The sequence below is a fragment of the Macaca thibetana genome, chromosome 15 (genome assembly GCF_024542745.1).
Source record: "Macaca thibetana thibetana isolate TM-01 chromosome 15, ASM2454274v1, whole genome shotgun sequence".
NCBI classification, from domain to species: Eukaryota; Metazoa; Chordata; class Mammalia; order Primates; family Cercopithecidae; genus Macaca; species Macaca thibetana.
In genome coordinates, this window is record NC_065592.1 from 66,048,766 (window position 1) to 66,120,854 (window position 72,089).

Sequence of the window (72,089 nt, forward strand, 5' to 3'; positions counted from 1 at the left end):
GATAATATCTATTGTGCCTTACATATCCTCATGTGAATGAAGGAAAGTTAAACATTATAAAGAGTTTCTTTAGAATATGGACTTCATATTTTCACCAATCTGAATTTTATGATATTTATAATGTAAAGAACTAAGGGGAAGCTAAAATTAAAATGGGAGAGAGCATGAGCTATAAAAATACTTTTTGGAGAGTTTTAGGTTATGTAGAGAGGACAAATAGCATTATGGTAAAGGGCCTAGGCATCTAAGGCTGGACTGTCTGGGCTCAAATCCCAAATATGCCATTGCCCAGCTAGGTAAACTTGAGCAAATGACTTAACATTTCTGTGACTCAGTTTCCTCAGCTGTTATGTGGGGGTAGTAACAGGATCTGCTTTGTAAGATTGTTGTGAGGATTAGATGAGTTTTATTCATAAACCATTTTGCCAGGCATATATTGGGTCCTCATGCTAATAGTAATTAACTCTAAGTAAAGCACAAGCACGATGCACTGCAATAAAATGCCTGACAGTAAGTAAGGTATACAAATAAGAAAAGACACAAAATAAGGTTACAAAACAAAAACAACCTCTGCCTCCCAACCCCCTGCCAAGAAAACACAAAACAGAAACTATTACTAGGAGAAGTGATTCTTAGCAGTTAAGTCAGTGCCTTTAGGCTCAACAAATTTCCGCAAAGACTTTGCTTACCTTTCTGAGAAAATGATTTCTTCTAGATTCTGAGCTCCTGTTTAGTGTATTTACTCCTTATGGCATTAATTTCATTTTTCCCCTAAACTCAATGGTAAACTTCTGGAAAGCAGAGATCCAATCTTACTTAGCCTTATATTTCCTCTCAACTTCTCTTCCTGGCTTCAACTCAATATCCTTATACAAGCACCCATACCATCAGACTTGTTGAATGAGGTTGAGCTTGGCTTAAGTTCTAGGCTCTTAGTCCATTATTAGTGCTTTGAGAGCCTAGGACACACAATTTATAAATAAAGCCAGTCCTGCTTCTCGTAGAGGCACCCCACCATCACCACCATACACACAACTTAAAAATGAGCTGTGCTTTAAAAGCTCATTAGAAGCTATTCATTAGAAATTTTGTGATAAGTGCAGTGGGTCCAAAAGGACCCATCAAAGACAATTTCACCCACAGAGCACCAAGTGCAATAATGGCTCCAGGCAACTGGGGCCTGGACTTTCCCCTTCCTCCTGCCAGTAGTCCCCTCCTTAGCATGTGAGTGGGAATCCCCCATCTCCCAGTGGCTGAGCATAGACTCCACTGCTCCAATCCAGAGAGGGGAGTTGGGGATGGGAAATATGGCCTGAGGTTCCAAAGAGGGTGAAGGAGAGGTCTTTACTTCTCCATCCTCTCTACCCCGTTTCTCTTTCGTTTTCCCATTACTGGAAAGGAAAGGAGGGAGTCGTTCTTCAGCTTCCCTTCCTCTACAACTTGATTTCCTTTCTCTCTTTTTTTTTCCTTGAGTTTCTTCCCATAGTCTTGAGACCAGAAACTGCAGGACAAAAGTAATGGTGTTAGGAGTAGGGATGGAAGGTGGACCTAACAGATAACTTCTTTCTACTCATCTTTCTCATATCCACTATTTTTTGTTTCCCACTAGGCTATCCCCAATCTCACCACTGGATACTAGATTATGATGACAGCTGGGGAACCTGGGCTATCAGTTGAATAATGGGTGGCATTCATCAGGAAGACTCTTACCAGCAATGGGCCTATAAATTTGTGAGGAATGGTCACAGAGAGGGGTACAGGAGGCAGGCAAAGAAGCTCAGTTCTCAAGGTAACCTTGCCCAGCCAGCTGGAGCAAGTCAGGAGTTGCCTGTATCCATAGACATAAACACCTAGCCTCTATTGCCTACCTTGCCCCAAAACATAGGGCCATGGCCAAAGATTGAGGGGTCATAAGCCTCTATAGAAAAATATCTTTATGATGACCCTGTTGCTAATGTCTAATCATTTAGGCCATCCATATTTCCAATGGTATATAGACCCAAACCTTTCCTATCAATACTGCATTTGTAACTGCATAGATATATTCATTCTATCCAAAAATTTTTATAGTGTATTTGTAACAAACGCTTTATGAACAAGGCAAGCTTAGTGCTCTTCCTTGCGGAGTTTACATCTAGTTAGAATACAATGCAATAAGCCCTTTGTTGCTGAAGTATTGGCTGTCTTGGAGCTACATAATAGAGGCACCGAACTCATCTTGAAGCTGGTGCAGTTTCTTCAGATGCAAATAAGAGAGAGCAGAAGATTAATCCCTGCAGAGGGATGAGCATATACAAAGGCCCAGTGGCAAGAGAGAGCATGACTCTGAACTGGGAAATAGCCCATGGAAAAAGGCATCATGCTGTTAAGCGAGGGCACTTAAATTAGGCAGAAAAAAATCCACACCAACAGCCCTGCTATTTTGCTGACTGATGTAAAGAAAGAATGTCCAAGAACACGGCCCTGGGCTATTAAATCACCCTACCTACACACACATATACACACACACCACCACCACCACTACCACACACCACACATCCACTGCAGGACAAGGATTTCATTATAGTGAAACTTCACAGACATAGATCAGGTAACATAGGACAAGGGTCTAAGCTCAGATGGCTGCTGTTTCTGCAAGTTTCTGGTTTATCCAGCCTATTATACTGTGGCCAGATGTACTGTGTTACCTACATAATCCTTATCAGCAGCATTCCATCTGTGTCACCCAAGTAGCAGGAATAAGCAGGCACCCTTTTGGAAAGTGGCCCAAAGGGTACAGAAAGCAGGTACGCCTTGGAGGCATGTAACCCACATCCCTGCAAGTCAGGAGAGAAGAAAAACACATTGAGTTTCTGCCCCAGATACTCACTTGAATTGCTCCTGCATTCCAGAGAGAGGTTGGTGGGGGGAAATTTGGAGGTTAGCTGTGGGCCTTGGAGTGATGATTACTTTGTAATGGAACAAATTAAATTATGTGAAATTTTAGATGCTTTCCTCCTGCCCTAGTGGCTCCCAATCTATTTAGGGGTAGTCAGAAAAAGGGGACCTTCACAACAGCTGCTTAGCTGCTTGAGCTCAGAGAGGAAACCCATAATTTGTCTGTAATCCCTAATGCCAACAGTTGTTCATTAAGAAACAAAACTAATGTAATCTTGATTATTTGCTCAGATTTCTACTCTATCATGTTTTGTACATCTGGCAGGCTAATGTAATTTTCCTCAGAAACCCAAAGCAATCTGGTGCTCAGACAACACCATGCAGATTTAGGTAAATTCCAGGCTCAGATTAGCATAATACTAACTAATCACGAATATCATTTGCATTCATTAGAGTGTTGGGGAAAAATTGTTTCTAAATGGCAGAAAATTGAAAGAAAGATTAAGGGCAAGAGCTTGAAAATCCTGTTTGGCTTGATACGACTATATTACAGATGATTTTTCTCTTACAAGGCCTAATATTTAATGTGGAGGTATTAATTAGAGTATTGGAAAAAGATTGCATCTAATTGGAAGAAAACTAAGAGAGATTAAGGACCAGGCATATGGACTTGCTTTTGCTTGATTCAAGTGTGGAACAGATAATTTCCCATGCAATGCCAAGGAGCTTAAATGTGTAAAAGATAGGGTGATTAATTTTTCCGAAAGAACCAAGCCTTTTTTTTTTTTTTTTTGAGATAACAGAAAAACACAATTTCTTTCCTTATGGAGTAACAAGTTATCGGTCAGTGCCTTTGTTTTTGTGATCAGGGAAAGAAGATAACAGAATTAAACTCCTAAATCTGAAATACTTCCAAATAAAGGGGAAATCCCCTAAAGCCCGCACACTGCGCAAACCTAAAATCACTGGTAATAGATCCCAAATGTTGTACTGATTTAAATAATAATAATAAAAAGATTCAGCCCCCACCTCCTGATGGCTAGCTATTTTCTTTGCAATTTCCAGGTCCAGTCATTTGGCATTTGTGGAATTGGTTACAGGCCGTGTGCTGGGGCCTGCGCCTGACTGTGGTTCCAGGCAATTGTCTGCAAATCCCGTCTCTGGGCAACTCGGCTGCTGTGGGGCTAAATTCAGCGCTGGCTTCCTGAGGGCTCGGAGCAGGTGCTCGCCAATGGCTTTGGCTTCTCCCTCTGACAGATGAGCAAGCCGAGCCGCTCCCCTGGAGGGAAGCCAGCTGAGCAGCCATTAGCAGTCACAGCCTTTGAATATCCAGGCTAGTCTAGCTGCTCGCAGAATCCTGACTGTTTGGGATTCAGGCTTTGGCCTTAGCCTGAATGAGGTCGGGCAGTACGGTAGAGGAACTTGTTATTTAAAATGCTTTCTGGGCGGCCAAAGCTTTGGCATCATCTAGAGGCTTGTGGGAATTGCAGAAACTCAGGCCCCACCCCAGACCCACTGAGTCAGTCTCTGCATTTTCACATGGCCCCGAGGACATGCATAGGCTCATTCGGGTTTGGGAAAAGCTGGGTTCTAGGATATTGGGCCTCAGACATTCAGAGGCATAATGAATGATCACACCAAGAACGTGTCACAAACTCACATTCCTGGGCCCACGATTTAGTTTCAGGAGGTCTGGGGAAGGTGAGGTGAGGCCCCAGGAGACTCTGATGCAAAGGGTTCCTGGCACCACACTAGACAAACACCTGGCTCGAGGAACACTCATGGATTCAAATCCACCTCGCCTACTGAGTTAGTGGAAAAGTTGATTAATGGCTCTAAACCCCAATTTCCCCACTTTAACATGGGGCTCCTATTTTACAGGTTTGTTGTGAGGACTGAGAGAGCTCAGGTCTGCAGAAGGTTTTAGTGCAAGATCCTGTGCATTTTAGGCCCTGGCTAAGATAGTACTTCCCTTTTCCTTCCTTCTCCACTTTGCAACCCACTTCCTCCGTCTGACTCCCTGCCCACCGGGTCTTCCCTATGCCCCAATGTCCCTGCCTTAGCGATAGCTTCCCAGTGCCCCTTACGCTTGTACCTGTCCAGTTCTATCCTTCTGGCTAGGTCTCCAATCTCCAAGTTTTTTCTGACAACCTCCATCCCAGCCCTCATTTCTAACTGCAGTGCAATAAAGTGTATCTGTCCCAGAGCCTAGTCTTTTAGTCTCAATTCTCTGCTAAACTGGCAGATGACTCAAAGCTAACAGCTAAGATTCTGTGCAATGGTTTAAGTATGCCATTTCTGCTGGGTACTTTAAGGAGATAATATCTTAGCCCAGGGGTTCTCAACTATGGCTACACATTAGAATCATCTGGAAGTAGTTTTATAAGATGCCCAAGTCTTTCAAATCCACTGTGATTCTGATTCATTTGGTTGGGATAAGACCCACGCATTGGTATATTTTTAAAACTTCCCAGCCAACTTTTGGGCTGCTCACTGAGCCACCCAAACTGAGAATTCGTGTCTTAACAAAAGTAATCAAAGAGGCCAATAAAAAGAATATTTTGGCTGAAAAAGACCTTTCAGCACACACCAGATTAGATCAATTCAGCCATCTCTCAAGCAATATGGGTGTTTAATGTTGGCCCGCATCTCATTCAGTTCTCTAACATGCCATTATCTAGGTTTTTCATGATAAATGCATCCTGGAATTAGCTTTAGAGGTAAGATTCCCTTCTTTGTTAAGTCATTAAAAACCCTATGAGAAAACAACTTCTTCTTCCAAAACCAAATCTGTGAATACTAGGAATATCTTTTTAGTACCTAGGTAATTCCATAACGTCTTGCTCTTGTTTTCAAGAGCAACTTTTTGGAAAAGAGCCAAGCAGGTGTGCATGCCCAGAAAGGTGGTGGACGTGTGTGTGTGTGTGTGTGTGTCTGTGTGTGTGGATTCCAAAGATAAAATGCACGTTAGGAAATTTCAGTAGAGTATCATAGTGAAAAAATCACAGGGTTGGATAACAGACCAACATATATCAGATCCTTGCATTCCTATAATAGAGCTCTGAAAACAAACAGAAATGTGTAATGCAATGTCAAACAATGTTCAATAAATGTATTTCCTTCCTAATTCATTCATTTACCTCAAAGCTACATTGCCACAAATTTTACTTGCTGACTTCTCTAGCTACAGTGTAATAAAGCTAGCAATTAATAAAAATTATTAAAGCCCTAATAACTGAGGTAAGCAGCATTCAGACTAAAATTATAGACTGTTAAGAAAATAAAAAGTAGCATCATAGGCATTGTTCAGTACTTACTGTCAATCACTATTAAAATTACTTTGCATGAAGTGGACATTAATATTTTCCTTTTAGGTTAAACAAACTGAGACACAGAGAGGTGAAGTAGCAGCTTGCTTAAGGTCACAAAGAGAGTAAGTGATGGAACTGGATTTGCCAGCATGCTATATTCAATATCAAAACTTATAGGATTATCAAAACAATAACTAAAGAAAAAACTATAGCTTTTCATTTTGTTTCTTTTTTCTTTTTTTTTTTTTTTTTTTTTTTGAGATGTGGTCTTACTCTGTTGCCCAGGCTGGAGTGCAATGGCACAATTATTTCAGCTCACTGCATTTTCCGCCTCCTGGGTTCAAGCAATTCTCCTGCCTCAGTCTCCTGAGTAGCTGGGATTACAGGCACGTGCTACAACACACGGCTAATTTTTGTATTTTTAGTAGAGGTGGGGTTTCACCATGTTGGTCAGGATGATCGCGAACTCCTGACCTCATGATCCGTCCGCCTCAGCCTCCCAAAGTGCTGGGATTACAGGCATGAGCCACCGTACCTGACCTTCATTTCTGTTTCATTTAAAATGAAAATAAGTGAATTAAGCCTTTACACAGGAAGATGGGGAAAACAAATCTAGGAGAGTAAGAACAAGTTTTTCATTTTTATAAAAAGCAGAAATTAATGAGGTATAAAGAAGAAAAGCAATAGAAGTGAAAAATAAAGAGTTGGTCTTTGGAAGAAAAAAGAGAAAAACTTGAATACATAAATATAGGCTGAGTAAGAGGTATTTTTAATAAAAGAATACTTTCTGCATCTCTGTGTGGGCAAATTTAAAAATTTAGATGGAATCAATATTTTGTAGGTAATAGATAAGCTACAAAAACTTGGGTCTAGAAATACAAAACCTAAGCAGTTACATTGTCTTGAAAATCCTTTTAAAAGTTAGCAGAATTTTCTCTAATCTTTTTTTTTTTCTCAAAAGCTTTGTAACATTTTACTCTATGGAAAAATTATTTCGAAGTTTCAAATAATTTCCATATCTGGAAAGAAAAAATATAGAAAGCTAGTCATTTCATTTTATAAAGGTAGCTTAACTCTGATTCAAAAACGTGACAGAGAAAAGAAAGAAGGTAGGAAAAAAGGGATGGAGGAAGAGAGAAAAGGGTGGTAGAAGGGAAGAAACACAAGAGGGAAGAAAGGAGAAAATTTACTCTATAAATAAGAGTACAAGAAGCTAAGCGAAATATTGATAAATTGAACCCAGCACTATATTAAAAGCATAATAACAAATTGGCAGATCACATATGTTTTTATTTCTGTATGCATATTGGGTTAATGTTAAGACTGCTATTATTTAATCCATTTTATCAATAATTCAAAACAGAAAATCCATATAATCATCTAGTTATATGCCAACAAAGATATGCCTAGAAATATGAAGATACTTTATTAATATGATTATAAATACCTGTCTCAAAGAAACAGGCAAATATCATACTTAATAATGAAAGTCTGCAGAACAGACTTTCACAGAGTATGTTGTCTGAAAGAGCAGTCCCCCTAAAATCTAACAATACTCCTCAAAATTACATTTCTATACTAAATAAATTTGGGCATTTCATACTCTGAACCCCTCTAAAAGTTTCACCAGCCACATGTATCTGGGGTTTGAGAAGTGTTGCCTCAGCTTTGTAGACCTTGGATCCCTTTGCCCAAATCATATCTTGGGACCTATGCTACTCATGGGACATCCTGGGAAACATAGAGTTAGAAAATACAATGGGAAGGAATTCCATTCACAGTAGTAACATACATATAAAATAATTAGTAATAAACCAGACAAGTAATGTGCAGAGTTAAAGTATAAATTGTACTAGGAATCTCTTTAAAGACTTGAGGATAGAGAATCCACTCTTTATTCCTAAATAAAACAGTTTAATTGTGCAAAAATATCGGTTTGCCACAATTAACTTACAAATTAACTACGTTGAACTCAAGAGACCTTTTTTTTTTTTTTTTTCTAACTGGGCAAAATGATTCTAAACTTTATATGGTAAAAGAAATAATCAAGAAGATCCAAAAAAAATGGAAACATATTCTGACTTATCAAAATATACTATACATTTATGATCATTAAGACAGTGTGACTTTGGGGTAAGACATCAGACAGATCAAGTAGTGGAATACAGATTTCAGAATTAGAACCAAAATACCTATAAGCATTCAGAATACATTTGAAAAGCAGTGTGTCATAGCGGCCAAGGCCATCCATAGTGTGTGGGTTCTAATTTCAGCTCCACCTCTTTCTGGTTGTGTCATCTTGGGCTAGCCTTTTAGCTTCTCTGAGTTTCAGTTTTCTTTTGTAAAAGAGTAGAAGTAAACGTAGTACTTAACTCATACAACTAACATACAGTGATGAAATAATGTTTTCAAAATATACAGAAACTGTTATGTAATAAGACTCAATATTTGCCATTATGATTATGAAAAAAATTTGATTACATAAAAATTAAAATTATGTAAACAAATTTGATAGGGAAATAGGAAATTTAAAAAATAATGAAAAGATTATACAGATTCTTTTATAAGGTAATCAAATGTAACATCCTCAAAAATATGTGAAAAATTTAAAGAAGCAATAAACCTACACAAAAAATAAATATAAATGAACCATGAATATATAAGAAAATATGTACTGATAACCAATTAGTTACTTTTCTTCTATAAAATTGGTAAACATTCATGATTCCTAGTATTGGAAAGACAAAGAAGCATTGCTAGTGGGAATATAAATTGGGAGGTATAGCACAAACTCTTTGGAAGGCAAAATTGACAAATCTTTTAACGTCAACCTCCCAATTTATTGACAAAATCATCCCTAATGTGGGACACAAATTTGGTTACAAGGAACTGAAGCAGTATCATCAAAGAAGAAATATCTGAAATATTAATACTTGAAGGTGGGAGGGGGATCTTTATGATGTACTACCAGTAAGTAAAAAGGAAAGGTTATGATTCCGTATTGCAGTTCAATCACTAAGAACATAAAAAAAACACATAGAAATGAAGGCTGAAAAGATGCACACCAAACATTTTCTAGTGGACATTTCGCAATTATGGGATAAAGATTTTTGGTTTCTTAAAATGTGATTTTGAGGTTTTTGTACTTTTTTGAATTCTCCAATTTCATACAAGAAAACAACAAAAATATGTTTCTCAACTTACTTTTAAAATAAAAATATTTTTAAATGGGTAGGAAGACAAAAGAGAGATTAGTTGAATCTACTCTGAAGTGAAATCTATACACATTTTCCACTGCAGTTATAATATGTTATATGCAAAAACACTACAGATATTACACATGTGGTTTTGATATTAATATACAATTTATTCCCCAAGATTTTGATTTAAAACAAAACTTTTGTCATACACATACACACACACACACACACACACACACACACACGCTTTAGCCAAGAGTGTCAAAGAAAATTGAGTCTATTCTAGTGTGGGGTGGATTTCTGGTCTCTTATTGGGCACCTTCTTAAGCTTTTCTGTTTCCCCTTATTTTTGTCCCAGCCCATGTTCATCTGCCCTAAGATATTGCTTTTCTCTATCAGAGTTCTCACTGCTAATTGCAGATAATTTAAAGCCTTTAACTTAAATCAATCACATCTCAGATTTAAAATGAGTCTTCAAGGCCGGGCACGATGGCTCACGCCTGTAATCCCAGTTCTTCGGGAGGCCAAGGCGGGCAGATGACTTGAGGTCAGGAGTTTGAGACCAGCCTAGCCAATATGGTGAAACCCTGTCTCTACTAAAAATATAAAAATTACCTGGGCATAGTGGCATGCTTCTGTAATCCCAGCTACTCATGGAGACTGAGGAAGGAGAATCACTTGAACCTTGGAAGCGAAGGTTATAGTGAGCCAAGATTGCCCCATTGCACTCCAGCCTGGGTGACAGAGCGAGACTCTGTCTCAAAAACTAAACTAAAATGTAAAAAATAAAATGAGTCTTCATAAACTCCACTGTGAGAAGCTGCTTTCTCAAAAGTGCTCCAAGAACTTACTGCACCTGCTAGTTTTTAACCAGGAAGGGCCATTTTCACCATGGGCTGGGTCCTTCAGCTCTCTGTCTTCTGACCCTATTCTATCTTTCTCCATTTCGTCCTGGTGCTTCAAGGGTGGGACGGTTGTTTCATCATTCCCTGGCCCTTTTGACAGACAGAATAACTTCCAGATTGGACCCAAGGAAATAAATTGGAGAAAAGGAGAGGGCAAGGAGTACTGTTGATACATTTGCTCCCTACAAAGCACAGGCTATATTTGACACTTTCCAGGTTTGTTGGCTTATGACAGTAGTAAGACATTGATAAAAATATGTGTTAGGAAGTATTTAATACCAGAGAAAAAAGGAAATGGGAGATCTAAGGTTTTTACCATTAAAGTTTTGATGAAATGGAGCTCAATTTAGCAGAAGCAAGAAATGGTATGGTTTTCATTGATAGAACTTGAGGAACTAATTTTTGCCATATTATCTTGGGTGGGGAAAGTGTGTGGAGAAAGATTATCATTCATCTTCTGCAGAACATGTGTGGCTGGCCAAAGACAAAGATGCCTAAACTTCCAAATTAATTAGCACACAACTAACTGGCATTCTAAATTATCCAGAATGTGTCTGATTTATTCCTGTAGGAGAAACTAGGATATGAGCTCTACAAGGGTAGGGATTTTGGTCTGTTTTGCTGACTAATGTCACCACCAACATCAGTGCCCAACACAAGCAAGTCCTCAAGAAACACTTGCTGAATGAAACAACTCATTTTAAGAAAGCAACTCATTTCAAACATTTATTATAAACAGAAGGTATTCTATTTCCTGGGGTCAGTACATCCATGTCTTTACACCTTCATTCTCATTGCTCTAAGTAACTGATGTACTGAGTATCAACCCAGAGGAAGTAATATATGGTTATATTCAGGATGTCAAACACATAAGTTTCTGTTTGTGAACAAGGGTAGAAGAAGGCTCAGTTCTCAGTTGATCAAATGTTTTAAGGCAGCAGCATGTTAACTATGACTCCTTTGCTAACAAGGGATCCAAACCAGCCTGAACTAGCACAGGCAAAAGGGGGGCTTTTTGGTTTATGGAGTCCAAGGAAATGTGTAGAACCAAAATGTAGGAATGAGAGGCATGAAGCCGGACCATCCTGGCACCAGAGGCCAAGCACCACATCGCATTCGGGCTTGCTTCCCAGCTTCGGTGTTTGCTTCATTTCCACTCCCTGGAGATAGACTTTCTCCATGATATGGGACACAAGACACAGTGGTTCCTGGACTTTATGTCATACAGTTCTCGCTCTCTAAGAGAAACTGTTGATGTGAGTTCTAGACTGTATTTAAATTGCTGGGAAGGATTCTCATTAGATTAGTTTAACTAACTCCTCACCTCTAGATCAAACAACAACTTCTAGAAGGATGAAGTAATATGAGATGTTGAAATTTCCCAAAGGAGATGTATGAACAAGGAGTGGGCAGTTTCCAGGAGAAATGAAAAAGGGGCATCTGGGCAGATCATCCCATCAGTGTCCACTACACTCAACTGCTGCTCCTGCTATGGAAAGTGGTCATTGCTTTTCTACATAAACATCACACATACATACATACACACACAAACACATATACATATATACACATATATGTATATATAATGTTTATGTAGAAAAGCAGTGATGTTTTTCTGATATGCTTGTATATGTACACATACAATATGAATATATAATATGGATATTAACATTTATATTTATATTTATATAGGCATATTACATATGCCTAATTGTTTGGATTCATGTGCTTAATATTCATGTCCTTTCTGTGTGACACAGGTTCAGGACATGAATATATGTGTATGTGTGTGTGTCTGTGTGTGTTTATGCCTCTTTGGATTCATGTGCTGAAGCTGTGTCACATGGAAAGAAAAATTTTGTCGCCTGTCTGTTTCTGATGCAGGCAGCCTGTGTGATGGAGGCTGACACTCAGCCTTAGGAATATCTTGTCTATTACAGAGTTTTGATGGTTCCTCTATTTCTCTCTGACCTGCAATCAAGGAGTGAGTTTCAGCATTCCAACCTCTTTCTTCTTCTCACTCTCCTCAAAAAATCTAATGCTCTGCCAGTTCCTTGAGCTGCTACTTAGGCATGGAGAAGATTAAGATATATGTGCATTGTCTTCCCATTACCAAGAATTTTTTTTTTTTTTGAGAATACCAGTTTAAACAGTTTGAGTTGGAAAAATATTCCAAACCAAACCTGTATGTAGTGTTTAACCTAAGGACATCCTTAAAACAATTGCCACTTTCCATTGTTTTTCTCATGTTTACTTAAAGAACAAAGATAAATATTCTATATCTAAAGGAATTAGTAGTGAAAGCTTAACTTTACAAAATAAACCTACTGAAATGGGTGCTTTAAAAGGCATCAAAATAATCAACTATCATGTGCTGACTGTGAAGAAACAGATATAATATAGAAAATACATCTTTAAAGTTCCATTTATGCAAAAATAAAAACTTTTATATCACGCTCCCTCAAAGAATGTATGACAGATATTTTAAGATCATGATAGTGGAGTAAAGGAATGAAAGCCAAAATTCAGAACTTTGGATACTAAAAAGTGACTGATTCTGTTTAACCTTAAAATTATGTGGAATTGTGAAGAAATGTAATAGGACACAGTTGGATTAGTTGTGCAATATTTCTTTATCAATTGTTAGCTATTGTGTATTGCTCTAAAACTTTTAAAAAATATTTTAATAAGTTTTATAACATTTAAAAATCTTTAAAATCTATTTAAAACGTTTAAATCTTTACGGTGTCGCCTGATAGATATGCTGTTCTTCGGTAGAAAATACCCATAGTCTGTATTTAAAACATGCCTAAGTGTTTATTTGTGTTGATTTTTAAGTCCATCTAATAAATTATGTGTTTTCTAAAAAGAAAGAAAGAAAACCTAATAAGCCTGTATGTTTTCTCCTATCAGCAGCTCCCATGCCAAAACCTACCTTCCTAGAAAACTGCTTTCCCCTTTCAGCCAAGCACCTCCCCACACTCTCTGCTATTTACAGCAAAATATTCAGCTAAAATACTCAACCAAACCTTTAAGGGTGGACCCTTAGGGGTACAGTAAGGATGGAAAATGAGAAAAAGGTGAGGTGAGGCTATTTAGAAGAAACCTAATCTACATACTCACATTTTTAATATATAGGTACTTCCAGCATCTCTCCACATTTATTTACCTTCACAGCTCCTCCAAAAATAATCTCCCCTAATTATTTGCTTCATGTTATATTATTCTTATGAAACCTTTATTTTACCATCTCTGGAATTCTTATCCTGTTTGTTTCTTCTTAAGAAAGAGTTAGGAAACAGGATCATGAAACCTCATGCAGTAGCCTATCTTTCTTTATTCTAGAGACAAAGTGTTCCTCTCTAAAAGTTCAAGCTTTGGCAAATATTTCTGTCCTCCTGAGCACCTAGCATGTCTGGTGCATGGCAGGTGCTCTCATGGGCTGCAGGTCCACGCATTTCAGAGGATGAATCACTTAAAACCCCTCTGTGGGCAAACTCCCCTTCCCCAAACAGCATAAATCTAAATTAAGATGCAAGACTTATGTCAATGGTAATAAAACATGGAAAGTTGGGTGTATTCAGACTTTGTAGGATGTAAAACTTACACACCAAATTTCAAACACTTTGTTAATAAATACCACAAACTTCACAAAATCCAGAAAGTTGTATAATGGTTTTTATTTTGCCTGGCATGTTTCTATAACGAATTTTTCTTTCTATTTGGCTGCATATGTTTTATTACCTCTTTGTATTATAATAATTTTGTAATACCATTTCTATAGAGATAATAGAAAGATCATTCAGGCTTTTAGTAGAGTGGCTCAAAAAATATATCATTTACTTTATAGAGAAGTTTCAAGTCACAAATGATTTTCAGCCATGATATACCTGTAACTTCCTCTGCAGTTTCTTGTTCAGGTATTTCTTGGTGAGAGTCAAGCACCAAGCCCTTGAAGCCCACCCTTTGATCCCCAGGCAGGGCCCCCTGGTAACTGCTGTAGCTGGTCCAGCTCCATGGCATTCCTGCTGCTCTCTGTTCCCCCTCCCCAATCCCACCCTTCTCCCCACCAAGTCCTACAGAAGGGGTTAGGGGGCTTTGAAGTGGGAGCAGAATTGCAAATTCTACAGATTCTTCTTGGTTATGGGCATGTAGTGAAGTAAGTGGGGTTTGTGCTGGTATTCTACCTGCACCACCAGCAGCTCCTAGTCCCCAGTTATCAGGGGGTGACCCCTAGACCAGGGCAGTGCTTCATGCACAAGTTCAAGGCTCTGACTGCTGCCTCCTCCTGGCATCCTTGGAAAAGACTCTAGCTAAGTGAGATGCTGTAGCTCAAGCTTCATTAAACTTCCGCCTAGGGAATCCTCCCTAAGTTATTCTATGAAGCCAGTTATCACCCTAATATCAAAACCAGGGAAGGACATAACAAAAAAAGAAAACTACAGATCAATATCCCTGATGAACATACATGCAAAAATCCTCAACAATATACTAGCTCACCAAATCCAACAGCATATCAAGAAGATAATCCACCATGATCAAGTGGGTTTCATACAAAGGATGTAGGGATGGTTTAATATCTGCAAGTCAATAAACATGATAACCACATAAACAGAATTAAACACAAAAATCACATAATCACCTCAATAGATGCAGAAAAAGTATTTGAGAAAATCCAGCATCCCTTTATGATTAAACCGTTAAAAAAATGGCATAGAAGGGACATACCTTAAGGTAATAAAAACCGTCTATGACAAACCCACAGCCAAAATTATACGGAACAGGGAAAAGTTGAAAGCATTTCCCCTGAGAACTGGAACACAACAAGGATGCCCACTTTCACCACTTCTATTCAACATAGTACTGGAAGTCCTAGCCAAAGCAATCAGACAAAAGAAAGAAACCAAGGGCATCCAAATCAGTATAGAGGAAGTCAAACTGTTCCTGTTTGCTGATTATATGATCATATACCTAGAAAACTCTAAAGATTCATCCAAAAAGCTCTTAGAACTGGTAAATGAATTCAGCAAAGTTTCAGGATACAAAATTAATGTACACAAATCAGTAGCTCTGCTATACACCAACAGTGAGCAAGCTGAGAATCAAATCAAGAATTTAACCCCTTTTACAGTAGCTGCAAAATAAAATAAAATAAAATAAAATACTCAGGAATATACCTAACCAAGGAGGTAAAAACCTCTACAAGGAAAACTACAAAACACTGCTGAAAGAAATCATAGATGACACAAACAAATGGAAACACATCCCATGCTCATGAATGGGTAGAATCAATATTGTGAAAATGACCATACTGCCAAAAGCAATCTACAAATTCAATGCAATTCCCATCAAAGCACCACCATCATTCTTCACAGTACTAGAAAACACAATTCTAAGATTCATACGGAACCATAAAAGAGCCAACATAGCCAAAACAAGACTAAGCAAAAGGAACAAGTCTGGAGGCATCACATTACCTCACTTCAAACTATACTATAAGGTCATAGTCACCAAAACAGCATGGCACTGGTGTAAAAATAGACACATAGACCAATGGAACAGAATAGAGAAATCAGAAATAAAGCCAAATACTTCAAATACTTATAGCCAACCAATCTTCGATAAAGCAAACAAAAACATAAACTGGGGAAATGACGTCACATTCAACAAATGGTGCTGGGATAATTGGCAAACCCCATGTAGAAGAATGAGACTGGATCCTCATCTCTCAGCTTATAAAAAAATCAGCTCAAGATGGATCAAAGACTTAAATCTAAGACCTGAAACCATAAAAATTCTAGAAGAGAACATCAGAAGAACCCTTCTAGACGTTGGCTTAGGCAAAGACTTCATGACAAAGAACCCAAAAGCAAATGCAACAAAAACAAATACAAATAGATGGGACTTAATTAAATGAAATAGCTTCTTCACAGCAAAAGAAATAATCAGCAGTTAAGAGACAACCCACAGAGTGGGAGAAAATCTTCACAATCTATACATCCAACAAATAACTGATATCCAGAATCTATAAAGAACCCAAACAAATCAGCAAGTAAAAAAACAGTCCCATCAAAAAGTGGGCTAGATGAATAAACAGTCCTCAAAAGAAGATATATAAGTGGCCAAGAAGCATATGGAAAAATGCCCAACATCACTAATTATCAGAGAAATGCAAATCAAAACCATAATGTGATACCATCTTACTCCTGCAATGCCCATAATCAGATGCTACATAGACTTCAGAATGCCCATAATCAAAAAATTTAAAAAAAACCAGATGTTGGTGGATGTGGTGAAAAGGGAACACTTTTACACTGTTGGTGGGAATGTCAACTAGTACAACTGCTGTGGAAAACAGTGTGGAGATTCCTTAAAGGACTAAAAGTAGATCTACCATTTGATCCAGCAATCCCACTCCTGGGTATCTACCCAGAGGAAAACAAGTCATTATATGAAAAAGATACTTACACACACATGTTTATAGCAGCACAATTTGCAATTGCAAAAATATGGAACCAGCCCAAATGCCCATCAATCAATGAGCAGATAAAATGTGATATATATATTTATTTATGATATATATATGTTTATGATATATATATACCATAAAATACTACTCAGCCATAAGAAGGAATGAATAATGGCATTTGCAGAAACCTGGATGGAATTGGAGACTCTCATTCTAAGTGAAGTAACTCAGAAATGGAAAACTGAAAACATTGTATGTTTGCACTCGTAAGTGGGAGCTAAGCTATGAGGACACAAAGGCATAAGAATGATACAATGGACTTTGGGGAAATGGTGGGAGGGGGGTGCGGACTAAAATACTACACATTGGGTACAGTGTACACTGCTCCGGTGTACAGTGTGCACTGCTCCAGTGATGGGTGTACCAAAAATCTCAGAAATTACCACTAAATAACTTATTTATGTAACCAAACACTACCTGTTTCCCGAAAACCTATTGAAATAGAAACAAATTTACAAATTAATTAAAAAACAAAAATAAATAAAATTTCCCCCTAGGAAACAATAGGGATTCCTTACCAGCAAATCTGTCCGTATTTATGAAGATGTGGAGGACCTGATGGAAAAGGAAAGAGAAGTTAACATTTGTTAATCATCTGCTGTGTAAGAAACGCACAGATGACATACATACCCATTTATATAAGTAACTGATTTCTTGACAAGTGGAATTCAGTGATGTTTGAGCAGGAAAGGTTTTGCACCACTTTCTTTCCCACTCACTATTTGATTTCCTGTCCGTAGAGATTATTTGGGCAGATTCTGAATCTTCTCAGGTCACTTTCAGGCATCAATAGACGTTCTTATTTTTAGGACTCTCACCTCAATCCCTTATCTGCAATTCTGAAATCTCCACAGTTCTAAAAGTCTAAACTTTTTGAAGTTTGCTACAAAGACATTAGGTGGAAAAACTTATGTGAGGCTATGTGTAGTGATTTACACGCTCTTGCCTTGTGTGGAGAAGAATACATTTTGCTGCAGAAATATTAAGGTGTTTGCTTACAGAGTGCTGGTGTAGGGCAGCAGTGCTGACAGCATCTGCATCATACGTCCTTTCTAAAACTCACAATTAAGTGCTGGATTCTGAAGTCTATGTGGCCCCAAGGGTTTTGAATAAGAGATTAGAGACTAATAGCTAATGTTCTAATATCTAATATGAAAACTTCCGTTTCTCATCCAATTCAAATCTTCTCTCCCTGGCCAGCACAGGTCTGTTCATTTGTTCTGTGGAATAGCAATGGGAAGGGTGGAGGTAACCCTGGGCCCTGCCTGTTCTGTAATAAATTCTTCCATCTGCTTTTCCCTCTCATTCTCCCTACTCACCCAGGAGCCTCTGACTCCTCCAAGGCAGGGGGAGAGAAGGAAGGAGGAAGGTAAATTCTCTGGCGCTATTGTCATCTGGGTATGGTGCCCTCTGTGCTCTTTCCCTTTGAGGCTCTCATTGCACCCCGGCAGGGGGAAATGGGCTTTGAGGCACAGAAGAGTTGGGGCAAATCTTGCCTAGATGGTCCAACATCCCTGTGTAGAATGAGGGGCCCTGGCCACCTATTATTCTTAGCTTTGGAGCCCCAACAGAAACAAAGAAATAACCTATTGATTACCCTGTGACACATCCATTACCTCATTGTTAATGTTCACAATTAACCTGTGAAACACGAACGGCCAATTTTACAGATGAAAAAGCCAAGGTAATACAGCAAAGTGAGGATTAAAATTCATATTAATTCATGCATGTAAGAAAGGAAATTAAATTTCTTTAAGAAGAAAGAAAATTAAAATACTAAGATTAAGGAAGCAAAGAGCACAAGAAATCTGTATACCAAGGAGTCCAGAAAGGTGAATTTGAAGGACTCTGTGTCTCTTTATTTTATGAACAACCAGAAATAAAACAGCTTCCTTGAAGGGCAGGGAAAATATTTGTCTCTAAATAGTATGATCATAGGAGCGGAAAGAGAGGGCAGATTCTAAAGAACCACATTTAGACAAAAGGAAAACAGGACATGAACAGAAACTACAGGACTGTATCTTCTGGAACTTTCTGTTCCCACTCACCACTCATCAAAATCCAGAAAAATCTGTAAGCTTTAAAAGTCAAAAGTGGGTTTGAGATCCACTGCGATGAGTTAGAAGCCTCCATTGTGCTCAGAGTGGGTCTAAATTTGGAAATAAACTCAATCCCACAGATTCATTATACAATTGGCACGACTAGGAGAGGAACTGAAAACTTTCCTTGTCTGAATTTCTCGCTTCTTTTGAGAAGGAGACTTAACGAGAGAGGCTGACATTTCAGAGACATAGCTTAGCTGAGTTTAGAAACCAGGGAGTGGGCGGTTTTCAGAAGGCACCTGTAAACACCATGTAGATTCGTTGTGGGAAATGCGTGAGAGTCCCAAGATGGCATGAAGAGAAACAAAGATGAATATTCTCCTCCCACTAAGAAGAGAAAAAATGTAGGACTCTAGGGCGGCAAGGAATGTTTCATTCACTCATCCATTCATTCAAGAAATACTTATTGAGTTGGATTTTTTGTTTGTTTGTTTGCTTTTACCAGGACTGGGCACTGGGATTCTAAACTAAATGAAATATTAAATAAGTCACAAATGTATGTATAATTATAAACAGAGACAAGTGCTCTAAAGGACAGTGTGACTCTTTAGAAGAGGGTGTAAAAGAGGGAACTGATCCACATGATGGAAACTGAGGTTTCCCTGAGCAACTCTCACTAGATGTCTCATTACTCTGTGATGAGTAATAACCTTGGCTAATGTTAGTTGATCCAGCCATCTTCTACTTGTTTTACATATATAATTTTGTGCAAGCCCGAAGAAAACACTGTGGGGGTGAAAATGTATTCTTGCCTCTTTCTGGAATAGTTTTCTTTCCTAGTCACCCACTTAGGGAAAGGCAGTGGTGTGGGATGTAGGCTAAGAAACAGGCTTCCTGGGTTTGAATCCTCACTGCCCTACTGACTTTCTGTGTGACCTCAGGCAAGTTACCTAACCTTTCTGTGCCTGTTTCCTCATCTGTGATAACAGGACTATGATAGTACCTACATATGCTGGAGAAATTTAAAGCAGACCAGTGTGACTGGTGGGAGAGTTGTGTGAGATGTGGCTAAAGAGGTAGGCAGGTTGCAGACCCTGAATTAAGCAATAATTGAGTGCCCGCTATGCAATGGGTACTATGCTGGAAGCTTTATACATGTTATTTCGACTGAGTTGCTTCTCTTCAAGGAAACACTCATTGACCAAATTATTGAATGAGTGAAATGCAATTGTGCTCTTTTAAGGAGGATTGAATACACTGCCTTCAGCCTAGGATTCTTCTTGAGAAAGGAACTGTGCCAACTGTATAGTTCTCTGATTAAGTAGTCTCTTTCCTCAGCCATTTCTAATGGCAGAGTCTCCTGGGTCGGAACAGAAGAAGTGAATGCAGTTAGTTGGAAGGCATGAGCTTCGCACTCAGAAGATTGAGGCTCAGGTCCCACTGCTGCCACGTTTCAGGCCGTGTGAGCTTGGGCCAGTCAATTCCCCTTCACAAGCATTATTTTCCACATCCAAAGAATACAATACTCAGTTGCCTTTTCAAATTGCTATGGAGATCAGGTGAAATAATGCATATGGAAACCATTTTCACAATCCAGGAGGTAGCATACAATGTTAGAGACCAGTCAGTATTCATTGAGAGTTGACTTCTGCCTGCCCGCTGTTCTGGTCAACCTACTGGACCCAAGCAAAACACCCCATTCAAGTAAGGACACCTGTTACCATGTGAGATGCCACCTCACAAAGGAGGGGAGGGGGCACAGCTGTCCTGACCACCTTCCCAGCTTTCACTGAAAAAGCTCTTTTTCTCCTTGGGCTGGGTCCTCTCTCCTGCTGCCTCCACCATTCCGGTCTTCATTCCCAAACCCTTCAGCCAGACATCAGAATTTCTCCTTGCACAGGTGCAGTTAAATAAGGCTTTACTCCTAGGAGTATTTGTCATGTAGATGGCTCACTAGAGAAAAAATATATATATATTTGCGGCATAAATGGTGCTTCTGAAATCTTCAGTATTAATTCTCCAGATCTCTGCTTCATTCTCTCTCTCTCTCTCTCTCTCTCTCACACACACACACACATGTGCACACATGCACATACATACACTCACACAATTGCCAATGACTTTCATACACAGCCTTCAACTGTAAAGCTCTGAAGGCAGGAACCACATCTTGATCACGGAATCTCCAGTGCTCAGCACAGAGCCTTACACATAATAAGGGACTAGTAAACATGTGCTAAGAAAGCGAAGGAAGGAAGGAAGGGAGGGAGGGAGGAAGAGAGGAAGGAGGGAAGGAAGGAAGGAAGGAAGGAAGGAAGGAAGGAAGGAAGGAAGGAAGGAAGGAAGGAAGGAAAGAAAAGGAAAGGAAGGGAAGGGAAGGGAAAGGAAAGGAAAGGAAAGGCAACGCAAAAGGCAAGGCAAAAGGCAAGGCAAGGCAAGGCAAAAGGCAAGGCAAGGCAAGGCAAGGCAAGGCAAGCCAAGCCAAGAGTGTTTCCAGTTGTGCATGGTTGCAGACAGTTCTTAGACTAGCTACTGTAGCCACTATTTCCAAGTATCTCTCCTCGAGCCAAGAAGCCCATCACACTCCCTGTAATTTGGAACTTCCAGACACCCAAATTTCTTCTAAAGTTTATGCCCCAACTCTCTGTACATCAATGATTTGCATCCTGAGCTGGTCCAAGCTATTTCTCTTCATGTGATGTTGTTCTTGAGTGTATCTCAAGGTGGTTTTGTCCTATTTTGTCTATTTTATTCAAAGATGAGTTATATCCACTTTTCTTTCAGCTGCAGCTTAGTGTTCTGCTAGTCTTTGTTCTCACTGATTGTCCACACTACCCAGTAGGACAGTTGGAATCACTCCAGAGATATTTGCTGGTAAACTTTTCTGATCACGCTTGTATTGGCTCAAACCAAATGTGAGATTCACACAAACCCTTGTCTGTTTCTGTCATATTACAACTCTTGGAGAATTAAGACATTTGGGAAGAGTTCCATAGCTTCTCCTGACCTTCCAAGGAGGCACCAAGGTAGAAAGAGCACAAACTTTGGACACAAAATAATCTGGATTTAAGTCCTATCCCTGCTGCTTTCAGGCAAGATCATTTCTTCCTCTGAGCCTTAGTTTGCTTACTCATAAAATGAGCATAATAGCTCTCCTTTTTGTCTGAGACTCTTTTAGTTGCAAGTGACATTAACCCAATTCAAATGGGCTTAATCCAAAAACAAAGTGGGAAATCCTTGACAGTCTGTCCGGCTTCAGGCAAGTTTAGATCCAGGAGTTCAGACAATCTTTGAAATTTCTGGTACTTCCTCCATCTCTGAATTTGACTTTTCTCTATATGTTACTTCATCTTGAGGCTGCCTGTCAGCAGGTGGCAGTAGAAATGACATGACAAGTCCTTTACTCAGCCAATCGAAAGAAAAAGACCCTCACTCTTCCTGCAAGCATTGTTCATAGAGGAAATCTCTGTCCAGCCTGGATCAGATACCCACCTCTGTGGCCAGGTAGTTGGAACTTGGTTATGGACAGCTCTCCAGGGATAAAGCATGTGTACAGTGATAGTTACCCCATGGAAAGCATCCTGGAAGATGAATCAGGCTTATTACAGAATTCCTTCAATGGGTCCTTATAAGGCAATTTGTAAAGTGCCTCATTTGCTATGAGATGGCATTTGGAAAGGGTCTTAAACAATGATGAACACATTATGTTTGGCTTTAGTTCCTTTCCTCCCTTCCCCTACTTCCTTCCTAAAATCAGAGAATCTCAACTATAGGACCCAAAATGAACCATAATTAAGCCACTCTCTAGGACATGACCTCCTAGACACTGATGAACTGCCATTTAGGCAGAGCCACCAAGACTGCCTTGGACAAAATGATTTGAACACTAAGGCACTGCCTGTAATAACTTTTATTTACACATATGAGCCCCCTTGACACCGGTCCCATGTTCACCTTATATGGTATTACCAAAAAAAAAATTGTAACTGGGTGACACTGATAAAATGTAGTAAGTGTAAAATAATCCTGAACAAAGTAACATCTGACAACATTGATGCCTTCTTACAGGATAAAAAACCAAAAACCTAGATACCTGGAATATGACTTAAGATCCTCAAATTATCTTTCTATAGAAATTGGCATTCTATTCAAGTAGTACAGCCTGGACTCACAGGCAGGTTCTCGTGACTTTGTGAGTACTTTGTAACTTACGAAAATATTAAGTAGTAGATCTGAATGTGTGAAACATTGGTTTGTTCCTAAAAGACTACAATGAACTAAGTCTTTCTGATTTGGTGACCATGCCAATTTGTAGAAAAAGAAATATACAGACTCATTATTAGTGTGACTAAGCAGGAAGTGTAGACCATTTCATAATCACAGAAAACAAATGAAAATGCAATGGCTGATGCTTTATTTCCGAAGTGTCTAATAAAGTCCATGCCAGTGTTTATTGGCTAAGAGGATAATTTTTGGGAAGAGATCTGGCTCTGAGAGGGGAAGTCCTAAGTGTTTCTGTTTGACATTTTCTTTGCTGGGCAGCAGCAAATGCCATAGGAATTGTGGGGGTACCTTGCTTATTAAGGAACAGGGAAATGACTTAATTGGACTATGAAATGCAAGGTGTGAAGATTTAACAATGTAATGACAACTAAGATGGTGCAAAGAAAAGAGATAGGAGCTCACAGATGCTGAAGATGAGGTTCTTGTAGGTTCACTTCTGCTGAAGGCAACCAAAGCCACCCAAATTAAATACAGGTTGAACATCCTCAATCTGAAAATCTGAAATCCAAAATGCTCCAAAATCTGAAATTTGGAAAATTCCACACCTGGCCTCATGTGATGAGTTTCAGTCCAAATGTAGGTACACAACACAGTTTATTCAGCGTCTCCAAGGGAAAAATAAAATTACCTTCAGGTTATGTGGATAAGGTATATATAAACCGTAAATGAATTTCAAATTTAGATATGGGTTCCATCCCCAAGATATCTCACTATAGACATGCAAATATGCCAAAATCCAAAGATAAAAGTAAAAAATTTGAAGCACTTCTGGTTTTAAACATTTCAGATAAGGGATACTCAACATGTAAGAGTAAAAATAGATTGTATTTATTGAGTGCTTACTGCTTGCCAAGCCCTGAACTAAGCACTTTAGACATAGAGTCTCATTTAAATCTCACAACAGCCCTATGAGGTTGCTTTTATTATTCCCATTTTACAAGTGAAGAGATGAAGACTTAGAAAGTTGAAGTAACTTTCCCAACATTCTACATCTAGTAATTGGAAGATGTGGAACATAAACCTAGGTAGTTGATCCTAGAACCTTAGTCACTAAACCATAATTTCTGGATTAGAGCAGAATAGATTTAAGATAGTCTGTGAGAAAATTAAATACTGGGGAATATACCAATAGTGGAATTTTCCATTTTTCTTGGTTTTTCTTTAAATATAGTTCTGGTCTAGAAAGAGGCTTTTCTTGTACACTAAGCTTCTATTGCCTCCCATCTGTGTTTTTAACAAAGGTAATTAGGGTCATCTTGGTTCAAGCAGACCTTCTTATTTTTAATTACACTGCACCTGGAAACCTGAAAGAATGTACAGATTCACCGTATCTCCCAGCCGATGCTTGAAACGATTGGCATTGCCCTCAAAGGACAAGAAGTCTTTAGTGAAGAATTCGGGAAATTAGGCCTTGGACCAGTCCACATAGTCCAGCAGTTAAAATTGCTCTGTAACTCTGTCTCTCAGACAAAAAAAAAAAAAAAAGTTTATTTCTCTTCTCTTCAATCTATTGCTGCTGTGGTGATGACAAAAGCACGGAGTAGCTCTGCTGTTCCTAAAATCCCCATAGATATGTTGGAATGTGTGAGATCAGCTTGACTTGTCCTTTACCTTGACCTCAGCCTGCTCTCCTGGACTCTTTCAGAACACGGGTGTGGAAGATTTGCTCTGGGATTTATTTCTGAGAAGCTTCAGGTGAGGTCTACGTGTAAGGGTGACCTTCCTCAGACAGCCGATCCTCTCCTCCAGATTTTACTTCAAAGGAAGAGGAATGTAAACAGGAACGCTGTGAATAGAGAAAGGACCAAGTAGCAGATCATTTTGCCTATATCTCCAAAGACGTTGAAAGGTACTACATCAGTGCCACCAGAAATTTTTAAACATGTTTTTCCAATTAAAGATATAAGAACATATTTGGAATAAGTGGAGTAAATGGCTTGTCAAAAATTTGACAGCCACAGCCAGAATTTGAAAAGAGAAAACTAAAGCACAAGAGTACTGCAGTTGTGACGATTTTAAGGAAGATTCTGTGAGTTAATGAGTGTAGTGAGTGGGGAAAGGCCCAGAGGGGATGTGTTTTGGATAGGATGGAGACCTAGGCAATTGAGAGTGGCCAGTCTGAAGGACTTCAGAGGTACAAACATGCAGGAGAAGCAAGGAGAGTGCCTGTTCTGCAATAAGTTTTTATGCCTAGGAGAAAGAGCCCTGGTACATTTACTAATGTAAAATCACTGGGTGGGAAGGAGCAGGCATGTTGAGCGCCTCTTTCAGAAATAAAAGCAGAAGCGGAAGTCTCAGTCATAAGAGAAGGAGTCAGAACCATGGAACTACACTCTATGACAACTGCTCTGCCAGGTTTGTGGCAATCCATGTTGATAACATCCTTCATGCAAGAAGAATCTGATCTCCTGTATCTGCCAAAAAGAAAAGAGGCCTCAGGAAGCCAGTCCAGGCTAAGAAGGACCTCCCGATACAGTAGCATTTAAAAGACCCTTTAACGGATCTACAGTGCAGGTGGAAAATAGAAAGGTCGTGTTTGTGTCTTTGACATGTATATAGTACATAGAGAGCCAAAAGGGGAAATAAGAAATCTGACAATGAGCCCAGAGAACATTTGAGGGATTCAAAGTTTCGTAATAGTAACTTTGAAACTGTTGAGTCAAATATAAGACTGCTGTTTATTATCCGGATACAAACTCCTTACATGAGGGAAGAAATGTTTGTTGTTCTTGTTGTTTTTAGTTTTTGCTGAATTTAAACCATAGGCAAATGGACAAATACCATTTGCCTAATGAGTGGAGGACTGAAAATGTGAATTCCACTCCAACATCCCACCAGGAACTCCTAAAATAAAAGACAAACCCGAAAACCCCCTCGTCTAAGAATATGTCTCATGTATCAGCCAAACTCTAAACCTTTCAGAAGAAGAGATACGTTTCCAGTTATGCTCAGGGATGGTGCCTTTAATTGATGTGAAACCTGATCTAACTTAAAAGAACTGATCTGCTTCAAAGGAAAAGCTAGTCCTCTCTGATTCTGCCACTTCCATTAATAAGAAATAAATAATAATTGTTTTGCTGCAAAAGACCTTCCCCAGATTGTGAAATAACCTTTACCTATGAGGAGAGGAAGAAGGAGGGAGGAAGGAAAATAACCTCACATGGAGATTAAAGAAAGTCTTTCATATTTTGTAATTTGTGCCAGACATACTAAAGTACATTCTGGTCCTGGGAAAGGTCCATTCAGCCATGATTCCCTTCAAGATTCAATATTCATGCAAGAAACAGTTAATGGACACCTACATTGAGTGGGGTAGGAGCACAAGGTATCTGTTCTTGGCATTGAACAGATGAAGCAGTTATGACATCCTTGCTCTCAAGATGTTTATTTCGTAATCTAATAAAGTCTTGAAATAAATTATTTAAGCATCAAGGTGATGCTATTATGGGAGAACTTAACAGTGGAATACATTCAGGAGTTTTCCTCTTTTAAAAGATCTAATGATAGAGTTACAGAGAAAAATGCTTTTTCCTTTCTAACAATCTGTGAAATCACATTTAGCACGCAAAAAAAAAAAAAAAAAAAAAAAAGCTTCTGCCTCAATTACCAGTGCTTATTCCTGGTAATTCAAAAACTCAGAATTTATAACTGCTAGCCACTCATATCATGTGGTGTGACATTTTATATCAAAATTATGATAATATCTCCTGAACATGGTAGGAAAGTATACGCTCTAAGAATGGGAGCCAGGCCAAATATGGCCTTAACAAACATGGGTCCTGGGAGGCCCTCCACTCCTGCCTTGTGAACATCTGTGTTGTAACAAAAGAGAGAGAGCACTGCCTTAGAGTAAGCAGAACTGAGCGAGTTCAAACCTGAGCTCTACCCTTGAGCAGCAATGGTAATCACTGCTACCGTTTAGAACACAGCATCATGGGCTAAAGCCTTATTGAAATGTGAACAAAACCCAGTGAGGCTTATTCATCATTGCTCATCAAACAGTAGGAATATAAAGTTCAGAGAGGTTAGTTTACCCAGCTAGGTATCAGATTCGGGATTTCAATTCAGAACTGACCAGGTTCAAAGCTCTTCCACAGTGGACACACCCCCTTTCACATCATGGCCCTTAGCCTCTTTACTTATTAAAGGGACTTAGCAAGGCCTCCCTGATATGGTTTGGGTCTGTGTTCTCCCCCCAAATCTAATGTTCAGTTGTAATCCCCAATGATGGAGGTGGGGCCTGGTGGGAGGTGATTGTATCATAGGGGGAGGTGTGGAAAAAAGTCATGTACCAGGACAACTACAACCATGAAGGTGGATCCTTCATGAATGGGTTAGCCCCAGCCCTTTGGTGATATTCTCCTGATAGAGTTCTCATGAGATCTGGTCGTTTAAAAGTACGTGGCACCTTCCCTTCCCCTCTCTCTGTTCCTCCTGCTCTGGCCGTGTGAAGTGTTGCTTCCCCTTTGCCTTCCACCATGACTGTAAGTTTTCCTGAGGCCTCCCCAGAAGCAGAGCAGATGCCAGCATCATTCTTCCTGTATAACTGCAGAACTGTGAGCCAATTAAACATCTTTTCTTTATAAATTACCCAGTCTCAGGTATTTCTTCATAGCAGCGTGAGAATGGACTCATACCCTCCCTCCCAGCATTGTCAGGGAAGAATAACTTAAATGTGGTAACAAACTTGAAAAAGATGTATAGACTGTGAGGTGCCAATGCGTGAGATTCTGAGACACCATGCAATGAATGAGCAATTCATAGAACATGAATTCAGATTATATTTATCCCTTCATCATCATGATTTTGATATTTTGGGCCTCCTTCATGAAAAAAATGGATATAGATTTTGTAGGGCAAATAGAAGCCACATCTCATCGTTATTTTGGAATTTAAGAAAAAAATTGGCAGGTAGAGGCTTTGAATTTATAATTAAACTTCTGTGTCAAGAAGGTAGAAAAAACTCAATAGATAAGAAGTAATTTCCACAAGGTAAGGAGAAACTTCTAGATCATCCTACTTCAAAATAAAGAAAGCTATGAGTGTCTTGAGAATGCCACAATGCAATTAACAGGATGTGGATTTTGAGAGGGCTCCCACCCATCATTGATGCTGCTTCAGGCCAGGCCCCTGACTTTTTCTCAGCCCTATCTTCTACTGTCTGTCTTGCCCACATTCTCTGCCCCAGAATGGCTGTAGTTGTCCTGGTGCCTGATTTTTTTTCCACACTTCCTGACATTTTGCATTTTGTTCCCACTTCCTGAAATTTCTTCTTGCCCTTATTCATCCTATTTATCCTCAGTTTATATGTTCCCTTGTACCTTCAACATCTAGTTCAAATCTGTTTCTTGATTTTTTTAGATCCGTCAAAACTCTATCCGCACTCTTTCAATACTGATAGCTAACACAGAGTGCTTACTATGTGCATATATGGTTCTCAGAGCTTTACATGCACTCAATCCTTTAATCTTCACCACAGAGATATAAACTATTGTTGAGGAAATTGAGATGAAAAGAAGTTAAGTAATTGTCCAAAATTACACCCTTGGTAAGTGGGAAAGCCAGGATTTAAAACCACATGGACTAGCTTCTCTACATAGTGTTCCCTTGAATGAAAGTAACACAATTATTTATTCTTTAGTCAATGAACATGTGGGATGTTTCCAGTTTTTGCTATTACTGCTAAACTTGCTATGAACATTCTTTGCACTGGAGATTTTCTCCAGGGTATAAAACTAGGGTTACAAAATATACATCTAGAGTATTGTGAATGATAATCTCAAATGACTTTCCAAAGTATTGGTATATGTTCTGAGCAGAAGCGTAAAGGAGCCTATATTTTTGCCCATGCGTGGTAGTGTTGGATAGTAAGATGGTATCTCATTGATATCTCAATGTGCATTTCCTTAAATGCTGATGAAATTGAGATTCTTTTCCTATGTATATTCAACATTCACATCGTCTCTGCTGTGAAATGCTTGTTCATGTTTTCTACCCATTTTTCTACTAAGCTGTCTTTTTTTTTATTGAGTTGCAGAACTCTTTACGTAGTCTGAATACTAAGCCTTTGTCAACTGTAAGTGTTACAATGTCTTCTTCCATATTTTGGCATCTTTTCACTTCTTCATAGTATCTTTTGACAATCAGAAGCTCTTTAATTTAACATAATCAAATGTATTAATCTTTTCCTTTATGGCTAGTACATTTGAGGTCATATTAAAGAAATGTTTTCCTACTTTGAGGTTAGAAAGGTATTTTCTCATATTTTTTTCTAGAATTTCTATAGTTTTGCCTTTAACGTTTAAGTTCAGAATCTACTTGGATTTGATTTTTTATATGGGTATGTCCAACTAGATAATCAGTTGTTCCAGAACTAACAAAAGTTCTTCCTTTCTCTATCAATCAAAACACTTCAATTCATATGAAATGCAAATTATTCACTCATTAGGTTGTTAAATTTTGATAACACATCAAATGTTTGTAAAATTTGGGGTCAATAGTTATTGTTGGCAGAAGAGTAAATTAGCATAATTTTAGTGGTGAACAATTTGGCAATTTATCAGAATTACAAATGACCCATTTCTACTTCTAGGAATTTAGCCTATAGATGCAATCTCAAATATGTCCAGAGACTTACTTACAAAGATATTCATTTTAGCGTTGTTTGAGCATTCACTGAAGCAAAACCACCTAAATTGAAAACCACCTGAATATTCATCAATGAGGTAAGATAAACTATGGTACATATTACGGAGCTGTTTAGAAAGGATAGGACAGTATTATATCCACTAAGATGGAATGTTCTGTAAGATATAAAGATAGAAATATATTTAATACATATGTGGAAAATATGTGTATAGATATGTAAAATGTATTTCATAAAATATAAAAGCAAACTACCAAAAATTGGGTGTGGCATACTATTATTTTTATAAATGTGATTTATTTTTGCAGACTATCTCTGAAAATGTACACAAAAAATTTGAATAGTGATTGTCCCCATAGAGGAGAACCAGGAGGCTAGTGCCCTGGAAGGAGACTCTCTTCCTCTTAATGTCCTTCTTTTGTGTAGCTTCATTTTTTTTAACACATGCATGCATTACCTATAGCTTGTTTTCATCTTAGTTAAATGAAAAAAATAAATGAGTGAATACAAAGATAGACAATTTGTGGTCTCCACATTCAAGGAGTTTATAGTTTAAAAGGTACAAAGAAAGGCACACAAATAGCCATAAGATAAGATGGCACGTGATAGGGAAGGTTTCCAAGAGAGGAAAAATATCTTCTTGCTGGACTTCTACATGAACTACATGTTTTTTTTAGTTTCTGTCCAGTATTATGCTTAGATAAACTTAAATCCACCATCAATCTGTTATATTTCCTCATTATTATGAACATTTACATGAAACTAGTTTTGCCTATAACCCTTTTCAGTCCATTCCCAAGGAAAAAATGCCTGGGTTTTAAAAATTTTTTTGTGAAGATGTGGTCTCATACATAGATCTTCTACAATTCAGATCTTGAAGAGAAAGAGGCAATTCCTCACTTATCTAGGGTACCAAATGGAGTATTCTCACCGCTGGGGGAAAGATGAACATTTACGGAACATTTACGGAACATTTTTGGAATGTCAGACTTTGGGCTAGGGCTTAAATAGTGTTATCTTGTTTATGCCTTACCACAATTTCAAGAGACAGCTGTTATGTCATTTTCAAATGAGGAAACTACTGTATGGTATGCTGATTGCTAGCTGCTAACAAAGCTTCTCAAACTTTCCACTGGAGACAGAGAACAGAGAAAGCATATCCAATCTGAGAGATACAGTCAAAAGCAGCCTACCATAAGCTCCTTTTTTTAAAGTTTCAGGTTTCATCTTTGATATTCACTCAAATCATGTATACATTGTGTATTCATCTTTGCTTTAATGTATTCATTGTGTATTCATCTTTGCTTTAATAAAAATAGTAATGTTGTCCCATAGACCAGCAGTTAGAATCATTACTCAAGGAAGGTTGAGGCTGTGTAGCCTCTGAGTACGTAGCCCTTGCTTCACACCACACACACCACCTAGAGGTTCACGTTCCCCAGCCAGGGCCTGGGGAAACTAGTTATGCTTGCTTCCCAGACTCCACTGATCAAAGCAGCCAGCATAGGGTGGCATGAAAATTATAAGCTAACATTTCTGAACACATTTCTGAATAACCCAGCATACTATTTTACAAAGCAGATTTGTGGTGCCCATCCCAGGCATAATTGAACCAGAATCTGGGGATGATGACTGGGAACCTCCACTTTTAACAAACTTTTCAGGTGATTTTCTTTTTTTTGGGACAGGGTCTTGCTCTGTTGTCCAGATTGAAATTCAGTGGCATGATCATGGTTCACTGAAGCCTTGACCTCCTGGGCTAAAGCGATCCTCCCACTGCAGCCTCTTGAGTAGTTAGGACTACAGGCTTGGGCCACTATGCCTGGCTAATTTTTAATTTTGTGTAAGGATGTAGTCTCACTATGTTGCCCAATTTGGTCTCAAACTCGCGGACTCAAGCAGTCCTCCCAAAGAGTGGGGATTACAGACATGAGCCACCGCGCCCGACCTAGGTGATTCTTTTGTATTCTTTCAGATACATATAAGTTTTCCTGAACCTACTGCTCCTTTCTGAACCTATCTGGAAATCTAAAAGCCCCAAAGGCTGGCCTGTGTCATGTTCTCTAGACTGCCTCTGACCTCAGAACAAGAGGCTTCTGACCTAACCCATATCATGGGAGCTGAGTCTCCTCTAACCCTGCCGTCCTATGCCTGCCCATGCCCTGACTGAAATCCTTCGTCCTCTGTCTGGAGCATGTACTGACATAGCTGAAGAGGTTGTCTGTAAATTCAAAAGGAAGATATTTTTGTCTGAAGGTTTGAAAGAACTAATGATTAGCTTGGAAAGTCATGATGCTGGCTGCTGTGTTAGCTGTGGGAGGTATGTGGGGTGTAGAAAGAAGGAAGGAAGAAATCTAGTTTCCTTTTTAATCACATCCCTGATGGATTTGAGCAAGGTACTCAAGTTCTTTGATTTTCTGTTTTCGGTTGAAATCACCCAGTTGTCATCTCTCTTTGAGAATTTGCTTAGGAGTTTGAGGGTGGGGTCAGGGAAGACCCTGGGCATCGAGCACTATGGCCACTTAAGTCGGCAGGGGCCTAACTACCTGTGCTCCACAAGCTTGAGTGTGCTACTAGTTTGCTTCCCAAAAGACCTTAAATTCTAATGGATAATTTCTTTCCATGAGATCTGAAAAGTGTTTCTCTCTGCCAGTTACATGCTTTCCCTAAATTAATTGTAAAAGGGTAACCAGGATGCAAACTGATTATTTTGTTTTATTCTGCCCTTTTGCCAATTTTGACTGAAAGGCAGCAATATAAATGTTATCTTAACCATTTGTTGTTTAAATCTATGGCATGAAGGGAAGAAAGGCAAAGGTAAAGATGGTTTTTGTGTGTGCTCAAAGCTTGTCTGAATCCAGGGCAAATTTTCAATATAATTACCCAAAATTGGAAGACGTCTTTCAGGCTCATTAAATCAGTTTGTTTTTATCCAGACAAAGCCTTCCTTGATATCCAAGCATGTAAAATGTTGATGGTTGGAGAGTGAAAAAAAGAAAAGAAAAAAGCGTCTGGATAACCTGACACAAAAATTAAGATACACCATGTTTTAATTCATAGGTAAATCAATCCAGATTGGAATATCTGCTTTCATCCCCTATGTAAGTCCATTTCTAAAATTAGTTTTATCATTATTATAATTTTAAAATAATAGATGTTCAATGTAGAAAACAATAAAATATAGAAAAGGGTAATGAAGTAAGTACCAATTTCCTATTGTCCCACCATCCAGATATACCCCACCATGCTATATACCACACTGTTAATATTTTGTGGTCTGTCTTATACACACTTAACTGTGTGTGTGTGTATTTACATGCATACATACTACACACCTGCCATTGTTTTGAACATGGAAGGCATCACCTGGGGAAGGCCTGCTATCTAACCAAATTCCTTCTAATCAGGGCCAGCAAGGTATATGAGAATAGGTGTAACAACAGCTCTTCCCCCTACCAGTCATTAAAACTGATTGCACCAAGTTTGTCAGCTACTTCCTTTTGCTTTTTGCTCAATCCCTAGGCACATTTCCCTCCTTACTTCATCTCTTAGCAGTTTTTAATGCAGATCACCACTCTCCCCTTCTAGAACAGTCTCTCGCCTTGATTCCATGACAATGAATCCTCCTGGACTTTCTCCTGCCTCCTGGCCATGTCTCTGTTGATGACATGGAATATCTAGTCTCCACCTCCTAATAATTCAAAAGATGGCTACTCTTGAGGGTTCTGTCCTAGAATCTTCCCTCTCCCTACTCTCCAGACATTTGGTTTTCCTAAGGAGCTATGTCATCTCTAATCTCCAAACCTTCTTTCTATATTCTTCTTATTTCTAGATCACATTCCCCACTCTATCCCTGTTCATACACACTTGACCAAGAGAACTTTTACTTATCTTTCAGATGTCAGTTTAGACATGACTGCATTTGGAAAGCCTTTGTTGACACCTGAGGTCAGTGTCAGTGTGTGTCCTGTATGTGTCCGTAAGACTATTTTTTTCCTTCCTCTACTTACAGCACTATTTTATATGTATCTGTTTATTTGTCTATATGTCCCATTTCATTGAAAGGACAGGGACTGTGTGTGTGTTGTTGGGGTGGGGGTTTGTGTTTTGTATTTGAGATAGAGTCTCACTCTGTCACCCAGGCTGGAGTGCAGTGACATGATCTCAGCTCACTACAACCTCTGCCTCCAGGGTTCAAGTGACTCTCCTGCCTCAACTTCCTAAGTAGCTGGGACTACAGGTGCCCACTACAACACCCAACTAACTTTTGCATTTTTAGTAGAGGTTGGGTTTCAGCATGTTAGCCAAGCTGGTCTCAAACTCCTGACCTCAGATGATCAACCTACTTCGGCCTCTCAAAGCGCTGGGATTACAGGCATGAGCCACCGTGCCCAGCCAGGGATTGTGTTTTATTAGTCATCACTACATCCCAGATCCTAGCAGTGTCTGGAATTTAGTAGACTCATAATGTTTATTGAGTAGGTAGATGTCAACACAACTACTAACACCATTCTTTGTAGTGTATTGTATAGTTCAATCAGTGAAGACTGATACATCATCTTATATCAGCTACATTCCTTCATCTTATGACAAACATAAACATGATTTTAAAAGTTGAATATCTTGTCGGAGGACAAAATCAGGTAAATTGCCCTTTATCTGCAATTTGGGGTTTAGATCAAATATAAATGAGGGGCTTTCAACCCAAGAACTACCTATGGAATAAATTTGTAATATCCCTTCCCTAGAGCTCTTTGACTATTGGAGAAGATGTCATGAGGTTTCTGTTATGGACTGAATTGCATCCCCTCCAAATTCATTTGTTGATGCTCTAATCCCCAGTGTGACTATATCTGGGGATAGGGTCAAATACCTATTTGGGAGGTAATTAAGGTTAAATAAGATCCTAAGAGCAGGATTCTAATTCGAAAGAACTGAGGTTGTATAAGAGGAAGGAATCTCTCTCTCTCTCTCTCTCTCTGTCATGTGATGACAGCAGGAAGGTGGCTGTCTGTAATTCAGGGAAAGAGCCTTCACCAGAACCTGACTAAGTTGCCACCCTGATTTGGACTTCCAGTCTCTAGAACTTTGAAAAAAATATATTTCTGTTGTTTAAGCCCCTTAGCCTATGGTATTTTGTTATAGCAACTTGAGCTGACTAATACAGCCTCCATGCAGACACAGGCTCCCAGAGACTTAATCTATCTTGTTAACCATTAATCCCCTACTTTGAATGGAGTCTGGCATATTGCACATGGTCAATAATTATCTATTACATTAATGAATTTTCAAGAATCATTGTTCTGAGGCTGGAGGTGAAACATGATGGAAAGCAAATGGCCATCCAGGATGCTAGTAGCTGTAATTTATAGTTACTTGAATTCACACATACCTATGTTTGTATTGCTGTATTTATTTATTTCCCTGATGCATTTATAAATTCTTAATTTTGTTTCTCCTGAAAAATGTTCTAGTTACTTACAAAAACACATATTTTGCAGTAGAGTAATAAAGGTAATAAAGAAGTAGATGAGAAAATTGGGTATAAGGGCAAGATAAATCCACAAGTAAAGTTAGCATACAAGGATATATGCCATAAAACTCTGTATCATTTGGCTCTGAACCTACTAGAATCCGAAGCAAAGAGTTAAATCTATTCAGTTATAACATTTGGGGTATCTGTAAGATAAAAGCAAGCCAGCTGCCAAAGAGCTAGAAGGTGAATGCTGCTACTCAGGGCAGGGATTTGGTCTGTTTAGTTCACTGCTCTATATCTAGTGCCCCAGAACAGTGCTCAGCAAAAACTGAGTAAGTTACATTTTTTAAGTGAATTAATAAATATAGTGTTTTCCTAAGTTTAGGCACAGGAGGATCTTCCAAAAAGGAGAAACTATGTAATAAAGTAGGTAACATCCTCAAGACATCCCTATGATCAACAAACTCTTTAATTCCCTAGAGCTGTTTTCTTTTCACACTTCAATATAAACTGTTGGTGTGAAATATAATTCAACAAAATTAAATTTTATAATATCAGTTCTTTATAATTCAACAAAATTAAATTTTATAATATCAGTTCTTTAAGTTCATCAGTTGTAGCTTCCTGATGATCTGCTTTGTGCCAAGAATAAAATGTGTTTTCAGGCAAGTGTTCCGTGAAGAAACATTGAAGCTTATTTCTCATAACATTTGATAAAAAATAGGCAGCAGAGTCTTAAATAATATTCTTCAGCAAAGAATCAATGTGCACCTGTGCATTATTGTTGAGGAAGGATAGCCACGTGCTTTGACAATCAAATGTCTGTAAGGAAAGATAGTGCTACTCTTAGATATTCTTTTTTTTTTTTTTTTTTGAGACAGAGTCTTGCTCTGTAGCGCGGGCTGGAGTGCAGTGGCCGGATCTCAGCTCACTGCAAGCTCCGCCTCCCGGGTTTGCGCCATTCTCCTGCCTCAGCCTCCTGAGTAGCTGGGACTACAGGCGCCCGCCACCTCGCCCGGCTAGTTTTTTTTTTTTGTATTTTTAGTAGAGACGGGGTTTCACCGTGTTAGCCAGGATGGTCTCGATCTCCTGACCTCGTGATCCGCCCGTCTCGGCCTCCCAAAGTGCTGGGATTACAGGCTTGAGCCACCGCGCCCGGCCTACTCTTAGATATTCTTATTGCTAACACTCATTGGGTAACTTCCATGTGCCGGGTACTGGGCTAAGAATTTCCTTTAATCCCAAGTGGCAGGTATTCTCATTAACCTAACATTTTACCAAAGCTTAGTGGGGTTAAATAATGAAAATCACAGAACTAGTAGTGTAAGAGGCAAGATTTAACTCAGGATGTCTGATCCCAAAGCCTGACCTCTTGACCGATATTAATGCCTTTGTAAAAAGTAAGGAAGCGTCTTGAGATGTGCCAGAGTTAATAACCTTTGTTTTTCTCCTCCCCATCAAGCATAAACACACATATCCAGTATTCTCTATATGCAAAGATATGCTTTTCCACAAAACTGCATTCTGAACTTTATTCTATATATCCTGGTAGCAATGAAATAAGTGATGTGGTAACAATAGAATGTAATCATGTTCACATCTTACCAATTTCCCAAATGTACCTTGTTAAATTTTTAAATAATTTTAGTCACAAACTAAAATTGAGTCTTTCTTTTAGAAATGTAACAATTCTTTCTGTTAGAAACATACAATTCTGCTTCTTTTCGAACAGCCTAAGCAGGAGGTTATGATTCAGTTCATAGCCCAGTTCCAGAAGGGCCATTTTCCTGTGTCTTTTCCTTGAGTAAATAATGCACAAGATGATCATTGTCTGGGTGCAGTATCATAATGGGTTTTATTTTTATTTGAATTTTCATTTATTGATTTTGTTTCTCTTCCACATGAATAATGCATCCTTTCAGAAGGCATCCAAATTCGCATTATTTGGCACACCCAATAAAAAGTCCTTTATTCTGAGCAGTTACAAATACAAATTATGTAGTCAATGTGTTTTTAAACTGTTTAAATATGTATTTAGATGCTAAACTGAGGCGTTATTAGAGAGGTTTGTATAGCAAGTGGCATACAGGTTTACATTGTCCAAATATCTGCTCATCCTAATAAAATAACATTAAATGAGACTGTTGTGGTTCATTTGGGAGAAACAGCATATTTAAATATTGATATAAACAGCATCCTTGTAATCATTAGCAGGGGCTGTAACTGTTAAGGTAAACAATGCAGCCCCTTCAGTGCTTTGCACAGATTGACATACTTGAGGAATGCAGTGTATCACTTGTCGTAAGAATTCTTTACTTACGTTCTATGTGATCAAAAGATAACTTAAATAATATCTAAACTGTTCGCCCCTGATTCATCTTCCTAAGAACATGGTGAGGGGGTGAGGGGTTCTGCAAATGGAGACTGGTGAAGGAAGCTGGCGGTACTCCAGAGAGGGAGATACATGGCTGAGGAGGAAGGGACTTAACACTATATCCCCTCTTGCCCCAGGGCCATTAGAATGGGTTTAGGACAGATACATGATGATTTTATGCCTAGCTATGCCCTTGGTCAAGGCACTGTATCTGGCAGGGATTTGTTTGAAAGGAGAAAAACAGAGGAGCTTCTTTTGATACAGACAAAGAAGTTTAACAGAGGTGGGATATGTGAACTAAGAAAAATAATTTGTTCAGCTCAGTGACCAAAACCTTGTTTTTGGGAGAAAGAAGTGATCTCCTAGAACATGGCATTTCAGGAAGGTCTGGTGGTGGTCTTTTGGGGTTGGGGAGAGCATTGTCTCAGTATTCCAACCCTTAGTTAGAAGATGAGGGTAAGAGTCATTGAAGGTAAATAACTTCCAAGGTCTTCGGAGGTCATTTAGTCTGGCCAATAACTGGAAGAGGACCAAAGGTAAAAATGGTACCAATGCAGGGAATGGAGTGAGGGGAGAGACTATGTCATAACTTGGGAAAGAGAGGAAAGAACCTGCATAGCAGCAGGTGTTGGGGAAAAAGCATGATTTCTACCTTGGGTGAGTCTCTTTGACAGATCATAGGGCCTGACAGGTCTCAGGTTCCTTCCTGCCCAGTTCTAACATTCTATGTGTTAGCAAGTTTAACTTTCCAGGTAGTAATATCCAGAGAGAACTAGTGAATGGAACCAGGAGTGGCCATAGAGATGGGGAAACACTTAATTTGCAGGTGGTCAGGCAAATCTTGGGACCTTGGGAAATCAGTCAACAGAGGAGAAGTTCTAAAGGGATGAAAGAAATCCAAAGTCAACAGGACTAAAGAGAAAGGCCGAAAGCTTATTTTCTTAATGATCATTTCCCTTTTCATCCAGAGAGTGTGAGTCACTCTTGTCTTGTTTTGGGCTCCTCTTGAAGGAGACTCAGAGTCAAAGATTTTAATGCAAGAGGTTTTTTTGGGAGATAATCCCAGGAAACAGCAGGAGGGAAATGGGGAAGTGAGACAGGGAAGGGAAGGATGCCAACAAAGGAAGCCTTATTAAACCAGTTGCGGCTCTAGGCACCTGGAGCTCAAGAATTCTGGAGGACAGAGTAAACACACCTTGAGTTACCCTGACCGTGGAGCTGGGATGCTGAGCTACTTATTTGTATATATCAACTCAGTTTTTGACTCTTTGTCCATCAAATTAGTTATCCATGAACCCAGCCATTGGATGAGAGCAGCTTCTGGAGGAATTCACAGCCTAGCACTTCCTACTTGCTTTGCCCACTGGTCTATCATGCTCCCCATTCTAGCAAAATCCTCAGGCAGGGAGTCATGGGGTTCACAGTAAATGTCCAGGGGGTTATAAGTAGGCACCAACTGTGTCTGCTACTGTTTTTTATGTTTTAGAAATTAATTTTAAAACCTGGATCTGAAATTTTTCAACTTCTCTTGTTATGAAGTGATTTCCAGCAGGAGTGATGCAAAAGCTGCAAGGCTTTGTACTAGAGGAAGAGGATATAGTTAAAGGCATCAGGATGTCTACAAAACAGATTTATTTCCATCTCAGCAGGATGTAGCCATGTTTCTCTAAGTGTTGATTAAACTGTTCCTCCATGGTGGCTCCCTTGTTTGCCTCATTCATGTTGTTCTCATTTACCTCCTTTTGCTTTGGGAATTTGCCAGCATGGAACTTGTTTCAACGGCTACATTGATTAGGTACAAGCTTATGTTAAGCTGGAAGCCAATAAACGTTTGGCTAGAGAACTTGTGGGGCTCATTAACCCAAGACAAGGTTTAGGGCTGAAAGTACAAATAGACCCAGGAAGGCTATGATGAGTGTATAAACACTAGACACATAATGGACCGTCCTTCTCAGTGAGCGGCACTTCACTTCACTTTTGAGATTAACAACAAGGAAATCCCTCAAGTTATTTCACATAGAGTCTCTTGAGGGGAGTCTGAATATGTGGGTCTGATGTCATTGGCAAGTCTTATGCTTGCTTTGAGCTTTTGACTGGGTCAAGAAGCAGCATGGTACAGCTAAAAAGCTCAGGCCTAGGAGTCAAGAAGGGTTAGATTCAAATTCTGGGCAAGGTAATTGCCCTACGACCTGGTCAAGGTGCTGAAACTCTCATTTTCCCAAAAAAATCTGGGCAATAATTTCTACATCTCAAATTATGGGGAGAATGAAATAAATATCCCATATCCAAAGAATTAAAGAGGGCCTGGCTTATAAAATGTGCTCCAAGAAAGTTATTTCCCTACAACTTTGATTATCTCTGCATTAAAAACAAAAACAAAAACAAAAACAAAAAACTTTCTGTCTCTTTCCCCTCCTTCCTCCCCTCCTGCCTCCTTCTCCCTCTTCCTTCCTCTCTTCTTTTCTTTCTTTTTTTTCCAACCAGGGATTTTCAGTATATTCACAAAGTTGTGCAACCCATCACTGCTATCTAATTTCAGATCTCTTTCTTTTGATTTGTTGGAAATGGGTTTTGTTGGTTTGTTTCCCGTAGTGTTTACAAAGAGCTGTAAGAGAAGCTTCTTTACTAACAAAGCCTTACATTTGAAATCCACTTTGTGCTACAAACTGCCTCTCTATGTGTGAACGCACATGATCTTTACTTGGAAGGTAGGTGAGGCCTTTGTAAGACACATTTTACAGATGAAGAAAGTGAGACATGAGAGTTGACCTAAGGACAAGACATGAGTGAGGGGCAGTATCTGAGCCAGATTTCAGATCTCCTGTTTCCATTCCCCAAATAGTACTCAGTGGTAACATCTTTACCCTAGAAACTTTGCCAACATGTGCAAGGAACTGTCCTGTATATGAAGTAGGTTGTAGCTTCTAGCATTAAGTTTCAGGGCTGGGGACATGGATAGATTGTCAGAAGTGATGTGGCCAAAAGCTCTGCCATTCTCAAGCCTGTAGATTGAAGGATGGCCCTCCGTGAAACCCACAACTGTTTCTCAGAAGAAGTTTCATGTGGAAGTCTGCTAGTATGGGTTTCAGTACCATGAGGGTGTTTCCCATATAAAGAAGAAGATGATGTCACTACTACTTGCTGGTATCTACATGCTCTCCCAGAGCCCCCTGCAATCCCCCACAAGGGTGCTTTTCTGTGCCTTTCCTCGGTGATTATCTCTAAGATTGGTGATTGTCTCTAAGATTAACTTCCTACTCAAATTCTAACTAGACTTAGATTCTCTTTTATTCATTGGGTGAGGGACCTGGGATCTCTGTTTAGTTTTATTTCTAACATTTTTTCCCTGTCATGTAGATTTGCAGTGGGTTTAGGTGGCAGTGTTTACCAATAATTTCTTGGTCTAATCCCAACTATTTAACATCTGCAAGGATGATGTAATATGCCAGCAACAGTTTAAAGTTGTTCTAAAAGGCTTTACAAATATCCTTCATGAATGTGCACCCTGGTGATGGGAATGAATGCACGTGCTATTTTGCGAGCAATTTGAGAGAGTCTATCAAAATTTTAAATGTGCTTATCTCCTGACCGTAATTCCACTTGTAGGCCTTTTCCTGCAGCAATCACTCATAGCAATGTGAAAATATGCATGTGCAAGTATATTCATTACATCATTACAAAAGTGAAAAATTGTAGAGAAACGCTAAATATATACTGATAGAGGGGATTCCTAAGTATAATGTACCATGGAATAATACTCAGCCATTAAAAGAGTAAGGTTGATTTAAGTTCCCTGAAATGTTATTCATGATATGCTGATGAGAGATTGAAAAAGCAAGTTGCAGAGTATTATGTTTTATATGGTCCCATTTTGTAAAAATATAACAATACCCAAGTGATTTCTGTATAAATGTAATAACTTTTTCCTATTTTTATACAAGATCTCTTTAGGATGGACCCAGTTAAATGGTGTTCTACTCAGTACTTTAGTAGGTTTGGAGATGCAGCTATTGCAGAAGGAAGTGAAGAAGTCTAACCTGTTTTGCATGTTTGAAGGAAGGAGATGACAGCAGAAAAGATAAGGAGAGGAGAGAGAAAGAAAGTGAGGGGCTAGCAGCATCTGAGGCAAAAGCAAGTGTAACTCTCCCTGAAGCAAGATGGAGGAAAGGACTTTAAGAAGTGAAGTGGTTAATGAGTGATTTTAAATAGCTTGCTGTGTGCTTCATAGTAGGAAGTCTGGCCAATACCCTCAAATCATCACTAATGCTTTGTGTGAATATGTAAGTGTGCATGAGTGTGTGTGTGCATGCTTAAATCCAGGAAGGGGCCAAGTTGTCCATATATGTAAACAATGCAGAACAGAGACAACAGCCAGAGAATAGGGACACTTTCTTGGCTTTGGAATCAGCCAACATCAGGATTACAAATAGAGTAGAGAACTATTCTTTGCCAAAATGCCTGCAATATGGCTAGATTAACAAATCTAGATATTCTACCTACAAAAGAACCCAATGATAACAAAAAAACACCTTAATCCAATCTATACATCTTCTGAATACGTTCTCCACTTTCCGTTATATGGATTATGGAGTAAGTATGAGATGTGTAATATATCTGTATAATTTCATTTTAGTACTTTAAACTTTATTGCTTTTACAACATAGAAATAACTCCGAACCAGCCCAACTCATGCATTACCAGAACAACCACCAACCTCACTTCGCATTATACCACCAAATGAATCTCCATGGCAACGAACCAGCACATCCCACCATATGCCATACACCATGAGAAATTACTCTTCAATTATTACTTGGCATGATAGTTTAAATGTATAAGCATTTCAAACAAATCTTTTTAGGCCGATCTCACTATTTGGATGGTTCCGATATGGAGAAATCTGAATAGGTGACATTTAGTTATTTAGATATACATTCACTTATATATACCCAGAAAAAGATTTGGAATACCTACCATCACTTCAAAGGGGGACTTTTAATTTTCACTTCATATATACTACTTTATTATTTTCTTTATTTTTTTATCACAGGCATATGTTATTTTGTAATCAAAGAAAGAAAATGTAACTTTTGTTGTCCCATACTTGGTAGGCAGTCACTTCTCCTAATGCCATACCTTTATGGAATGCTATCCCATACACACTGCTTCAGGCAGAATGGAATGTCATATGGGGAATCAGTTACAGCTATATGCTATTATTTTAAGAAATTTTAAACATCCTCTGCCTTTTCATTGAACTCAAGATGAGCACTTAACAATTACAAGTATTCCTAGAAGCAGAGATATCATATATATATATTCTAGTATTTATTTAAAGTACTAAGAAATTCAAATTCTTTATATAATAAAAAGTAGCTTTAGTCTTTATCAGCTGAAACATTATGAGCTATAATCCATGAAACATGCTATTTTTAACAAATGTTTATTCTTCCTATCATTCTGAATGTGAAACATTTTCATTTCTTCTAGGAACATTCCAGGTTTAAGTCTGAGAAATGATCCTGGTCTTTTTACGGTTGAAGAGATTGTGGGCACCTATCTCACTCTAGTGTTTTAGTCTCAAAGATTGTTGGGTTTTCTTGCTGTCTTTTGGTTGGTTGTTGGTTTTTTTATTCGAAAGCTTAACTTCTCAATGTTTGTACAGATGACTAAATTACCTTGTAATGTTAATATTAAGAAAGAAGTCAGGAATTTTGCATGATGATCTTACAAGGTGAAATAATCCTGAAACAATAAAAAGCCTCTAGAAATTAGCCAAAGGACTATACAGAAGAGCATATGGGGATTTTATATCCTACCACATACTCTATTAATACAGCTTATTAATGCAAAGCATGAGAGGCTGACAAGTCAAACAAGGCCTGATCATGAACATTGATCTGGCTCACATCACTATCCAAGTTTGAGTAGTGAGTCAGGCTGCTTCAATTGGGCATCATCTATACTCCCCATTATCTGATGGGCACAAATAGATTCAAAATTGAGCTGTTTTAAAATTTTTTTTTGGATAAACTAAAAGTGAGTGTTTTTCCCATTTAATCTTCCTAGGTGAAAAAAAAAAAAAGCTTAGAAAAACTCTTAGGAAATTGATCTTATCTTTCTCATTTGCAAATCAATCAGAAAAAAAAAATCTTTTTCCTTTTGAACTTCTAAGATTGAGTTTAGGGAGTACAGTTAGAATTCTCACAGATAGAACACTGATTTCACTTTTTTGTCTGTTTCAAATTTGCCTCCTATTGACACGTGGCATTGACTTATTGTTCTGACAAGTCCAGAAATGTATTTTCCGAGTTTGGATTTATTAAGTCCAATTGTTTTATTGTCAGTGGTCCGGATATCATTGCTGATTAATGGTCCAGATCCTTTGGAACTCAGGGAGTTAGTGTGAGTAAAATGGGGGAAGATCTACCAAATCGGATTCCTTTCCCAGTGGTATTCTAGCTGAAGAAAAGGAGCACGCTAATTATATTAGTTAGGTATGGAGATGGTAAAGGGGATGGTGAGGTAAAAACCATAAATTTTGTGAGAAATTCTGTCATTTTGCCAAAGAAGAATGAGAGGAAGTCTTCGGAAAGCGCGGATGCTCCCTGCTTTGTGTGAATTTGATAGGTGGGTTGTAGGTCCTGAAACATATACCCTTGGGAAGGGTTGGGGAAGGTCAAGGAGATGGGACATGTCATTGAGTGGGAAAGCAGGAAAAAGTGAGAGCTAATGTGGGTGTGAAGAATAGGGGCTGTCAGTAGGCAGCTGGAGGGGTCAGGGAGAAGAGCAATGGAGGACAGGAAGCAGTGGGCATTCAAGACTCACTGGACTTTTTTCCATTTTCTCACGCTTTCTTTGGCACTTGACTGCTACAGGTTTTTAAGTACCTGGACTGTACTCTCCATCATGGAAGTCTTCTCCTCACTTACTAAGGCTAAAAACACAGGCTCCATAGCCTCTTCATTTTATCACCCTAATGGTCAAAAGGCTCTTATCCTGTTTTGCATTTGTGTCTTGGGAAACTTGAGAGGCAAAACTTTGGAGCCATACTCCCCAGGTGCAAATCTCAGCTCTACCACTCCCTGCTGTGTGACCATGGGCAAGTCACTTAGCACTCTATGCCTCAGATTCATTTTTAAAATTAGGATGGTAATATTAAAATCTTTACAAGATTTTATGAGGATTAAATTAGCTGTTGAGCACTGTTATAGTTAATTTCAGGTGTCAACTTGGCTGAGCTAAGTGATGCCCAGATAGCTGGTAAAGCATTATTTCTGGGTGTGTCCATGAGAGAGTTTCTGGAAGACATTAGCATTTGATTCAGTTGACTGAGTAAAGAAGATCACCCTCACTGATGTGGGTGGGCAGCACACAATCCACTGAGGGCTCAGATAGAACAAAAAGGCAGAGTGAAGGGTGAATTCCCTCTCTGTTTAAACTAAGACATCTATCTCCTCCTGCCCTCAGATATCAGTGCTCCTGGTTTCTTGAGCCATCAGATTTGAACTGGGACTTATACCATTAGCCCCTCACCCCAGTTTCTAGCCTTAAGGTCTAATGGAATTTGCCTGTCAGTCCTGTCTTTCTTTTGATTTCTCCCTTTTGGAATGGGAATGTCTATCCTATGCTTGTCCCACCATTGTATTTTAAAGGTACATAACTCATTTTGTTTTACGAGTTTATAGCTGGAGGGGAATTTGGCCTCAGAATGAATCGTATCTTAGGTCCCACCCAGATCAGATTTAGACAATGTTTAGATGAGACTTTGGACTTAGATTTTAAGGTTGATGCTTGACTTTAAATGCTATTAGGATGGAACAAATGGGAGGACATAAATTTTGAGAGAATGGGGCAAATGGTATAGATGGAATATTTTTGTTCCTCCAGAATTCATATGTTAAAACCTAATCCCCTGTAATCCCAGCTCTTTGGGAGGCCGAGACGGGCGGATCACAAGGTCAGGAGTTCAAGACCATTCGGGCTAACACGGTGAAACCCCGTCTCTACTAAAAATACAAAAAAAAAATTAGCCGGGCGTGGTGGCGGGCGCCTGTAGTCCCAGCTACTCGGGAGGCTGAGGCAGGAGAATGGCGTAAACCCGGGAGGCGGAGCTTGCAGTGAGCTGAGATCCGGCCACTGTACTCCAGCCTGGGTGACAGAGCGAGACTCCGTCTCAAAAAAAAAAAAAAAAAAAAAAAAACCTAATCCCCAATGTGATAGTGTTTGGAGGTGGAGTCTTTGGGAGGTGATTAGGTTTTGAGGGTGAAACCCTCATGAATGGAATTCATGCCCTTATAATAGGGACACCAGAGAACTTCCTTGACCCTTACACAGCAAGAAGGCAGCCATCCATGAACCAGGAAGAGGACCCTCACCAGACAGTATATATGCCAGCACCTTGATCTAGGACTTCCCAGCCTCCAGAACTATAATAAATAAATTTCTATTATTTAAAAGCCACCCAGTTTATGGCATTCTGTTAAAACCACCTGAACAATATAAGACAGGCATATGATAAATGCTCAGTAAATGTTAAGGGAAAAAATCCTCCTTGAAAACATAACACATTTATTCAGTATATGTCTTATAAAATCCTTGTAGTGTGGAGTTGATATCAGGGTTGTGCAGCTCATCTCCCTCCTCATACCATGTCCAGCAGGTTCCTGAAGACTCTGCACAGTGACTTCTATGTGAACTGAAGCCAGTGCCACAGCCAATACTTAGGAGGTGGTGGTGAAAAACAGTCATAGTTCTGAAAATAAGCAATGCATTTGTATGTTGGAAATCTTCCCTTTGCATAACTGGAAAACAAATCTATGAGTTTTTCAGCAAAAGTGGAGACATAAAAAAATCATGTGGGCCTAGATAAATTAAAAATCAATTAAAGACATGTGGATTTGTATATGTGTGTGTGGAATACTATTGGAGTTCAGGTGTCACAAATGCCTTATAGTATGTACATGGAACTGTCCTCAAACTGGATTGTCAGCACAGAGTGGGATGCAGAGTTGGAGGGAGGCAGAATAGCGTGATTGAAATGGGAGCCTGGTAAGAGATAAGTCTTGCAGGTCTGTAAGTTTGGGAGAAGAAGCTATGAGAAGTAACACAGTGATGAGTGATGAAATGTCCATTCGTGAGAAACCTGCTCCTTTGGACCTGTTGAATCTGTGAATAAACAGCACCAACATCTGCAAATAGCGCATTTTATAAGCTTGAATTGACTTTTCTACTGAACTGGGAACCTCTTCATGGCTTTCTTCTCTGAAAATAATTCAATAATAAAATCCAAAAGAATACCTTTTTTTCTAGTCTTGGAATCTTCACTATGTGCCAAATGATCATTGATTTTCAAAAATTGTATCCCTTGATAAAATGTTGTATGCATAACATTTACTATACAGTGGGATTATCCCAGGGTCTCCTCCTGAAAGATAGCCTGTCCTTCAGTGTTTCTGCAGCTCAATATTGAGGGATATTCTGCAACACGTCAGGCCTCTGAGAGCTAAGAAGTGTTCATTCCTTCACCTCTAGAACTACAAAACCCCCTGTCCTTAGGTAGGGTGTGGAGTTGAAGACAATTCTACATCATGGGATGCTGAACATTGGATTCCTCTTTTAAAGCCTGGATGTTAAGATGCTTCACTTAATATGGTTTGTGGAAGCTAGAAATGAAAACTAAAATAATTCTAGAGCAGTGCTTCTCAAACTATCTGTGGTGAAAAACCAGCTTTGGTTTGGTTATCATTGTTTTTAATCTGTTGCAGACCAATCCTTTTATAAATTGTAATATAAACTAATTACTAGAAAAATGAAATTTAAATAAAGCTTTACAGAATACAAGCTAAACATTTTAGTTTATTTTACACATTTTAATTGCAAGAGTCAACAGACAGAAAATCACTGTACAATTGCCTTAATGTTCCTAAACTCTTGCTCTTAATTTCTGTTCTTGTTCCAATGTGGATCTGGAATAAAAATTTTGTAGATGGACACTGGTCTATGGAGCACCACTTGGACTAGCACCAGGCTAGAGGTTGTTGAGAACAATACACTTTCGTCCAAAACTTGGACCTAGTATGGGAGTATTTCAGAACACACAGCAACATGTGCATTGCTAGTGCTCACTTAAATGACCATATCATCAGAAAGATACTGTGTTAGAATTATATTGCAAGGGACATAACATAGACATCAAAATTTCAGTCAACCTGATGATCATTGACCAAGACAAATTGTTCTGCATGATCCCTCATCTTTCCTATTTCTACATGTATGAAAATGCCTATGACAGGAGTGCCAAGGGCAGCCTAAAGAGCAAGGGAACTCATTGAAGGAACAATGTAACTTGCAGGTTGGAGATGAAGGCAGAGAATGGAGGGGTGCCAAGTAACTAAGAGCAGCAAGACCTAGACTATATGCCTGCCTTACACAGGTGGACTAATCACTTCAGAGGCCTCTTCAGGGGCAATTATTCCTGTTTGTCCCAACTGGGAGACAGCTCAGACTGCAAATAACTGTGGTTTCTGTAGGGCCACCCTAAGACTGATTGTCACAAATTGACTTGGTAAAGTGATGGACTAAACTTCCCGGATGAGTTCCAAGGCCCTGTGACAGGGAAAAACAGAGACTAGATGGTGACTTATGTGGCAAAAAGTGGAACCAGAAAAACCTTAAATTCTACTTCCAACTGGTAAAAGGAACTATGTAGATAAGGTCTGGCTAAGGCATCCACCATCCAAAGATCAGTTCTTCCTAAATAGTGGCTATGATTTTAGAAGCTTTGCAGTCTTCTACTAACTCGGTTATTGGGAAACAAATGTAGTCTTTCTTTTCCACGTGTTGCTTACTGCACATTCTTATTCCTATAAATTCAGTATTTGGCCCATATGATGACAACGCTTCTGGGGTGCATTCCACATGTGGTACACATTTGACTCTGCATCTTGTTTATACATAAGCCCAGGCACAGGACAACAGTGATTAAAGACCAGCCGGCGCCTGACCTCAGGGAGGAGGCAAATCCACTTAGAAGCCATTCACCTTTCATCCAGACTTCATGTCCTACATGCGTAACATCAGTGATGTGAGGAAGGAAGTTGGAGCTTTAGTCATCAATCCTGTTTAAGTGAAAGACTGGATCAGTAATTTTGAGTTTGTTGCTTCCTATGATTATAGAAGTTTATATTTCATTTCCACAGTATTTTTTAATAGTAACCTTATGCTAATTCAACATATGCTTACTGTAGAGATAATTGTCTCCAAGAATATCAATACATATGGAATTTTTCAGATCATTAATGCTTTAAAATATGCATCAAGTTCAATTATCTAACCATTTCAGGTCCAAGGTCAGATTTTAGGCACCCTGCCTCATTATTTCTGTTTCCTTTTTATCTTGGAAGTGGAAAGGAATTTAGAGTTCATCTTCTCCATCCCACTCCCTTGACAGATGAGGAAACTGAGGTCTATGGGGGTGAAATGGGTTACACCGACGTCTTACAACAAATTGTGATTGGAGTCTTGGTTCCGTTCCCTTGGCTCTTTGTCCAGTGTTCTTTTAGGTATTTCCTCCTAGTTTTGGCAAAAATCAGAGTTCATGAAAGAAACTCTGAATGTAATTGCTGTGGACATGTGGTCTCGAATTTATACTACAAGATGCTAATCATTGCCTGCCTGCCTGCCTGTCTGCTCGTGCCCTCTCTAAAGGAAATCCCCCTATCCCAAGCCCCTGCTGCCTAAGCAGCCAGGTTTTGTACTGTGTGACTCCTCTACTCCCACCATTGTTAATTAGTCCAGAGATGACCATCTGGCCCTTATGGAGTTCATCCATAGAAGGGTAAAATGTAGATAGGACAATTCAAATTCTTTTTTTCGGTGGAGGTGGGGGGCAAACCAAGGAAGAGAAGGAAGTTGCTATTTGGAAGTGAGATCATGAAGCTGAAATAGGAGTAAGTTGAAAGCTCACAACTATGGCAAACCAAAACCATATGCAACTTAGAGTTGTGTAAGAACAGGAACCAGGAGCAAGCAGGGAAAGCCAGTGAGTAAAGAGAGAAGAAAATGGAGCAGACATACAGAGTTGCACATAGACTCTGCTGGAATGACAATAACAGCTGTTTCCAACCTGTGCCAGGCATTGCTCCCAGCTCCTCACCTGCATAAACTCATTTTAGCCCTCATGACAACCCATGGGGTGAATATTAATGTGATCTTTCTTTTCAGATAAATAAACTGAGGCACAGAGAGGTTAATTAACTTGCTGAAGTTCATACAGTTCCCTTCACTGCTTTAGTACCTGCCAGTTTGTTTGCATCCCTTGTGGGGATCTCTGCCATAGTCCTTTAAAACACACCCGCACAATGGAAAATGTAGTTATTTAACCACAACAAAAATAGAATATCTGGAGAAAATTGGACTTGAAATTTTCAAGCCTGTGACTAAAAAGTCACCTAGACACAGTGTAATTGTTTCTATGATTTGGTTTTAATGTTCTTCCTCAATCCTTTCCTTGAGTTTGAGTTGGAGACCTCCCCAGGCAGAACCATGATGGACAGCCATTAACAACTATATAGGAGAGGACTTTATAAGGAATGCAAGCTGGATATTATGTTCTTGTCATTTAATGTCTAAAAGGGGGAATACAAGACAGTGGTAGAAAGAGGGAGGAAAATGGAAACCTAGTTAGTTAAATGCATGAAAGCCCACATGTCCCGCTTCTAAGCAATTCATCTCAGGCACCTGCTGAATGATTTAGGAGCATGCATGCAGAGGGAAGAAAAGAATAAAATATGCAAGATCATGTTATTTCCAAATTTGGAAGTGAGAGGATTTTAGAACCAGAGGATGGGCAAAGGCAAACTCACTGATTTGATACCTAAGTCATACCAATGAGAAGAATACAGTAATCCAGAGACGGGTTCCGAATCCACATTTCCAGGGAAGAGCTCTATACATCAACAAGTGTTGGATACTTCTCATAACCAGGGAAGTGTGTGAAACACACAATGATCATCAATGTCCCATGTCATCCTCACACTAACATTTTCAAGTTGATAACAGGCTTATATCTTTTTGCCAGATGATAAAACTGAGTCTTACAGGGTTTTAGGGCCCTGCTAGGTTCAGTTTGCACAGTTCTGTCCCCCAATCCCAATGTGTTCATACCTGTCTGATTCGTAAAAGAAGTGGGCATCAAAAAATGGTCTTGATTGGGACAAAGGCAGTTAAAGGAAAGTAGACACAGGACAACAGGTGTTCTACCTGGAGTGTGCAGAATGGAAGAACGGTGCATTGTTGTGCCTGCCTGCCTGTCCCAGACCCACTTACGATACCTGGATATGTCAGTGTGGAACCCTTGGTTAGGATTAGAATGAGGGAGGAAAGAGGATATGAGAATGAGAAGTCACCAGTATTTCTGGAGTTATTTTTATTCCAAGTGGTGGTCCCATCTTAACCTCGGGTTTAAGAGAGAGACTTTATGTGAGCTGAACGCCCCACACTTGTAGGAATTACTTCCTACCTATTTCATCAGAGTGACTAACACTAAAACATGAATATATGTAGTGAAAAGAGCCTGTGATTTCCTTGAGAAGCAATAGAGAAGGAGGATGTGGTTCCGTACCTTTCCATCTGTGAGATCCGGGCAATTTCCTTGTGAGAGTCTTAGTTCCCTCACCTATCAGTGAGTGTGATCATTTCTACCTCTTGAAATTGTTTTGGAATTTAACAAAATATGTATGTAGAACACGTAGCATGCACAATGCCTCACAAGTGACAGATCCTTCTTCATAAACATCCACTGTATCTCCACCAGTCTCCTATCCAGTTCCTGCCAGCATCTTATTCGAGTGGAGACTTTCATCTCATGTTCCAAACTTTTCCTGAGAAAAGCTGAAAGAGAAGCAAATTAGAGCTGCTTTGGGCAGCAATTTTTACACACTCAGAAACAGTGCAAGAAAATTAAAGCCTCCAAACCAAATCAAATACCCACTCTCACCCCTCTACCCGACCTGGGTACCAGCTAACAAAGAATGCATCTCTATTCATTAATAAGTGGGCATTTTTTGTGTTTATGTTATGCTAAATGTTGGAAATGACCCCCTTCGTTGCCCTGAATGCCTTAGATCATATCATCTCTTCACCTTATCTTACTGGCAAAGAGGTATACCTTAATTAGCACTTTACAAGCATTTTGTCTGCATTGGTTACCTTTACCGTAAGTTTGATACGTCCTTCTTGAAAGCTCTATATTCATTCGCTCTTCTTAAAGTCTTGCTAAATACTCTTATACAACCAAGATCTGATGACATCATGCTTCGTAGCAAACATACATCCTTGTTGAGTGGCCTTGCCAAATCAGTTGGTTTTCTACATTTGGCACTTTGTGTGTAAGTTGGTTTGTTCCCCTATGGGGATAATTTCTGCACATAAATTCCGGAGAAACAGACTAACGAATACCTAATGCAAAGCTGATTTCTCTTCCTTGGGTAAAGTGACATCTCCACAGGATTAAAGTCATATTTGAAAAGAAACACAGACTTGGAATTGCACAGACCAGGGCTTGATCATTTCCACCATTTAATACCTACATTGTTATTAAATCTCACTCAGCCTTAGTTTTTGCATCTGTAAAATGGGGACAACAGTGTCCTCCATATATGTTTACTGTGAGGATCAAATCAAATGTAAGGTGTTTGGCCTCCTGCAGTGGCTCCCCAGACACAGGTCTTAGTTTTCTTTTCTAATATAGCTCAAGCACCTGAAACAGAGCCTGGCCTATGGTAGGTGTTTGATAAGTATTGAATGAACATCAAATCAATAAATATTTATTAAATGAGTAAATCAATATTGAATGAATAAATACATATTGAATGAATGCCAATCGATTGAATAAATAATAAATATTGAATGGATAGACAGTTTATAAAACCCTATAGCACCAGGACAAAGGATATCCCCTCACGCCAGTAGGAGCTGTTAATGAGACCAGCAGTCACAGGTGGCTTAGTTGGCAGCCCTAAGCCTATTTTCATCCTCTTCCATCCTCTCCTTGGCTTCTCTAATCAGTGTCTTACCCACTCATGCGTCCCCAAATTTTACAGGCTTCTTAATAACCTTGCTGATGTGCCTGGATCAACTCGTGACCTGGCCAGCTCCTGTGTGCTGGCTGTGCTGGGAAGAGGAACAGCTCTCAGTGACTCTGGTGGGGTGGAGATCAAGGAGAAAAGTGAAGCCGGTTCCCGTTAGCATGGAATAGCCTTTTCTTCACATCAGGACAGCCTGTGGTGCCCTGAACTCATCAAATGATGAACTCTATTTGGATTCTAAATGACAGTTGTCAAGGAAACAGTCACTATTCCCCAACCACCCAACACCTCAAAGGGAAACCTAGAAGCCTCTCTCATCAGAGTGAAGCCTGACTTTTGCTGGTTCTCCTGCCCTCTTGCCCTGGCATGCCAGGATCCCACAGCCTCCTCTTGCACACCATAGCAGTGAAACCTCAGCTGTGGTCCTGGAATGGTGAATCTTTGGGACTCTAGATTTTAACTTCCTAACCTCAGCCTTGGCTCTTTTTCAGGCAAATAGAGCTCAGCCTGTCTGGTTTTCTTTCAGTGGGGCTAAAAGCCAGGCCATCCTTCGGGTGTTTTTAAAACCTGGGGCAAATTGCACTGTGTCTCCAGTCTCCTCAGCCCCAGCTCCCCCGCCATAACCCACATATTTGTATCTGGTTAAAATGAATATCAAAGGCAGACATAAAGAAGAATAGAGAGGGAGGAGACACCACAAAGCAGACCTTGGGGGGCAGAGGAGAGAGAAGAAAGGGCAGAGAGGGCCCCTTGCTGGTAGGACTGTGTTCTACCACTATGGGGAGGAGGAGGGAAGGCTGACAGATAGGAGCTCCTAGCTTCCGACTGTTTTCAGACTGGAAGCACCTGCCTCCCTTGCTTTTTCCTCTGGCCTCACGATCTCTGCAGCCAATGGAGCGGGCAGTGTGAGGGAAGAATGTAAAATGCAGAGCCCAGAGGATGGTGCGATCCAGAGTGCCGTGTTCCTAGACCTTCCATCTGCATATCCCCAGTGCCAGTGCAGAGTGTGCTTTCAGAGCAGCCTCATCTTCAACGGAAAATAAGAAAAGACACATCCCCTGCCTTAGTATTGCCTGCATGCTACCATTTGGCAGCCCTTCAGGATTTTATGACAAATAGTAATGAATAATTAACTAATCATTTGAGCTGCTGAAGATAACAGCCTTGCCTCAGCTTGCACCATCCCAGACAGGCCTTGACAGTGTTTCCTCTCTTCATAAAGGTTGGCTGAGATGCAGGCTCTCTCTGAACACCCGCGAGACCGTCAGGGAACTGGATCATTCCTTCCTGCATTCTGCTTCTCACTGGGCTGCTCACAGGAGAGTGAGACAAATATAGCTGGTGACTCGACTCTCTCTCAGTCCTGCCGTGCTTTTCTATTGGAGACCAAAGTTTTGGGGGCCCATGACCTCCATGAGCTCCATTAGAGCAGTGGCTTGTACCCTAGGGGACATTTGGCACTGTCTGGACACATTTTGATTGTCACAACTGGGAGAGGGAGTGTTGCTGCTGCTGGCATTTAGTGGGTAGGGTCCAGGGATGCTGCTAAACATCGTACAGTGTACAGGATGGGCCCCTGCACCAAGAATCGCCTCAGCCCCAAAGGTCCACCCTGCAGTGGAGCAGCAGAAGGACGTGTCTCCCAGCATGTTCCATTGCATCCTGGTGACTGTAGCTAGCCCAGGACCAAAGAATCTTGGGCTCCCTCGAGTGGTGATTCACACTATGACAGCCAAGAAGGGTCCATAGCTGCAGGGGGTGGGGCGTGTGTGTGTGTGTGTGTGTGTGTGTGTGTGTGTGTGTGTGTGTGTGTGAAACAAGTCATTTCATTCATCACAAAATATGCTTTGGTTGATGGTGACAGCAATTTCCATAAATCATTAATGAGCCATTTTCTTCTCTCTAGGTTGTTAATATCTATGCAGAGGCCTTTGAATTCAGAGAGCAGATTTCCTTCTGATTAGTCAAACAGAGTGTTTATTTTTTGAAATATGCTCTTCCCATTTAGAGTAGCACTTGAGTGTGAATTTGTGTGATTTCTTTCTGTTTGTTTTCTTCCTAAATGGAAACTCCAAGAGCTTCCATCACGTTTCCCAGTTCTTCTTTTGGAAGGAGAACATTAAGAAGGTTCCAGGATGGACGACTCAGAGATAATGCTTCCACTTACATTTTTGAAGGGATGAGGATAAGGGGGTGGAAGGTAATTTTAAGATTCCAATTCTGATCATATGAACCATTATGAGAGCAAATATTGCATGGTCCTATGAATGCCTCTACAGTGAAGCCTTTGCAAAGCACATCTTGTTTATGACAGATTATTTGGTTTCCCAACAAAGCAATATTATTAATGGGTTATTTAAAATTTAACTGACCGTTCTCATTTATCTTGTAGCCTGTCATCATGCCACTCCCATGTTCATATAATAATAATATCTATTGAGTACATTCCACATGACAGGTACTGTGTCACATTCATTAACTCATCCATTCTTCACAATAGTTATATAGGGAAATACAACTGCATCTTTCACAGGAGGGACTGGAGACAAAAAGATAAATAACTTCACAAGGTCGCTGAGCCAGCAAGTAAGAACGTGGGACAGGAGTCAAGGTCTATCACGTCCCAAAGCATGCTGACTATCCCACTGAGATCTTTAGGGTTCTGGTCCTGGGGGTCTCGGCCAAGCACCCCACCTCCTCCATCCTGGCATCATTCTTGTGATCCTTTCCTCCTAAGCTCTCACTCTTGAGGCCACTTCCTTGCTAGGCTCCATCAGCTGTTCTCCTCAACTTCAGGTCTGTATACCTCTTTTCTTATGAGAAACACCCTCCCTTTTTCTTCCAACACTTCAGGTTCTGTTTTTGTTCAAAGCCCACCTCTTACCACCACCATAAAGCCTTCCCTAACGTTTTCCCTGTTGAAAATGTGCACCGTCTAGGTTCGGATGAAAACCTGGCTCCTTCCACACACAGCACTACCTAAGAGATAATAAAATATATCTATGTCATGCACTGGGTTTACAATTTGAGGTCTCCGTACCTCCTTCGTTACCTGCAAAATAAGCTGAATGGATGGAATTAAAATGCCCAGCCCACTTCACAGGATTCTTATTATACGTAAATGAGATAATGCATATGAAAACTTTTTGTAAATGTAAGGCATTGTTTGATTATCATCCTGGTCTCTCTCTTTTCCATTTTTATTACTTTCATTTTTCTTTTCTGTCTACTCCCAGATTTTGTTGAGTCATAGACAGAGCCAGTCACTAGTGGTAGGGTTGGAGAGAAAGTGGATTTTCTTTTCTTGATTTCAGAATTCTCAGCTGTAAAAATGCTACATGTTACAAGCAGCCTCAGACCCTATCGTAGATTGTGTTTTTAGAAAAGCAGGGAGAAAATCAAACTACTTCAGTCACGTAAATGATCTGAATAGCATCTTACATCCCAGAAAATGCGGATTTTAATAAAACGTGGGGAAAATTCACTTAACGATGCCACTCTGCCAGGAGGGGAGGAATTAGAGATTTCCTTTGCTATTAACAACATCACCATCCTGACATCGATGGGTGACAGAAATGGCTTTTTTCCCCTAGGATATTTATTAAATATATAAGGAAAAATCTGGTTAAATCTTCATTGAAATTGTATTGGCTTTAGGAATTAATTTATAAAGAATTAACATCTTTACATATTGAATCTCTCCATCTAATAAAGTATAGCTCTCCATTTATCCAACGCTTCTTTTATTTTAGTGATTATGCCCATAAAGTCTTTTATATTTTCTGACATTTATTGCTAGGTAGCTGCAGCTTTTCTTGCTATTACCATAGGTGTTTTTTAATCTAAATTAAGTTTCTTTCAATTAAATTAAATAATCTAATTATTTTATGATTTAATTATGTAATTGAATTGTAATTCTCCTATGTATTTATTATTTAAATTGTTTAAGTTATAGTTGTTTATTATTACATTTTATTAAATTAAACTTATTATGACAAGCTTCCCTGTGTTTTGCGAAAGCTCTACCATTGTCTGAATAATAACATTGTAACGTTTGTAAAGCACATAGTCAGCACACAGGAACTACTACAATCAGCCTTTGAAACAAATGAATGTGACATTGTCTCTGCCTTTGGGAAGTGTTGCATAACTTTAAACCATGATAATAACTAAAAGCATAATTAATACAGTAAACTGATTGGCTATGGCCTTGTGCTAGAATCCCAGAACTTTCTAATAAATGGGGAACACCTATTATATGAGCCTAGAGGCCCCATAGTCCCTGTGGTCAGGAGCGCCTCACTTTTAAGTACAAAAAATTTTCTCAATTGATAGTCACTTTAAGAACTCTAAAAGCCAAAGATAAGAATTCGATAGGCCTGTGTTTCTCTTACTGGTTACTCACACTCTGGAAGACTCCAGTGATGGATTGAAGAACACCATACCGTGATTCAGCACAACACACTGGGGTGATCAGCAGAAACCAAAGAATATATTTTATGTATCAGACTGAAACACTGATTGCATATGAAAATGTTTCGACTAATTTAACTTGCAAATAATTTAAAACACCTATATTAAGATAACTAGGGATACCTTATGAGCTGGAATGCGAAAGTTCCATTTCTATTTAAGAAACGGTGTTAGGACACTCTGCCCAGGAGGTTCCCAATCAGTCTCCTCTGCCTTTGGTGTCTTCAGGGGAAATGCCTTTGATGCCTCAGAACAAATGATCAATAACATGTGTATACGAGACCCATCTGAATCCAGTTCTCCCCTTGCCTTTGCTATTCCCTGGTTGCTCTTTGGACTCTTCAGGAAGATACCATGATGCCATGAATACATCTTTTTACCTGCTCCAGTGATCCTAGAGCACCCACTTAAGATCTGGTGCAGTAACTGCCCCAGGCAAAGTTTCCACAACGTAGGGTTTACAATTTGAGATCTCTGCGCCTCCTTTATTACTTGGAAAAAAAGTCGAATAGATGGAATTAAACTACCCAGCCCACTTTACAGGATTCTTACCATACATAAAAGAGATGATGGAATGGGGTGCCGAAGCTGGAATGCAGAGCATGGCATTTGGTTTCCTGTGTGCTATGTTAGTACTATATCCAGAATGGGTGAGCTGATTGATGAAATGTGGAGGGGAAGCAACACATTTTTGCAAGTAGTTCCACAGTGGAAGAAAGACTTCAGCCAGAAGGACTCCTGCCTGCTGCTGATAGAGGCTGATTTGTAAGATTAGGCTTGGCAGAGAGTATCAATTCTGAGCTGAATTTTACAAAGTCGATTAGTTGGCTATGACACATCTATCACCAAGTCCTGTTTGTTTTTCTTTTGGATTATTTCTTCCTGTCACCTGTGTTCCCCCATTCTCATTGCCACCTCATAGTTGGATTTCTTCAACGGATTGATTCATTCATGTTCTCATTCAATAAACATTTAATCAACTCTGTGCTGATTGCTCTGCCAAGCTCACAGTTCCCTCAAGAACTGACAATCTACTGAGGGAGAAAAAAATGAAGCATCAGTTACCAAATGGTGGTGTAAAGACAATTGCAGAGAACAGTGTGGGATGCTATGGGACTGTGGAGAAGATTGAGCTTATCCAGCCTTGGGGGTCAGGGAGACTTGACACCTAATTACTGAAGAACAAGAGGGTTGCACGGAGGAAAGGAAAAGAAGGTACGATCCTCTAAGCCAAAAGAAAAACTGCAGATAAACAGAGACATATAAAGGTCTAGTGTGGAGCCTGGGTCCTAAAGACTATAGAGAATTTGGAATAAATGGAACAAGATAGGGAAAGGAGTAAGAAGTGAAGTTGGAATAACAAGCAGAGGCCTGGGCAATGGAAGGCCTTGTATGTTACACTAAAGAATTTGGATTTCATTATCCTTAGGGCAATGAGGAGTCATGGAAGGATTTAAAGCAGGGGAGAAACATTATCAAATTTGTGTTTTAGAAAGTTCAATGTAGGAAATGGATTATCTGCATACTAATTTATTTAAAATTTCATTATTGTAACTACATATTGGTCTCTACATAGAATATGATTGATGGTCATTTGAGTTCAGAATTTGTGTGTGTGCGTGTTTTTCTTTTTTCAAATCAAATAAGATCTAACTATCTGCAACAGAAATAGCCCTCTTTCAAAGAAATAGTGTTGTCATCAATTCATTCTAACTAAACTATCATTTTTTAATTTAATTTTGTAAATAGGTAATATATTAAAGTGGTTCAAAACTTAAAATGTGCAAAGGCTCCATGGTGAATAGTGTAACTTCCACCCTGTTCCCTGGCTATCCAGTTCATCTTCCCACAACCAATATTATTAGCTCCTAGTATGTTTTTCCATAGAAATGCTGTACTTGCAACAATGTATATGCTCATATATTCTCTATTAGCCTTTTTAAGATCAATGGTAGCACACAATATACATCACCCTTGGCCTTTTCTTTCTCACATGACAATTTTATTTGAATGTCTTTTTATGTCAGTATGTAGAATTGTCTCATTCATTGTTATGGTTGTACATTGTTCAATCATGGACCTGCACTATAATTTATTTAGCCAGCCTCCAAAATTGGGTATTCCAGTTGTTTAAAGACTTTTGATTTTACAAACAATTCTGTAATTAATAATGGTGCCATTGCCATTTCACACATGTACAGATGCATCTATAGGATAAATTTCCCAAAATGGGATGGCTGGATCAGAGTATGTTCTTCAGTGCTTTTGACTGATATGGGCAAATTGTCCCCTATAGAAAATGTAGCAATTTATACCCCTACTGGAAGTGCTTGCGTTTGCCAACATAATGTGCTATCAAACTCTGGGATCTCTGCAGTCTAATAGCTGAAACAATTTTATCTTAATTTAACTTTAATTTGAATTTTCAAATTAAATGAGTGAGGCTGCATGTTATGAGTGAGGCTGAGCATCCTTTCATATGAATAAGAGCCAATTAGCACTTTGTCCTTTGAACTATGTGTTGATATTTTCTTTTAATTTTCCTAGTGCGTTATTGACTTTTTGTGCATTGATTTGTAGAAGTTCTTTAGATATTAGAGAAATTAATTATACATCTATATAAGTTGAAAACATTTTTGCAGGTTTGTCCTTTGTCTTTTTAGTTTGTTTATGGTGATTTTTGCCTTCCAGAAAAACTTTATTATTAAGTAATTGAATTTAACCATCTTTTATGCTATAGGCCTTTGGATTCTGTGTCATAGTTTTAAAAGTCTTTCCCAACATAAGAATATTTTCAAAAGCCAAGTGATTTTAACTTCCATGCCTTAAATGATTAAAAAAAAAAAAAAAGCCAAGTAGTTACTCCAAGTACTTTTGTAACTTCAGTTTTTATTAGGGGAATCATATAAAATCACCAATATTTGATAATTTTTGACCTACGGAAATGGTATTATGATCAAATCTAGTACATTCAATGCTTTGATTTATTTGAAATTTATTCTGCAATATATGAGGTCAGATCCAATTTGTTGTTTTTGTACACGCCAATCCAACTGAATTATTCATCTTTTCCCACTGACTATTAATAATACCTCTTGATACTCATTTTCCAGATGAACTTGTATATGTTTTTTCTATTTTCAAAACTCTCCCATTGATCTGCCTGTCCATTCAAATTGTTGTATTAATTATTTAGATTCTATGTTTTAAGATCTCATAATTCTTTTTTAGAATATTCCTTTTTAAAAAATTTTTCCAAGTGAATTTAGAATTTTCTAGTCTAGTTCCCTGAAAACTAATGATAATCTTATTTATACTTTTGTTAAGGTCACTTTGAATGTATAGCTTACCCGAGAGTTAATTGCCCTTTTCTTGATGGTACATTTTCTGAAGTAGCTTCTTAACTGTTTCTAGCCTCTCAGTTCTCTTCTCTAATCCATTCATTCTGCAGTCTGCCACCTGACTAATCTGCCTAAATATCATCTTCATTAAATCATATCCATGAGTTTCCCTAATCCACACATTTTGTTTTCATCTTTCTCCTTTTAGAAATCTGCCATGTCCTCCTCTCACCCCTCCACTAACTAAAAGCCTTGATAAATCCACTTGTTCATCCAGTTCACATCCTCAAGTGAACTCTCACCTGGCTATTGTGACATACCACTTTTCCCTCCCTTCCATGAATCACTGCTCTACCTCACTAGTTAATACTGAATAATGCATGACTTTTGTTACATCACACATATTTAACTTGAGTGGCTTAGGTTTCAAAAGCAGATAATTACATGTTTATTACATTAAACCCTAAATTTCTGTGGTTGAAATAATGATACATACTCAGATTTTTATTACTTTGTCCCTGCATATGCCTTAAATTCCTGTGTGTCTCCATTACATATCTCCATTAATTCATTCAATCTGTCACCAAATATGTATTGCAGGCCTTCCATGTGCCAGGCATCCTGACAGTCATCAAATATTTGTCTCAGTCAAATTAAGCAACAGTAATAAATAACCCCCAATCATGGGGGCTTGCAACCATAAAGGTTTATTGTTTGCTCATATTACATGCCTATTCCCACTCAGCTTTGATTCTGCTTTAAATCTTCATTTCAGAATTCAATTCATTCCAGGTTCGAGGAGCAGCCTATCTGGGATATGCTGGTGTCTTGGCATAGGGACAGAGCAATAGGGAGACCATATGAAAATCTTTAAAGCTTCTGCTCAGAATGACACATGTCATTTCCACTTATATTTTATTGGTCAAAGCAAGGCATGTGACTAAGCTTTGGGACTAGAAATATAACATTCTGGTAGGGAGGGATTCTGTAGTGAAAGGTACAGGATATTTTTAACAAACAGAACAATTACCATAGCAATAAAGTGGGGGAAAAGGCAAATATAGAACTGATGTTACAGAGCTTACAAACAGCAGAAAATGAAAACATTAGCCAAATAATAACCCAGTTGTGACAAATGCTTCAAAAGAGTAAGAGAAAATGGTAAGAAAACATAAAATAGGTAAGTGAACATAGTCTAGGTGGCTTAAAAGACACTGTTTTCACTACCACTAAGAAATATTTGAGAGTTAACAAAAATTAACCAGGCAAGAGAGACCTCCTGGTCAAATGCTTTGTATAACTTGATGTCATTCAAACCTCTGGGATGTATTAATTTGGCCAAGATGAGTAGAAGTAGCACACTTCTATTTTGCAGATTGTCTGCAGCTAAATAACAACATAATCCTCTCAGAGGCTCAATGTTCCACAATTCCTTGTTAATATGTTTTCCTCATTTGACAAGTCAGGGCTAACTTTACAATTACATTATTGTATTGACAATTTTATTGATTTTGAGGAGACCTAAATGACAACTTGTATCTGGACTGGAATGTACTTTCCTACAAATGGCAACATGTGAGTCTTCATATTTACACTACCTATATGTTTGTACAATATGTTATGTGTAATATATACTGGGTTTTTTTTTTGGATTTTTGTTTGTTTGTTTTTGAGATGGAGTCTTGCCCTGTCACCAGGCTGGAGTGCAGTGGCGTGATCTCAGCTCACTGCCTCCTGGGTTCAAGCAATTCTCCTGCCTCAGCCTCCTGAGTAGCTGGGACTACAGGTGCCCACCATGCCCAGCTAATTTTTGTATTTTTAGTAGAGACGGGGTTTCACCGTGTTGGCCAGGGTGGTCTCGATCTCCTGACTCCGTGATCCACCAGCCTCAGACTTCCAAAAGGCTGGGTTTACAGGTGTGAGCCACCGCACCTGGCCTATATTGTATTTTCTTTTGTTATAAAAATTTACTGCTATTTGCAAAAGAAGTGGGCAGTAATTATGGAGCAAGGGAATAATGTCACCACTTCAAATGGGAATGTACCCTATCCTTAACATGTGCTTTTTAGACCATTTCTACTTTCATAAGACAATATTACTCTCAATGATTTACTAAGAAATAAATGAGTAAACTAATAATGATGCTATGTTCTTAGTCTTGTTTTCTTAATGGATGCCTCAGAAGAGAGCCTTTGTAATTCCGTCTCCATACCATATGTCTCTGTTGACATTAAAGTGCTTAGTTCCAAATGAGTTGGCTTCATTCAAGCATCTTAATTCAAGAGTAGATGATTAGATTTTAAGCTAAAAACCTATTAGGATGTAAGCACTTGTATTTTTGAAAAGTATTAAGGGAACATCATAGTGTGGTTACAGATAAATCCTCCCTATCTAGTAGTGGGTTGGCAGAAATCTCATTTGATCTTCAAACATGACAGACTAGCTTCATGTCAAAGTTAAACACAGAATGAGAAACCTGCCAATGTTTGTTACACAATACACACACTGGATCATGTCTGTTTTTATCCTTTGCTAGGAGTCATTTCAGTTATCCTGTCTTTGAGCAGGGATAGTCAGAGAAGACTAAGTGTCTTTTACACGCAAAGGATACCCTGAACAAGATTCTGAGATCAGGGAGGGAACCCACCTCACTGAGAGTTCTAAAGTGAATGCCACACTGTGGTGGGCTTATACACCCATGAGGTTTTTTAACAGGCACCATGCTACAAAGCAATCAAAGTGGAAAAAGACAAATCACATTCCAAATACTTTCAATCCCTTTGAGAAAGCACATACTGATCTAAATAAAACCCAGTGCTATGATTGTTCCTGCTTTTATTTAACCACATGTGTGGTCCAAACTAATAGGATTCTCCCCCTTCTCCTCCCTGTTTCCAGTTAATTTGTTTTAGTCCCTATGTAATCCTGTCATCAGCAGGGCACAGTGATCTTCATATAGGGAATGTGAAAATCATTTGATAACCATCTGCCTAATGTTTTGGCAGATATTTGTTTAGCTTACAGAGCTACTACCAAGTTGGGACTCCTCATCAGGAGTAGACATGTCTACTAGGGAATAGGACCAAATATGAAGTCCCAGGGTTGAGATTTTCTAATTATATTCTGACAGATGACCTGTAGATGACTGTACCACTCCTGAAGAAGAAAACACAAGATCGATGTATCATTACCTAACTTCAAAAGCACCTGCTACTTCCTTTCCTTCCCTTCCCTTCCCTTCCCTTCCTCCTTTCCTGCCCGCCCGCCCGCCCTCCCTCCCTCCCTCCCTTCCTTCCTTCCTTCCTTCCTTCCTTCCTTCCTTCCTTCCTTCCTTCCTTCCTTCCTTCCTTCCTTCTCCCTCTGTCTCTCCCTCCTTCCTTCCTTCTTTATCTCCATCCCTCCCTCCTTCCTACTTTCCCTCCTTTCTTCTTTTATTTTTTAATGTAAAAAATATGGATATAATGAAACAGTAAAGGTGGGTTTTAATTAAAACTGCATGGGGAATTTTAGTAGCTCATACTTCTAACTGTACAACAACCCCTTAGTGTGTTACCTCTTGGTTCACATCAATGTTGACAGCTCCTTTATTACTCATTAGAAACACGAATAACCACAAAGGAATAAGAAAGGCTTTATGAGAACAGAAATGCAAATTGCTGCTAGAGAAAAAGTCAGATCTATATGTCAAAGTAGTTATTGACTTAAACATGAAAACCTGAAAAATGAGAGCAGACATCCCGGATTAACTTGTATTGATAATGCCTCTTAACTGCATCCTCCCCCCCAACCCCAAGGGACTTTGAGTACCATAAAGATATTACATGGTCCAGACGTACAAATTAAAACAGGACGATAGGTTCAGAACTTGAAAAAACATAAAGTCATGCTTTAAATAAATGGGGCTCCATGAAAATAAAAATTTTCATGAAAATTCAAATCAAAACATTAAGAACTGAGACCATAGTGGGAAACTCAAGCTGCCTTTCAACAGAAATATCCCCATTAGGACAAGTTTTCATACTCTACGTTAAATGGGGGCATTAAAGTCTTCTTGAGTCAATGAAGTTTAATCAAATTATACAAGCAAGCTCTAAAATATTATGATTTGTATGTGGCAACTGGATATTTGGATGCTAGTTCAATATTGATGATGCTTAGAAACTATCGTCAAACTTACGTTTGGCCTGAAGTGGAATTGTGGGTTTTGTTTTGTTTTGTTTTTTTAAGTGCTTACCTTTTACAGACACATACTTTAAACATCCTTATATTTTAGAGATACAAACTAAGATGTTTATGAATAATTGGCCAAGAGTTGATCGATGTTGAAGCTGGGTGGTGGGCACATTAAGGTTCAGTATATTATTATATATTTCTATGTTTAAAATGCTTCATGATAAAATTTCAAAAGAAGGAAATACTGTGAAATGTCAGGTATACAAAGATATAATAAAGAATAATCTGGTGAACACCTATCTATCCACCATGCAGCTGAAGATTTAAATGTTGTTGAAAAATTATAAAGTGACTCTTCTACCTCAATTATCTGGCTACCTTTGTGATGTCCCACTGGGAGGGTAGGAGCTGGTGTTGACTCATTAAAATTGATAACACCTCAAATGTTTCCTCCAGCTGGCTAGAGCAGACCTGGATTCAGGCTTCACCGAGGCAATGTGGTGCCAGCACCTGGACCAAAATCCCTGCTCTAAATAGTTGTGTGACCCCCTGTAAAGTTCCAAATTTCTGTGAGTCTCATTTGTGAAAAATATAATTAGCGACACCAACCCTGAAAATGTATTCAAAGCATGACAGACAATGTCTGTAAATCACACTGCTGGCACTGGGTAAAGTGTAGCTATTTTCTTCAATGTTTTAAAATAAGACATTTGAACATTTCCCAACTGAAATGTATGAGAATCTCTGAACAAACAGTAAATAGACACTTCATGGCCAGTTGATAAATATAACAAAGCCCAGTTTTTGCCACTTATAAAAGAAAATCACCTGGAAAGTATTTTAGTAGTTCCCAGGAATCACGAGGACAAAGTTAGAATATTTATGAGTTTGTGGTGTGGTGGTTGGGGGGTGCTGTAACATCTGATTTAAGGGAGGTCTCTCAATGCAGTGTAGTGGGGGCACTTAGTTAAAACTGGACAAGGTTTATTATAAATAAAGATCGGAATACACAGAGTGGGGAGGTTTTCAAAGTAAAGAATAAATGATCTTTTGAAATTATCTATTATTCTAAGAAAGGGTGATAAACGAAGACAGGATAATAGATTTGGGGAAAGTTCCTGAAACAAACTATAATATTATCTTTAACTTCAGCTTCTTGGGCAAGAGTTTCATGGAAAAGTAACGTTAGGTCAATGTAGTTTGAAGAGTAAAGTTGTGTTGATGTAAGCGGTAGGTTGAGTGGGGATAAATGTTTTCTTTTCCCAGTTATACAGAGGGCTTTAGTGAGAATGAAACCATCATTCTCAGCTATCACAAGGACAGAAAACCAAACACCGCATGTTCTCATTCATAGGTGGGAACTGAACAATGAGAACACTTGCACACAGGGTGGGGAACATCACACACCAGGGCCTGTCGTGGGGTGGGGGGCAGGGGGAGGGATAGCATTAGGAGAAAAAGATTTTTTTTTTTTAAATTGAGACAGAGTCTTGCTCTGTTGCCCAGGCTGCAGTGCAGTGGCGTGATCTCGGCTCACTTGCAACCTCCGCCTCCCTGGTTCAAATGATTCTTATGCCTCAGCTTCCCGAGTATTTGGGACTACAGGCATGCACCACCATGTCTGGCTAATTTTTTTCTATTTTTAGTAGAGACGGGGTTTCACCTTGTTGACCAGCCTGGTCTCAAACTCCTGACCTCAGGTGATCCACCTGCCTCAGCCTCCCAAATTGCTGGGATTACAGGTGTAAGCCACTGTACCCGGTTGAGAAATATTTTTGTCTGTTTCGACTTCTATTTTTCAGCCCCAGCATGAACAGAGATTATATGATAAAAATGATACATTTCAACAAAATTAACTTCCTTTATGATCACACTTTCAACTCATGCATTCTCTATTGCTTTTTACCATCTCATTTGAATATTTCAGACTGTCTTTAGAAAGCTATTATAGCTTTCTGCCAGTGATCCTCAACTTTGCCTGCAAATTGGACTCATTTGAGGAGATGTTTAAAGTCCTGAAGCCCAGGTTCCATCCTAGGCCAATTAAATCAGAATATCTGGAGTGGCGCATAGGCAGCAGTAAGTTTAAGCTCTCTCAGTGATTCCAATTACATATAAGCTTGAGAACCACCGCATGAAGCATAGCTGGAGAAATAAAACTTTGGGGGAATTACGAGACTTTGGTTGGACCCTGACACTAACTACTCAGTTCTGAATATTGAAGCAATTTTCTAATGCCATTAAACATTAGTAGAAAATATTAATAATGACACAGTATTATGTACAAACATCCTGCCCTTAAAGGTCTGGAATTAAATTGCATCAAATTGCATCAAATTTTTCAGGAACTTAAAGTTTCATGGTAACCTTCATCTTTGATCATCCATCCCAGCAACTTCACTGTCTCATAGTGCTCTTCCTTTATTCCACTCTAGCATTGACTCAAACTGGGAGCAACTCCCTTTCTTTGATTTGTATGCATATCCCTCTCTCTTCCAACCCTCGCTTGTGCAAGATTTATGCAGGTGTAGCAGACATTGCTGGAGGTTGGAAAAATGAATGAGAATATTGCAAAAACATAAAAATCTTAATGTAGAATATTAGATATCAGCTATCCATGGGATGACAAGTTCTTTGCCCACCTTGCTTCCTGTGCTGCTACCACCCTATACACCTCTGTGCTCCCACTCTATTTCTTATTTGCCCCTCTTTCAAGAGAAAATAAAAATTCCTACCCTTGTCTTATTCAGTACACTCCATTTGTTTCCAGCCTCGTCCCCACACTTAGCTTTGGTATTCCCTTTGCATATCCAAAGATTCATTAATGTCCTTTGATAGACAATAAAGCATTTCCTCTGAATAGCACCTTCTCCATCTCAACTAGATTTTTTAAGGAAAAGCAAGCACTGGAGAAATAGTACTACCACTCTAATGGGAATTATGACAATCCCTTTCAACTGTTAGAATACATAAATAGTTAAATCAATTCAGATTTTAAATAAAAATGTTTTTTTCAGATACAATCATTTAGTTCCTTATTTCAGCCAATAATTATGCCTACCACCATAGATACCGCAAGACACAAACTTACTAGACGAAAAATCTTCCAGGAAGCATCAGCTTATTGAGGATATTAAGACAGATTCATATGACATAGTTAAGTTATACGTCATACAAGAGACTAATTTTGTGTACAATGAACTTGGTCCCCAAGAATTGATTTTGCTTTATTGATAGTCACTTTTCTGTGATCCACATTTTTACATTGTATAATTTTTGCAAAGAACCAGGCTTTTTCTCAATCCCATCTATGGTTACATATATGGTCCAACCACAAGTTACATACTTTTTTGATTCTCAGTCAAGTTTTCTATAACTTCATTGATAGACAGCCAGATCAGTATAGGCTAAAGAATCAATAGAGGACTTCCATTTTCAGGGTAGGTGCCTTGATCAGCCTTCCTTCTATGCATAATTTAAAAACTTGTCTAAATTTGTGAAAAAGCATCATCTTAAATCGATCAATGAACTCTGAAAAAAGAAGAGAACTTTCAGCCTAGGAACTGGGGTCATTTGTTGAAACAAATGAACATGAACTCTTGTTCTTATGACTTCTAAGGTACAGGGAATGGGAGACAAATCCCAGAGCCCACCAAGGTGGGGAGTCCACACACGTGTATCCCAGAGAATTATACTCTCAGAATAAAAGTGAACTAGAAATAATGTGGCTATTTCTCTTCACTCCCACTCTCAACCAGAAAACTACAAAGAAAATATACTGCTTTTAATTGTGGTGCTGAGTGAAGGTGAGAGAAGAAAAAGAAATCACTACTGAGAACTTATAGCCACAGCTTGTCTGAGATTTACAGCCTGAATTCACACTCATTTAGTGGTTTTAAAAACCTCAAGCCAAGAATTTAATTGAGAGTGACCCCAGACTAATTGTACCACCAGGTGAATAAGAGAAACAAATGTAGATCCTCTCTGAAGAACACATCTTCTTTCCAAGCCCTAAAGAACTGCCATGAATACAATTCCAAGAATATGGAGCATATTGCAATAAAAATTTACTAAATGCACAAGGAAATAATGCACCATAAGCAATAACTAAAAACAAACAGAGCAGACATAGATTCATAAGGACTTCAGGCCGTGGAAGTTTCAGACACAGGCTATTAAAAAATTCTGTGTAATATTAAAATGTGATTATTTGAAAATATGAAATAGAAACAATAAACTATAAAACATAACCAAACAGACTTTCAAAGAACTACATTGAACTTATGAAATATATGATTCTTATGATAAAAATACCTCAAGCATACAAGGAATTTATGTGTTGGTTTATTCATATGTGATAAAAGCATGTTGGTTCTGCATAAATATAGATGTTCTTATCCATTAGAGATGATTACTAAGGTATTTTCTGGCAAAATGTTATTTCAGATGGAATTACATGATATCTGAGATTTATTTGAAAATTTTCCTAAGAAATGTGTTTAAAGTGTATAGGTAGAGAAAGATAAAATAAGATTGTTAAAATGATGATTATTAAAGTTGAGTAATGGGCAGAAGTTGTTTATATTAATACTATTCCCTGTACTCTTGTGATGTCTTTAAAATTACATAATAATACGTTCATTTATTTAAGAGAGAGAATACATTTACATAGCTAGTATGGGCCCAGATATTGTTAGTGCTCACTAGGTATGATTTTAAAATGTATGATTATACTGTTTTCAAGTCATATTATTATATGTATGATACACATATAAATTTTCAATGGCTGCTACAAACCACAAGTAGATGTTATACAGGAAAGAAATGAAATGGATGAGTTTGACAGTAGAGTAATAGAAGCGTAGGATAACAAAACAACAGTAAAAATAAACAAAGACAGAGACATGTGGGGCGTAATGAGAACATGCAATGTTGGACTGGAGTCCCAGAAGAATGAGACAAGGGGAATTAAGCAGAGACAATATCTGAAGAGATAATGGCTAAGGATTTTTCAGAATTGATCAAATGTTCCAACCCACAGATTCAAGCCCAGTTAATCCTAAACAGTGTAATTAAAAAGAAATCCATACTTAGACACACTATTGTGAAACCGAAAAGATAACATACAAACAAAAGCAAAACCAAAATGAAGAAATGACCTTAAAAGGAGCCAGACAGCAAAGGCATGCTCTTCGGGTGAGCAAGAGTCTGAAAGCACCTTTCTCAGCAATGAAAGCTGGAAGAGAGTGCGATTATATCTCCAATATGCTGGGAGAACCTGGAATTCTATGGCTAGTGGAAATGTACTTCAGAAATTAAGATTAAATCAAAACATTTTCATACATACAAAATCCGAGCCAGCGTGATACCGGAAAACTCTCTAATGTCTATTCTAAAGGATGTTCTTTAGGCATCAAGAAAATGTTCCCCAATCAAACATCAAAGATGCAAGAAGAAAAGAAGAACATGAAAAGTGGCAAATACATAAGTGAATAGAAATAAGTATTGGGTCTATAAAACAATAAATAGTGTCAGGCTAATCTCATTCGAGAATGCAGCGTAAATCGTACAGAAAATTTCATAAAACCAAACCAGCAATGCTCCAAAAGAATAGAACCTAATGACCAAATTCGACTTATTTCAGAAATGCCAAATTGGTTTAATATTTAAAAATTAAAACTTGTAAATTTGGAAATTAATGTACACATTAACAGATTAAAGGAGAAAAATTGAATGATCATCTAAATAAAAGCCAGAGTGTTTGCTAAAATTTAATACTAATTTTATGACCTAAATTCTAAAAAAGATCAAAATTTCTTATGCCAACTGGCAAAGGAGGTAACTTCCTTAACCCAGTAAAAGGTATCAATAAAAACTTACAGTAAAAATTATAGTTGATGATAGTAATGGTAAGAACACTCTCTTGAAGACCAGGAAAAAGACAACAATGCCTGCTATCACCCCTTTCCTTCAAACTTGTACTGTAGATTCTAGCCATCACAATAATACAAAAACAGAGATGATTAAAATTATCACTATTTGCAATGATATGTATGATTATCAAGACCCCCAAAATATACAGGTTAATTATTAGAATTAATAAAAGAGTTTGGCAAGTTTGCCAAGTAAAAACCAATGCAGAAAAATCAACTACATTCCTATATACCAGCAACAAATAGTTGGGGCCAAAAAGCACCATACTGCACTGAAAATAAACAAACTACACCTACACACATCAATATGGACGAAGCTCACAAACATGAGTATAAAAAGCAAGCCACAGAAGAATACATACTGTATTGTTCCATTTATATAAAGTTTAAAAGCAAGCACAGTTAAACAATCTCTGATTGAGGCATGCATACATAGGTGGTAAGACAAGAAAGAGAAACAGGGGAATGATTATCATGTAAGTGAGGATATTAGTTGCCTGTTGGAGAAGGCAGATAGTGCACAAAAAGGGCCTTTACAGTCCTTGTAATATTCTGTTTTAACTTGGTTAAGCTTATTTTCTTGTCTAAATTATTAATGATGTACATATGTTTTTATATTCTTCTGACATATTTCACAATTTTTTAAAAGTCAAAGAGTAAATGGGGATAAGGACAACATTTGGTAAATGTTAAATGTCTGGATAAGGAAATGTTGGCTATATCATCTAAGATTTGCGTTTTCTTTTCCCCCAATACATTTCTGAGTCTTTCAACATCTAATCATGAAAACAAATCTTTCTCTCTGGCATGAGGTTAAGTAACACTTTCAGGGATAATCACTCTTATTTAGAAGCTCATCCATTCTCAGAGCTTCAACAATTACCATTATACTTATATTTTTATCTCTTTCCATCACCCAGCCCAAGCGTCAATTTTTTCTAGCCATTACCTTCTAGATTGTGCCACTTGAATGACCTACTGTTACCTAAACTCTGTGTCTGGTTTGATGATCTGTGTTGAATTGATGAATACTCTACTTAAATCTACACTCTCTCCCTAGGTGTGTTCTTTCATTGCCTTGGTTTTAACACCATCTATATATTGCAGCTTCCAGACCTCTTACTCTAACCCTAAGCCTCTCTTGTGAGTTCCTGGTTCATGTACCTAACAGCATATTTGATATCTTCATTTGGATCTTTCATTAGCATCTCAAGCTGACACATCAAATATGTAATTTTGCATGATTAGGGCCATGAAAATCATAAATATGCTTAGAAAATGACAAATAATTTTGCTTAGCTGGTCTTAGTATGAGGGACTGAACAGAGGTAGAAAATATTGCCAGAAAAATAGTTTGGGGACACACACTGAAGAGCCTTTGATGTTTTGTTTAACAGTTTGGACTTTGTGGACAATGGATAGTGACACAGAAATTT

The 72,089-nt window shown here is 38.7% G+C and overlaps 1 long non-coding RNA gene across 1 annotated transcript; it reads left to right on the forward strand.

Moving 5' to 3' along the window:
- The first annotated feature begins 20,166 nt into the window (after positions 1 to 20,166).
- On the forward strand, positions 20,167 to 39,542 carry LOC126936819 (uncharacterized). Its single transcript, XR_007719582.1, has 6 exons — positions 20,167 to 20,764; positions 29,807 to 29,873; positions 32,855 to 32,895; positions 33,693 to 33,742; positions 34,315 to 34,437; positions 39,184 to 39,542. It is a non-coding gene; the product is annotated as an uncharacterized LOC126936819 (long non-coding RNA).
- Positions 39,543 to 72,089: the final 32,547 nt, after the last annotated feature.